Source organism: Nicotiana tabacum, chromosome 10, assembly GCF_000715075.1.
Source record: "Nicotiana tabacum cultivar K326 chromosome 10, ASM71507v2, whole genome shotgun sequence".
Lineage (NCBI taxonomy): Eukaryota > Viridiplantae > Streptophyta > Magnoliopsida > Solanales > Solanaceae > Nicotiana > Nicotiana tabacum.
This window is the reverse complement of record NC_134089.1, coordinates 143,324,357-143,396,445: the sequence shown is the minus strand read 5'-3', so window position 1 is coordinate 143,396,445 and position 72,089 is coordinate 143,324,357. Positions and strand designations below refer to the sequence as shown.

At 40.9% G+C, this 72,089-nt stretch overlaps 2 protein-coding genes across 3 annotated transcripts; one reads left to right on the top strand and one right to left on the bottom strand.

Moving 5' to 3' along the window:
- Positions 1–33,109: 33,109 nt before the first annotated feature.
- Positions 33,110–33,616, bottom strand: LOC142165433 (uncharacterized). Its single transcript, XM_075223989.1, has one exon. It carries the CDS (start codon positions 33,614–33,616, stop codon positions 33,110–33,112), a length of 507 nt encoding a protein of 168 aa, XP_075080090.1.
- Positions 33,617–40,072: 6,456 nt separating this feature from the next.
- LOC107765071 (agamous-like MADS-box protein AGL104) lies at positions 40,073–58,991 on the top strand. Of its 2 annotated transcripts, XM_075223380.1 has the most exons (11): positions 40,073–40,262; positions 46,696–46,747; positions 50,469–50,706; positions 50,827–50,880; positions 50,981–50,999; positions 51,093–51,377; positions 51,790–51,851; positions 52,037–52,136; positions 52,345–52,392; positions 52,512–52,579; positions 58,727–58,991. In XM_075223380.1, exons 3-6 carry the CDS (start codon positions 50,522–50,524, stop codon positions 51,309–51,311), a joined length of 477 nt encoding a protein of 158 aa, XP_075079481.1. In that variant the 5' UTR covers positions 40,073–40,262; positions 46,696–46,747; positions 50,469–50,521; the 3' UTR covers positions 51,312–51,377; positions 51,790–51,851; positions 52,037–52,136; positions 52,345–52,392; positions 52,512–52,579; positions 58,727–58,991. The 2 variants fall into 2 exon arrangements, with proteins under 2 accessions (XP_075079481.1, XP_075079480.1); XM_075223379.1 differs by lacking the exon at positions 40,073–40,262 and having other exon boundaries at positions 46,468–46,747.
- The last annotated feature ends 13,098 nt before the right edge of the window (positions 58,992–72,089 follow it).

The following is a 72,089-nucleotide window of genomic DNA, read 5'->3' as shown; positions in this document are numbered from 1 at the left end:
TTGTGAACTACGTTTGACTTGATTCTTGTCACCACAAGATACGTAGATAGCCTTACGGTTCAGTCATACCAAATAAAATATTTCATAATCCCACGAAGTTGAGAGTGGGGTAGTCTTTCTTAGAAATTCCATTTCAAAAGGGAAAAAAAGGAGTCAAATTCCCTTGTTTCGGAATTGGGGCAAAGTTTTAAAATGGATTCCAAAAGTTGTAAATAAATTAACCCGGTTATCTTAGTTGTTTTGAGCCTTTGTGATATCCTTCCTTTCTAACCCTGTCCAAAAGCCACATTACAGTCCAAAAAGACCTCCAGATAATCTTTGAGAGTGCTGAGTTAGCCATGCCTGGAGCGTATGATGTTTTTACTATGGTCAATGCCTTGTCATCTATAGAATCGAAGGAAAGAAGAAGAAAAGAAAAAATGAGAGAGTCTTATCGGTGAAAACCTTCACAGGCACCATAAGGCGATAGTAAGTTGAGAGAAAGAACAAAATGAGAGAGGCTTGATGGTGAAAACCCTTCGGGCACTACAAGTCGAATAAGGATCGTGAATCAGATTGGATAATCAGAGCATTGAAGCCTAGTTTCATGGTTTAGGTGTATAACAAGAGTTGAACATCAGACTTTCTTGATAGATTAGGCCACAGGTGCATGTCATGGTCATTAGAGTTGGTATCTACATCTGATAAGTTTCTACCTTGCAAGTTTCCTCTTAGGAATCATCTCTTTCCATCGTCCTTTACTTTATTCCTTTTGTCTTGTTTACTTCCTCTTCTTGAGTCTGTTTGGTCAGAGCAAGTGAGAAATGACTTCAAAATTTGCCAGCTTTCCAACTACACAAAACTGGATCTAGCTAGCACATCAAAGTGGCATAAGTCAGGAAAGAACAGCGTGCAATCAACGTGATATGGGATTCATGTGAAATACAAAGGTTTGGTACATGTCAATTCATGAACAATGCAACAGATGGAGGGTGTTGGGTGAACGGATCAAAGATATTTTCTGTGATAAGATTGACAAAGAAAGTGGTTAACTAGTGAAAGCAAGGTCTTCCAGGCGGAAATCAAAGTTATCATGGCAAGTGAAGGAGCAATAGACCTCAAGGCCAAGGCCAATGGTAAGTCAGGAAAGAACAGCATGCGCGCTGAGTGGGTGGCAATTGACTTGCTTTGGGATTCATGTGAAACACAAAGGTTCAGTATATGTCAATGCGTGAGCATAATGCAACAGATGAATGGTATTAGGTTTGAACGGATCAGATGTATTCTCCGTGATAAGGGTGATAGAGAAAGCATGGCTCAGGTAAGTTCATTCTCGGTTTTTCAGGACCCTCCTGGATAATGAGATTTAATTTTAAAATTTCAGTGCTGTGACGACCCGACCAGTTGTCTCATGAGTTACTGCTCTGTTTCCCCCATTTTAGCTTCTTTATGCTTCGTTATCCATATTTTGTGGTATCGGGTTGATCGGATCGAGTCCGGAATGAGTTTGGTGAAGTTTAAGACACTTAGTCTCTTTTAAGAAGACTTAAGTTGGAAAAGTCAACCGAATATTGACTTCTGTGTTAGAGGGCTCGGATATGAGTTCTGGTGGTTCGATTAGCTTTGGGAGGTGATTTGTGACATAGGAGCGTAATCGGAATGGGTTTTGGAGGTTCGGAGTAGACTTAGGCTTGAATTGGCGAAATTGATATTTTGGCAATTTTCTATTGATAGGCGAGATTTTGATATAGGGGCCGGAATGGAATACCGAGAGTTGCAATAGCTTCGTTGTGTTAATTGGGATATGTGTGTAAAAGTTTAGGTCATTCGGACGTGGTTTGGTTGGGTTTTTGATCAAAAGTGTACTTCGGAAGATTTAGAAACTTAGGCTTGAATCCGATGTGATTTGGTAGATTTGATGTTGTTTGGGGTATTTTGATGATTGGAACAAGTTTGAATAAGGTATTGGATTATGTTTGTGCTTTTGGTTGAGGTCCCGAGGGCCTCGGGATGATTTCGGGAGGTTAACGGGGAAATTGAAGGGTAATTGCAGTTGCTTAAGTTTTGCTGCTTCTAGTATTTTCTCACCTGCGGTTTGGGGACCACAGGTGCAGTGCCGCACGTGCGGGAGAATAGCCGCAGAAGCGGTTTTGGGAGGATTCATCAGGAGCCGCAGATGCAGTTGAAGGGTCGCCTCTGCGAGGCCGCGGGTGCGGAAGCTTGACCGCAGATGCAGTTTGGGTTTTTTAAGTGACTTCCGCAGAAGCAGACTAATGGCCACAAATGCGGTACCGCAGAAGAGGTTATGGGACCGCAGATGTGAAAAGGACTGGCAGAATGTATATATTCCTTCCTTCGCGATTTTTGAAGGGTTTAACCATTTTTTAACTCGGAATTGGGAGCTTTGAGCGATTTTGAAAAGAGAAATCAAAGAGACTTCATTGAGATAAAGATTTTGGACTTAAAACACATTTTTATGGTAGAATTTCAAGAATTAAGGCTGTAATAAATGGGATTAAAGGGCTAAAATGGAGGAGTAGGGCTTGAGTTTAAGAGGCATTTAATGGAGAATTTGAGGGGTCATTTGAACTCCGATTTTGGTATTCTTGATATGTATGGACTCGTGAGAAGATGAGGAATCTATGGATGTAAAAATTTCTGAGTTTTGAGAAGTGGGCCCAGGGCTCGGGTTTTTGCTAATTTCAGGATTTTTGGTATTTTTCGATTGTTTTCACTTGGGCTTTGTTCCCTTAGCATATTGTGACGTCGTTCTGATTTTGGATAGATTCAACGCGAGCAGAGGCCGATTTGAGGGGAAAAGGCGTCGTGGAGTAGTATTTTCACCAGCTTGAGGTAAGTAACCATTGTAAATCTAGAACTGAGGGCACAAAACCCCGGTATTTGACTTGATTTGACAAGAGCGGTGATGCACATGCTAGATGACGAGCGTGTGGGCATGAACCGGTAGGGATTGTGACTTGGTCCGTCCCATAGCGACTATTAAGCTGCGTATTTGATTTGTAAATCTTACATTATTCCGTTTTTCAGTCTTTTATACTGTATTATGGGTTGTATGCTGTGTTTGGGGCCTTGTGCCGACCTGTAGAAACCCTTAGGGGCATTTTAACTGTTCTTCCTCACTTTACTTGTTTAAAAACCATATCCTCAGTCATGATTTTACCTGTTTAAATGAGTAAAGCTGGTTTTATCACTTTACTCCTAAATGCGAGGATTGCTTGGGCTGAGATCCCTACCTTCTGTTATTGTGCCCGAGAGGCTATGAGGTTAATGACTGAGACAGGTTGAGAACCCAATTGCGAGGATATTATATGTATATATTATGGATCGGGCTGTACGCCGCAGCGATATGACATTTGGGCTGTAGAAGCCCTTCCAGAGTCTACACACCCCCAGTGAGCATAGTCGACTATAAATATATGGATCGAGCTGCACGCTGCAGCGGTTACTATGATTTATAATATTATGAGATATAAATGAGCCGAGTGCTGAGAGTGAGTACTAAGTGACGAGACTTGAGTCACGAGTGACTGAGAGGCTGCCCGAGGGGCCAGATTCTAAGTGATTCCTTGCCCGAGAGGCTTTGTCATGATGTTTTCATTGATTTCACTCTTCTTTTAAATAAGCCTCTGTTTGATATACTGCTAAGTAATTGGTTCCAAATGTTTAAACTGGAAATGTGGTTTTATAACGGAAACTGATTTCTGAACTGTAAAGATGACATGTTGTTTCGTTGGTTATTCCGTTATGTATTTTTAAACTGCTCGTCACTACTTTTTGACCTTATTTACTTTAGTTAGTTACTGAGTTGGCGTACTCACGTTACTCCCTGCACCTTGTGTGCAGATCCAGGTGCCCGAGCGGCCGAGTGAGCATTATTCAGCTGGTTCAGTTTTCTGTCGGGGATTTCGAGCTAGCTGCATGGCGTTCGCAGCCCTGTTCTCTCCCTTCTATCTTGCTATCTCTTCAGTATTTTCTAGACTATTTATGTAGTAGGATGTTCGGACTTGTATTAGAGGCTCTAGACTCGTGACACCAGATTGTTAGGGCTGTGTAGTATCCGCTATTTTGATTTTCTGCATATTTCTGTCATTATTATACTTATAAAGAATTCCGCATTTAAAACTTGTGCTAGAAAATGGCTTTATGTTAATAGCAAATGGGTTGTGGTTATGAATTTTTCGGCTGTCCTAGTAATGTGATAGGCGTCATCACGACCGTTATTTGGGGTTGTGACAAGTGTGTATCAGAGCCTAGGTTACATAGGTCTCGCGAGTCATGAGCCGGTTTAGTAGAGTCTCGCGGATCGGTACTGAGACGTTTTTATTTATCCTTGGGAGGCTGCAGAACCTTTAGGAAAAACTTCATATTCTTGAAACTCTTATCATGCGAATGTTTTGATCCGAGTACTAAACTCCTGTTATTCTATTCTCTCATCAGATAGTGAGGACACGAGCTACCGGACGGGGTAGACGACCACCAGTGCCACCAGTTGGGGCCACCAGAGGCCGAGGTCGTGGTCAAGGCCGTGGCAGGGGTAAAGCAGCTAGAGAAGCACCGACAGACCCACCAGCTGCCCTAGTACCCGATCAGTTCCTAGTTGTGGACGCTGCAGCAGCACCAGTTCAGACACCAGCTGTGCCTATTGTGATCCCAAGTCTCCAGGAGGCCTTAGCTCAATATTATCATTATGTACTGGTTTGGCCCAGGCAGTCTCAGTTACTACGGCCGCAGCTACTTCTCAGGTGGGGGGAGGCACCTAGACTCCCGTTTCTCACACACCTGAGTAGGTTGTGCAGGGACTCCAGACATCAGGGGCACCACTAGCTCAGCTAGTTGCACTACCTTAGGAGTTTGAGTACCAGTTATGCCAAATGATGAGCAACGTCGACTTAAGAGGTTTGGTAGGCTCCAGCCGCCATCATTCAGTGGTGCAGAGGGAGAGGATGCCCAGGTTTCTTGGATAAGTGCCAGTGGATGCTTCGTACAGCAGGGATTCTTGAGACTAGTGGTGTGGCATTTACTACATTTCAGTTTTTCGCGGCTGCCTCCACTTGGTGGGAGGCGTATGAGAAGCGTAGGCCTATTGGCGTAGCGCCCCTTACTTGGCAGCAGTTCTCTGTTCTCTTCCTGGAGAAGTATGTATCGTAGTCGCGCCGAGAGGAGTTGCGCAGGCAGTTTGAGCAGCTGCATCAGGGGGAAATGTCAGTGACGCAGTATGAGATGTAGTTTGCTAAGTTAGCCCGACATGCAGTTTGGATGGTTCCCACGGATCGAGAGAGGATCAAGAGGTTTGTTGATGGCCTCACATATCAGCTTCGGATCCTTATGACTAGAGAGAGGGTGACGGGTGCTACCTTCGAGGAGGTTGTTGATATCGCCCATGAGATAAAGACAGTTCACCGGAAGGAGCGAGAGGAGAGGGAGGCCAAGAGGCCTCAGGGATCTGGTAGCTTTAGCAGTGCTCCTTCGAGGGGTCAGTTCCAGCCGGGCAGAGGCCGTTCTTTCGGGCAGGCTCAGTCATCTCGCCCAGGTTATCGTGGAGCATCTTCGGGTCATGGTTATCATGGATCTCAGCAGGGCCAGTCATCACTCAATGCCCTTCCAGCTCAGAGTTCATCCTGTGCTCCATCAGCTCAGGGCTCTTCTATGCCGAGTACATCTGCTAGTCACTTCAGTGTGAGGGATTCCCTTCAGTCCCCTTCTCCAGCACCTGGGAGTTGTTTTGAGTGTGGAGAGTTTGGGCATGTATGGAGGCAGTGTCCTCATCGTGTTGCTAGTTCGTCCCAGCAGAGGGGTCAGCCCTCGACTTTTGCTCCAGTTACTTCACCACCCGCCCAGCCAGCTAGGGGTGGAGGTCAGGCAGCCAGGGGTCGCCCTAGAGGCGGAGGTCGATCAAGGGGCGGTCAGGCCCATTTCTATGTTATCCTAGGTAGACCAGATGTTATTGCTTCAGATGTTGTCACTACAGGTATTGTCTCAGTCTGCCACAGAGATGCCTCTGTATTATTTGATCCCGGTTCCACTTTTTCTTATGTATCCTCATACTTTGCTCATTATTTGGGTACGCCCCGGGAGTTTCTTACTTTACATGTTCATGTATCTACCCTAGTGGATGATACTATTGTTGTAGACCGTGTGTATTAGTCATGTGTGGTGATTATTGGGGGTCTGGAGACCCGAGTGGATCTGCTATTACTGAGTATAGTGGATTTCGATGTCATTTTGGGATGGATTGGTTATCTCCATGTCGTGATATTCTGGACTGTCATGCTAAGACAATCACTTGGGCTATACCGGGTATGCCACGGATCGAGTGGCGAGGTGTGACTAATTACGTTCCTAGTAGAGTGATCTCTTTCTTGAAGGCCCAGCGTATGGTTGGGAAAGGTTGTCTTTCATATCTAGCGTTTGTGAGGGATTTTGGAGCTGAGGCTCCCAGTATTGATTCTGTCCCAATTGTGAGGGATTTTCTAGATGTGTTTCCTGCAGACCTGTCGGGCATGCCACCAGACAAGGATATTGATTTTTGTATTGATCTAGTGTCGGGCACTCAACCTATTTCTATTCCGTCGTATCGTATGGCACCAGCGTATTTGAAGGAATTAAACGAGCAGCTTCAGGAACTCCTTGATAAAGGGTTCATTTGGCCTAGTGTGTCACCTTGGGGTGCGCCGATTCTGTTTGTGAAGAAGAAGGATGGCACAATGAGAATGTGCATTGATTATAGGCAATTGAACAAGGTAACAATTAAGAACAAGTATCCTTTGCCTCGCATTGATGATTTATTCGACCAGCTTCAGGGAGCGAGAGTGTTCTCCAAGATTGATCTCCATTCGGGCTATCACCAATTAAAGATCAAGGATTCAGATATACTTAAGACAGCTTTCAGGACCCGATATGGTCATTATGAGTTCTTGGTGATGTCTTTTGGACTGACCAATGCCCCAGCAGCATTCATGCATTTGATGAACAGCGTGTTCCGACCTTATCTTGATTCGTTTGTCATAGTTTTCATTGATGATATTCTGGTGTATTCGCGTAGTTAGGAGGAGCACGCAGAGCATTTGAGAGTGGTATTGCAGAGATTGAGGGAGGAGAAACTTTATGCAAAACTCTCCAAGTGTGAGTTTTGGCTTGGTTCAGTGGCTTTCTTCGGGCACGTGGTGTCCAGCGAGGGTATTCAGGTTGATCCGAAGAAGATAGAGGCGGTCTAGAGTTGGCCTAGGCCGTCCTCAACCACAGAGATTCGTAGTTTTCTTGGTTTGGCAGGCTATTATCGCCGGTTTGTTCAGGGATTCTCAGCTATCGCATCGCCCTTGACCAAGTTGACTCAATAGGGTGCTCCATTTGTATGGTCGGATGAGTGTGAGGAGAGCTTTCAGAAGCTCAAGACAGCTTTGACCATAGCTCCAGTGTTGGTTTTGCCATCAACTTCAGGCTCTTATATCGTGTATTGTGATGCTTTGAGAGTTGGGATTGGTTATGTGTTGATGCAGGAGGGTAGAGTTATTGCTTATGCTTCTCGTCAGTTGAAGCCCCATAAGAAGAACTATCTCATTCATGATTTGGAGTTAGTTGCCATAGTTCATGCATTGAAGATTTAAAGGCATTACTTGTATGGCATATCTTGTGAGGTGTTCACTAATCATCGCAGTCTTCAGCATTTGTTCAAGCAAAAGGATCTTAATTTGAGGCAGCGTAGATGGTTGGAGTTGCTTAAGGATTATGATATTACTATATTGTACCATCCGGGAAAGGTCAATATGGTGGCCGATGCTTTGAGCCGAAAGGCAGTGAGTATGGGGAGCTTGGCATATATTCCAGTTGGGGAGAGACCTCTTGCAGTTGATGTTTAGGCCTTGGCCAATCGGTTTGTGAGATTAGATATTTCGGAGCCCAATCGAGTATTGACTTGTGTGGTTTCTCGGTCTTCCTTATATGAGCGCATCAGAGAGCGCCAGTATGATGATTCACATTTGCTTCTCCTTAGGGACAGAGTTCAGCATGATGATGCCAGGGATGTGACAATCGGTGTTGATGGGGTGTTGAGGATGCAGGGCCGGATTTGTGTGCCCAATGTGGATGGGCTTCGGAAGTTTATTTTGGAGGAGGCCCATAGCTCGCGGCATTCCATTCATCCGAGTGCCGCGAAGATGTATCAGGACTTGAGGCAGCACTATTGGTGGAGAAGAATGAAGAAAGATATTGTGGGATTTGTAGCTCGGTGTCTCAATTGTCAGCAGGTAAAATATGAGCATCAGAGACCGGGTGGCTTGCTACAGCAGATGGATATTCCTGAGTGGAAGTGGGAGAGAATCACTATGGACTTTGTTGTTGTACTTCCATGGACTTTGAAGAAGTTTGATGCTATTTGGGTGATTGTGGATCGGCTGACCAAGTCCGCACACTTCATTCCTGTATGTACTACCTATTCTTCAGAGCAGTTGGTAGGGATCTATATCCGAGAGATTGTTCGCTTGCATGGTGTCCCAGTTTCCATTATTTCATATAGAGGTACTCAGTTTACTTTGCAGTTTTGGAGGGCCGTGTAGAGAGAGTTGGGTACTCAGGTTGAGTTGAGCACATCTTTTCATCCTCAGGCGGACGGGCAGTCCGAGCGTACTATTCAGATATTGGAGGACATGTTGCGTGCGTGTGTCATTGATTTTGGAAGATCATGAGATGAGTTTCTACCGCTTGCAGAGTTTGCTTATAACAACAGCTACCAGTCGAGTATTCAGATGGCTCCATATGTGGCTTTGTATGTGAGGCGGTGTAGATCTCCAGTTGGTTGGTTCGAGCCCGGTGAGGCTAGGCTATTGGGAACTAATTTGGTTCAGGATGCGTTGGAAAAGGTGAAGGTAATTCGAGAGAGGCTTTGTATAGCACAGTCGAGGCAAAAGAGTTATGCTGATAGGAAGGTTCGAGATGGGTCCTACATGGTTGGAGAGAAGGTTCTGTTGAAGGTTTCACCCATGAAGGGTGTTATGAGATTTGGGAAGAAAGGAAAATTGAGTCCTCGGTTCGTTGGTCCTTTTGAGGTGCTTCAGAGGATTGGGGAGGTGGCTTATGAGCTTGCTTTGTCAAGCAGCTGGTCGAGTGTGCATCCGGTGTTTCATGTTTCTATGCTCCGGAAGTATATTGGAGAGATGTCTCATGTTCTGGATTTCAGCATGGTTTAGTTGGATGATGATTTGACCTATGAAGTGGAGCCAGTAGCTATTTTGGGCCGTCAGGTTTGAAAGTTGAGGTCAAAAGATATAGCATCAGTGAAAGTGCAGTGGAGAGGTCGGCCCGTGGAGGAGGCTACCTGGGAGACCAAGCGGGAGATGCAGAGCATATATCCTCACCTGTTTGTGGCTTCAGGTATGTTTCTTGACTCGTTCGAGGACGAACGTTTGTTTAAGTTGGGGAGGATGTGACGACCCGACCAGTCGTCTCATAAGTTACTGCTCTGTTTCCCCCATTTCAGCTTCTTTATGCTTCGTTATCCGTGTTTTGTGGTATCAGGTTGGTCGGATCGAGTCCGAAATGCGTTTGGTGAAGTTTGAGACACTTAGTCTCTTTTAAGAAGGCTTAAGTTGGAAAAGTCAACCGGATGTTGAATTATGTGTTAGAGGGCTTGGATATGAGTTTCGATGGTTCGGTTAGCTTCGGGAGGTGATTTGTGACTTAGGAGCGTGATCGAAATGGGTTTTGGAGGTTCGGAGTAGACTTAGGCTTGAATTGGCGAAATTGATATTTTGACGATTTCCGGTTGATAGGCGAGATTTCGATATAGGGGTCAAAATGGAATTTTGAGAGTTGTAGTAGCTTCGTTGTGTCAGTTAGGATATGTGTGTAAAATTTCAGGTCATTCGGACGTGGTTTGATTGTTTTTTTTATCAAAAGCGTACTTCGGAAGATTTTAGAAACTTAGGCTAATCCGATGTGATTTGATGTTGTTTGGGGTGTTTTTATGATTGGAACAAGTTTGAATAAGGTATTGGATTATGTTTGTGCTTTTGGTTGAGGTCCCGGGGGCCTCGGGATGATTTCGGGAGGTTAACGGGAAAGTTGAAGGGTAATTGTAGCTGCTGAAGTTTTGCTACTTCTGGTGTTTCCGCACCTGCGGTTTGGGGACCGCAGGTGCGGTGCCGCACGTGCGGAAGAATAGCCGCAGAAGCGGTTTTGGGAGGATTCATCAGGAGCCACAGATGCGGTTGAAGGGCCGCATCTGTGAGGCCGCAGGTGCGGAAGCTTGACCGCATATGTGGTTTGGGTCTTTTAAGTGACTTCCGTAGAAGCGGACTAATGGCTGCAAATGCGGTACCGCAGAAGCGGTTATGGGACCGCAGATGCGAAAAGAACTGGGCAGAATGTATATATTCCTTCCTTCGCGATTTTTGAAGGGTTTAACCATTTTTGAACTCGGAATTGGGAGCTTTAGGCGATTTTGAAGAGAGAAATCAAAGAGACTTCGTTGAGGTAAGGATTTTGGACTAAAAACATATTTATATGGTAGAATTTCATGAATTAAGGCTGTAATTAATGGGATAAAATGGAGGATTAGGCTTGAGTTTAAGAGGCCTTTAATGGAGGATTTGAGGGGTCATTTTAACTCCGATTTTGGTATTCTTGATATGTATGGACTCGTGCGGAGATGAGGAATCTATGAATGTAAAAATTTCTAAGTTTCGAGAAGTTTGCCTGGGGCTCGGGTTTTTGCTAATTTCGGGATTTTTGGTATTTTTCGATTGTTCGCTTGGGCTTTGTTCCCTTAGCATATTGTGACGTATTCATTCTGATTTTAGATAGATTCAACGCGAGTGGAGGACAATTTGAGGGGAAAAGGCATTGCGGAGTAGTATTTTCACCGGCTTGAGGTAAGTAACCATTGTAAATCCGAATTGAGGGTACAAAACCCCGGTATTTGACTTGATTTGATAAGAGCAGTGACGCACATGCTAGGTGACGAGCGTGTGGGCGTGCACCGATAGGGATTGTGACTTGGTCCTTCCCATAGCGACTATTAAGTCGCGTATTTAATTTGGAAATCTTACATTATTCCGTATTTCAGTCTTTTATACTGTATTATGGGTTGTATGCCATGTTTGGGGCCTTGTGCCGACCTGTAGAAACCCTTAGGGGCATTTTCACTGTTCTTCCTCACTTTACTTGTTTAAAAACCATATCCTCAGTCATGTTTTTACCTGTTTAAATTATTAAAGCTGGTTTTATCACTCTATTCCTAAATGCGAGGATTATTTGGGTTGAGATCCCTACCTTCTATTATTATGCCCGAGAGGCTGTAAGGTTAATGACTGAGAAAGGTTGAGAACCCAATTGCGAGGATATATATATATATATATTGGATCGGGCTGCACGCCGTAGCAATATGACGCTAGGGTTGTAGGAGCCCCTCCGGAGTCTGCACAGCCCTAGTGAGCGTTATCGACTATAAATATATGGATCGGGCTGCACGCTGCAGCGGTTACTATGATTTCTATTATTATGAGATATAAATGAGTTGAGTGCTGAGAGTGAGTACTGAGTGACGAGAGTTGAGTCACGAGTGACTGAGAGGCTGCCCGAGGGGCCAGATTCTGAGTAATTCCTTGCCCGAGAGGCCTTGTCATGATATTTTCATTGATTTCACTCTTCTTTTAAATAAGCCTCTGTTTGATATACTGCTAAGTAATTGGTTCCAAATGTTTAAACTGGAAATGTGGTTTTATAACGGAAACTGATTTCTGAACTGTAAAGATGACATGTTGTTTCGTTGGTTATTCCGTTATGTATTTTTAAACTGCTCGTCACTACTTTCTGACCTTAGTTACTTTAGTTACTTACTGAGTTGGCGTACTCACGTTACTCCCTGCACCTTGTGTGTAGATTCAGGTGCCCGAGCGGCCGAGTGAGCATTATTCAGCTGGTTCAGTTTTCTGTCGGGGATTTCGAGGTAGCTGCATGGCATTCGCAGCCTTGTTCTCTCCCTTCTATCTTTCTATCTCTTCAGTATTTTCTAGACTATCTATGTAGTAGGATGTTAGGACTTGTATTAGAGGTTTTAGACTCGTGACACCAGATTGTTGGAGCTGTGTAGTATCCGCTATTTTGATTTTCCACATATTTCTGTCATTATTATACTTATAAAGAATTTCGCGTTTAAAACTTGTGCTAGAAAATGGCTTTATGTTAATAGCAAATGGGTTGTGGTTATGGATTTGTCGGCTTGCCTAGAATGTGATAGGCGCCATCACTACCGGTATTTGGGGTTGTGACAACGGCCCTCCTAGATAATGGAATTTAATCTTAAAAATTCTCAGGACCCTTCTGAACAATGGGACTTAGCTAAAATTCAAAACATTCATGAGTAACAAGATCTAGCATAACTTTTACCTTGAGGAAATATAAGTTGGCTTTGAAGTTTCATTCTTAGGATAGAATTCAATTAGAAATTTTCAGGATCCTCCTGAATAATGTGACTTAGATTTAAGACCTCCATTAGATAACAAGATTTAGCGTAAGTTCTGCCATAGGGAAATATAATTTAGCCTTAAATTTGTCACTCTTAAGATGAGATTTAATTTTAATGATTCAGGACCCTCCTGGATAATGGGATTTAGTTTAAGATTTTTACAGATAACAAGATTTAGTGTAAGCCATACCTTTAGGAAATATCATTTAGCTTAAAAACTATCAGTTAACTAGGAATTTTCAGGACTCTCCTGGATAATGGGATCTAGCTTTCGAATTCTTAGAGATATTGGGTAACAGGTTCAATTAACACTCACAGATGTGCCCGGCTACCAAATTGGAGCAGAAAAGTTTCTTTGTTTTGTCTATTCTGTTGTAATCAGGCACCCACCTGGAGAGCAAGGGAAAACAACATGAGTTTCGAGAATAGGAAGTTGTCCATGGTCTAGCAATTAGGCACCCACCTGGAGAGACAAGGGAGGATAGTTCAAAGGAAAAGCAGCTTCAAGAAAAGGACAACTCAGGTTCAAGTAATAAGGTACCCACCTGTAGAAACAAGGGAAGACAGTTCAAAGGAAAAGCAATTTCAAGAAAAGGACAATTCAGGTTCAAACAATCAGGTACCCACCTGTAGAAACAAGGGAAGGTAGTTCAAAGGAAAAGTAATCGCAAGAGGAAGTAGTTCAAGTTCGGCAATCAGGAGCCCACCTGGAGAACAAAGGAAAACAAATCAAGTTCCCAGGGAATACGGTTAAAGTTTTGGCAATCAGGTGCCCACCTGGAGAGCAAGGGAATACAATTCGCGTTTTGGCAATCAGGCGCCCACCTAGAAAGCAAGGGAATACGGTTAAAGTGTTGGTAATCAGGAGCCCATCTGGAGAAAAAAAGGAAGAGCAATTCAAGTGTCGGTAATCAGAAGCCCACCTAGAGAACAAAGGGAAAAACAATTCAAGTGTTAGTAATCAGGAGCCCACCTGGAGAACAAAGGGAAAGCAATTCAAGTGTTGGTAATCAGGAGCCCACTTGGAGAACAAAGGGAAAGCAATTCAAGCATTGGTAATCAGGATCCACCTGGAGAATAAAGGGAAAACAATTCAAGTGTAGGAAATCAGGAGCCCACCCGGAGAACAAAGGGAAAGCAATTCAAATGTTGGTAATCAGGAGCCCACCTGGAGAACAAAGGGAAAGCAATTCAAGTATTGGTAATCGGGAGCCCACCTGGAGAACAAAGGGAAAGCAATTCAATTGTTGGTAATCAGGAGCCCACCTGGAGAACAAAGGGAAAGCAATTCAAGTGTTGGTAATCAGTAGCCCACCTGTAGAACAAAGGGAAACAGTTCAAGTTTAAAGGAAAAAGTAGTGCAAACGTTGGTAATCAGGCAACCACCTGGAGAACAAAGGGAAAACAACAATGTTCAAAGGAAGACAGCAATCAGGAGCCCATATGCAGAACAAGGGAAACAGTTTAAGTCTCAAGGAAAAACAGTGCAAATGTTGGTAATCAGGCACCCACCTGGAGAACAAAGGGAAAACAATAGTGTTCAAAGGAAGACAACACAAGTTTCAAGGGAAAACAGTTTAAGGTAACAAATGGAAGACAATTCAGGTTTTGGTAATCAGCCGCCCGCTTGGAGAACAAGAGAATGCAGTTTAAATGTTGGTAATCAGGCGCTACCTAGGGAATAAGGGAATTCACTTTAGAATACAATTCAAGTCAGCAAGAATGTGAGTCAACAGTCCGAGATGATCAACAGAAATTATTTACAATCCAGAATATAAAAAAGGGAAGGCAAGAAGTGAATCCAAAGTGTAGAAGCGGAGAAAAGATGCGGACTGCTCAAGAATTGATTGAAGTCACAAGTTTGGCACGTCCCGCCTGGATCCGAAAAGCTGAAGAAGAATGAACCAGCGGTTGCAGCTAATAAGCATCAAGATTCAGATCAGAGACTGCAGGAAGAACCATCCAAGACTCAAGATCAAGCTTTAGAAGGTTTATAGATAGGAAACGTGTAACTCGTAGTTGATAAGCTTAACTAGTTTAGCTTTTCATCTTTCATTTTGGTGTAATAAGGAGCTCAGTAAGCAGAAACAGCAGCAGCAACAGTGAAATCACAATTTTCCGGTAGTCCCAGCTACCAAAATTTCCAGAACTACACCGACCTGATTCCTTTATAGCCAAGGATATGTAGGCAACCTCTGAAGCAAGGTTCGGTCAAACTTTTTAAAAAATGCTTCCAAATGGAGTTTCAAACGGGAAAAAATCGCTCGTAATTACTCACTTTATATTTGTTCAACAACTCTTCATATTTTCGAGCAAAGAGGGGCAGCTGTGAGCACCCAATATTTGCCCTACATGAAAATAACTCCTAAAAATAGACCAAAAATAATTTTAATTGATTTTTAGGAGTTTTTCTTTATTTAGTTGCACTTCATGCATTTATAATATTTTAAAATTGTCACGTTTTAATTTCATGCCATCTTAGGTTCAGTTTGCATGTAGGAATTAATTTTATTAAGCAAAAAAATCACAAATAGTTATTTTTATATATTTAGCTTTTAGTCTATAGAAATTAGTATTTTTCATTAGTTTTAAGTTAATTAGTCGTTTTAATATTAAAACATAAATAAAGAATTTAAATTTCTAAAAAAATAGATTGATTTAGGATTTTTTAATTAATTTAATTAGGATTTTAAAATTAAAGAAAAGGAAAATGGGAAAAGAAATTGATTTAGTCTTGGTGTATTGGGCTAACCCAAAGAACAAATACAGTGGCCCAAATTTTGTTCCGCCCAAGCCAGCCCAAGTCAAATAACGAGCCGACCCAAATCCCCCCTACTTAAGACCCCATTCCTAATAACCTAGCGGAGGAGATCCGATACACGAAAAAAGACCTAAGGGAAATTGAGAGGACCTGCTCCTTCAGAGAAACGGCGCAACCCCCAATCCATTCTTCTGCTCCATTTTCTCATCTTCAATGGATATTAGAAGCTCAAATAAAGAGATCCCTTACCCTTGAAGCCAACGCCCTTCAATCCCCCCATTCTTCTGCCTCATCTCATACACACACAATAGAGAGAGAGCAGACTTACTCTTTTCCATTTCTTTTCTCTGTATTCTCATCCACCTTTTTATTTAATTTCGTTTGCATGTTAGTCTTCATACACTAGAAATTAAAAGAAGAATGGAGATCCAAATCTGAAAAATTTTGTACTCAGAAACAGTTCAAAAATTGAAGTTGATCTCTCTAGGTGTTAAGTTGATTTTAACTGTCTGTTGCAAGCTTAAAAGCTATTGTTCCTGAGGTCGCTGCTCTTCTGTTGTTGCTAAGGAAATGACTGAGCTCAAATTGTAGCCACTATTTTCGGATTTGTTAAAAAATTTGTTCATGTTGTATTTTTTAGTTAAGAGGTAAACTCGGAAAACTCTATTGTATTTTGCTATATTTATTGATGATTGGACTCTTCTTTCCTGCTTGAGATCTGTCTAAATGTTGATTATGTGTTTGTTTTATTATTGAATGATTTGGAGTAGTTTATTAATGGAGAAATTTTATGTATCTAGGAATTAAAAATGAAGTTGACATAGATTCTTTCTTCTTCTCTTTGATATGTTGTATTAATATTTTGTTCTAAACTAAATAGGGCACAAAAAGACATGAAACAGAAAACGTTTACGTTGAAAGCCCATTCTTTCTCTTTTCTTTTTCTATTTCTATTGTGGTGTTGATTAGGAGTATGATAAGAGCTTTAGTTTAAAACGGACTCAACAATCTAGAAATGGGCTAATTTTAACTGGGATAAATTTATTAAAAGAGGGATAAATATTCATGGAAGTACCTTATTGGGTTTAAAATAAGAACTTACTTATATGTTTTCGGGATACACTTGATTCTTTTTAGTTTCATTGGAGTGCAAATCTATTTGAATCTGACTGCCAATTAGTGAAGTTTGGATTAATTCCGATAGAGATATGGAGTTCAGTGTTTTAGCTTAATGGTCTGGTTAATGTATTCTTCACTAGTCTCTCTTATCTTTTTCAGCATGAAACTTGATTGAACTATTAGGCTTGTTTGTGTTGTTTCGGCTTTATAATCTGTGGTCATGAGCATTAAGTTGAAATTCATGGATCGAGTTTTTAATTAACCTGAAGCATTTAGTATTATAAAATCTTCATTAATCATGTTTCATGATAGTTTTGTACCAATTCTGGAGCCATTTGAATCACTTGGGGAATTTTAAAACTGAATTGGTCTTCATTAGGATTAACTAGTCAACTCATTCTATAGTCAAACAGCAAATTTCTCATCATCTCGTCAACCAGTAGTTTTCTCATTAAGGGGCAAGCACTATACAGTAGATATAATTATCAAAGTAATACATTTCCATGTTGCTTTGCTGGAGGATTCTATATTCATTATACTTGTGCTTTTGTTGAGACATGAAGCTTTTAAATAAATTTTTGTCATAATTTTCTGTGAGGGAACTTTATCAGAAATGGGTTGAAGATTTGCAATTTGAGCGAAACTCAAAAGACGCATAAGTTAGTGGTAGTGCATCTGTTCAATTTAATAATTTTGAAATTGTCTAGCAAAAATAATTTTGTCTTTTGTTTCTTTACCACTGTTTGACATAGGCTTAGCTAGTATGTAATTGAATAAGTTTAAGAGTCACAAATATTTTTCATATCTCAAATTAGTTAGGAATAAATAATTCATGAACATCGTAGTTTGCTTTAGGCGCGATTAATAAATAAATCATCGTGACTATGGGCACGGTTCCCATGGCATGGTCACGATACATAAATCTCAATCCGGGTGTGTATTTCATGTGACCCGATTCTCATTTCTAACAAGGTTAAATAGAACGTGTCGTTAATCGCGGGTGCATTTCATGTAGAGTGGCTTACGATGTGTTTTAAATAACCTTGAAATTTTCTGAAATATTAAAAGCGGCTAAAAGGTTAAAAATGCATATAGGTTTAAAAGTGTTTTAAAATCAGATAATTAGGCCAATAATAATAGTTGAGCGATCGTGCTAGAACCACGGAACCCGGGAATGCCTAACACCTTCTCCCGGGTTAATATAATTCCTTACCCGGATTTCTGTGTTTGCGGACTGTAAAATAGAGTCAATCTTTCCTCGATTCTGGATTCAAAACTTGTGACTTGGGACACCATAAAATATCTCAAGTGGCGACTCTGATTTTTAAATAAATAATCCAGTTTCGATTGTCTCTTAAATTGGAAAAAACTCCCTTATACCCTTCCAGGGGTAGGAAAACGAGGTGTGACAGCTGATATGGCTTTGTAGGTAGGTGCCTTTCCTCCCCCTTTCGTTGTTGGGTTTGTGTGGTGATTGTCGTTCTGCATTTTGTTTCTAATTTCTCCCCTTTTTGTCAGACCCTCGTCATGGAGATTGAGCGAGAGCGTATGGAGAGAAAAAAGATGGGCCTTTATGAGAAGATGTCGTCCAAAAATCAACAGTATCGTGATAAGCATCGTGCGATGGCCGACATTTATCATCAGGACCCTGAGTTTTAGTTGTTTCGTGAGGGGCTCAAACAGCGGAAGGACCAACTAGAGCGTAAGATGGAAGAGTTAAAGGAGCAGGATGAGGAGCTCATGAAGGCTATTGCTCGCAATAGTGAGCTCGAGGCTTCCCTTAAGGTGAAGGATGGTGAACTTGAGTTGAGTAAGGGGGTAATGGCCGAAAATGCCGACTTGCAGGCAAAGGTGGCCGGTTTAACTGCTGAGTTGAATGCGAAGGCATCAGAGGTAGAGGGGCTTAAGGGCGAGCTGAGCGTTGGCACTGATAAGTTGGCGGCAGCTATTTCTAGAACCCCATATTTGGAGTAACGCCCTCTGCGTTTGCTGGTCGGAGCTGGCTGAAGAGAGGGGGGCCTCTGGTCGTAAGGTTGCAGGGCTCGAGGGGCGTGTCAAATAACTGGAGGCGGAGCTGGCTACCTTAAATGGACAAATGGCCTTGCTGAGGGCGGAGGATGTAAGTCAACGTTCTCAGCCTTCTACGTCTCGTGCCACAGCCAATCCGGTTGTGCCCCATTGTTTATACGAGTTGTGGGTCCTTGCGGAAGCTTGGCTTGATTTGTATAAGGCTTTTCACGCCGAGGGAAGGGCTACTGAGGCGGAGCTTCAGGCCATGTACACCGAAGCTCGTGCAGCTCATGAGGCATGCGGGTACGACCCCCTCACACCTGACAGGGATAACATCAACTCTGATGATGCAAACCGCCTTGCTTCGGATTCGTGGTACGAAAATGCTTACCTACCGGGGATGATGTGTAATCTTTGTTTGTACTTGTTTTTCCTTTGGGGGTTTTTTGGGGGTTTTTGCAGGGGGGCATGCTTGAGCCCGTTTGTAAGGGCAAGTGTAAATAATATTTTGATGTAATGTAAAATTTATTTTGTCGATTTGTTCTTTCTTGCATTTATCGAACCCATGTTATCGCTGATGGCCTTGGCCATTGGGATGTTGCTTCGAAGTGTCATCGAAGTAGGATCCCGTCGTAGTTCGAGCTAGGTCGAACTCATATTATCGTCGATGGCCTTAGACATTGGGATGTTGCTTCGAACTGTCGTCGAAGTAGGATCCCGTCGTAGTTCGAACGAGGTCAAACTCATATTATTGTTGATGGCCTTGGCCATTGGGATATTGCTTCAAACTGTCGTCGAAGTAGGATCCCTTCGTAGTTTAAACGAGGTCGAACTCATATTATCATCGATGGCCTTGGCCATTGGGATGTTGCTTCAAACTGTCATCGAAGTAGGATCCCGTCGTAGTTCGAACGAGGTCGAACTCATATTATCGGCGATGTCCTTAGCCATTTGGATGTTGCTTTGAACTATCGTCGAAGTAGGAACCCGTCGTAGTTTGAACGAGGTTGAACTCATTATCGTCGATGGCCTTGGCCATTTCTTGTTGGAGATTTGATCATATTCCCGTAGGAAGACATGTCGATTTTGTTCATGCAATGGAGGTTTGATTTAAATTTTTGTGAGAATCACATGTCGACTCTGCACATACAATGGAGATTCGATTATCTATATCCAGTCTCTTTATTACTTTGTTCCGAAGATCATGTCGTGAGGTCGAGGTAATGAACAGAACTTCAATCCTTGAGGCGTCTCCCTTGTCGCCTCGTTAAAAACCTCCCCGGGAAAACCCGTTTGGGACAAAACCCGAGTGAGGAAAAAAGAGTACAACTTAGGTGACTCCTTCTTTTAGAAGTGGAAGTACTTGAGATGGGCGACATTCCAGTTGTTTTGGAGTGGTTTTCCCCCCATTGTCTCTAACTAGAATGCTCCTTTGTTTGCTGCAGCTATGATTTTGTATGGTCCTTCCCAGTTCGTTCCCAATTTTCCCTCATTAGGGTCTTCCAATGCTTGTGTTTTAGCTTTGAGGACGTAGTCTCCGACTTTAAGAGGTCGCACTTTGGCTCTCTTGTTGTAATATCTTTCTACTTGCTGCTTCTGGGCTACCATTCTTATGTGGGCCATGTCTCTCCGTTCTTCGGCTTCATCCAGATCTTGTAGCCTACTTTCGTCGTTTCTTGGCCCGCTCTCGTTAGAGTATCTCAAACTGGCTTCTCCGACCTTGATGGGTATAACTGCGTCAGTCCCGTAGACCAGTGAATATGGCGTTTCTCCTGTGCTGGTTTTGCGTAGTGCGGTATGCCCATAATACTTCCGGTAGTAGCTCAGGCCATAGCCCTTTAGCATCCTCAAGTTTCTTTTTCAATATATTCAGTATTACTTTATTGGAGGATTCGGCTTGACCATTGGCGGCAGGGTGATATGGCGTGGAGAGTATTCATTTGATGTGCCATTTTTCGAAAAACTCAGTCGTTCTCTTTCCGACGAACTGAGGTCCGTTGTCGCAGCTGATTTCTTTGGGGATGCCAAAATGGCATATTATGTTTTTCCATATGAATGTGATGACCTCCTGCTCACGTATCTGATTGTATGCACCTGCTTCCACCCATTTAGAAAAGTAATCAGTTACAACCAAAAGGAAGCGCACATTACCTCGTCCTACTGGGAGGGGGTCGAGTATGTCCATTCCCCACTTTATGAATGGCCAAGGCGAAGTGACGGAATGAAGGAGTTCCCCTACTTGATGTATCATAGGGGCGTACTTTTGACATTGTTCGCATCTTCTTTTTTATGGTGGGCCAATAGTACCCGGTGCGAATGAGGCATTGGACAAGGGCGTGGTTTCTCGTGTGGGCGCCGTCGTGCCCTTCGTGTACTTCTTCTAGTACTCGCCTTGTTTGATTTGGCCCAAGACATTTGGCTAGGGGGCCACCGAACATTCTTTTGTAGAGATCACCATTTACGAGGCTGTATCGGGCTGCCTGTACCCGGAGTTTTTTGGCTTCTTTTTTATCTTGCGGGAGTGTTCTATCCTGCAAATATGCTACGAGGCGGTTACGCCAATCCCAAGTTAAGTTTATAAAATGTACCTCGACGTGGTCTATTGTGGAATGGAGGAGGGTGACCACGTTTTCCTTGTTGATATCTTTGGTGACCGCAGCTAGTTTGGCGAGGCCATTTGCTTTGATATTCTGCACCCTGGGTATTTAGTCAATGCGGCATATATCGAATTCTGGGAGTAGTTTTTGGATTTCCGACTGGTACTTTTGTAGTCTCTGCTTTTTGATTTGGAAAGTCCCTGTGACTTGGTTCACTACGAGTTGAGAATCACAATGGAGGACGAGTCGTCGAGCGCCATATTTGAGGGCTAACTTCAAACCTGCAATTACGACTTCATACTCGGCCTCGTTGTTAGTTATCTCGGGGCATCATATGGACTAGCAAAATACTTCTCCTGTAAGGACTTCGAGGATGAGTCCCAGTCCCGATCCCGAGGCATTAGAGGCACCGTCAGTGTACAGGACCCATAGGTCAGTATGTATGGAAGTGCGAAGTGCTTCCTGTTCTACCTCGGGCAATATTTACGTGCTGAAATCAGTGACGAAGTCGGCGAGCACCTACGACTTAATGGTAGTTCGTGGTTGGTACATTATGTCGTGCTCGCTTAGTTTTATGGCCCATTTGGCTAGTCTACCCGATAGTTCGGGTTTGTGTAGGATACCTTTTAGGGGGATGGTTGTCACCATCTTTATGGGATGACATTGAAAGTACGGTCTAAGCTTCTGCGTAGCTACGACTAATGCCAGATCTAGTTTTTAAGGTGAGGGTACCTTGTTTAGGCATCGATTAAGGTTTTGCTGATATAGTAAATCGGATATTACGTACCTTTATTTTCACGGACCAAGACTGCGCTTACCGCAACTTCGGAAACTGCTAGATACACAAGTAGGCATTTACCTGGGTCCGCTTTGACGAGTAGTGGTGGCGAGGATAGATACGTTTTCAGTTTTCTCAGGGCGTTGACGCATTCTTCATTCCATTGCAGCCTGTGGTCTTTCCTTAGCACATTGAAGAATTTGTGGCATCTATCCGAGGATCGTGAAATGAACCTTGATTGGGCATCTATTCGCCCCGTTAATTTCTGCACCTACTTTTTTGCTGGTCAGTATTTCTAGTATTGCATTGATGGCCCTGATTTGATCCAAGTTGACCTCGATTCCCCTTTGTGACACTAGGAAACCGAGGAACTTTCCTGAAGTTACGCCGAAGGCTCACTTTTCGGGATTCAGTTTCATCCCGTACTGCATTAATATCTCGAAGGCTTCCTCTAGATGACCGATATGATCCTCTTTCTTCGTCGACTTCACTAACATGTCATTGATGTAAACCTCCATGGTCTTACCAAGTTGTTCTTTGAACATTTTGGTGACTAACCTTTGATACGTCGCCCCTGCATTCCTGAACTCGAATGGCATCACCTTATACAGTGCGTTCCTTGATGAGTGATGAAAGTGGTCTTTTCTTGATCTTCTTCAGCCATCATAATTTGGTTATAACCGGAGTAGGCGTCCAAGACGCTCAGCAGTTCGTGCCTTGTTGTTGCATCGATAAGTTGGTCGATGTGAGGTAGCGGAAAAGAGTCCTTTGGGCATGCTTTGTTTAGATCGGTGAAGTCAACACACATTCACCATTTCCCGTTCCTTTTTTTACCATGACCACATTGGCGACCCATTGGGGGTATTTTGATTCTCTGATGGAACCGTTGGCGAGTAATTTATCAACCTCCTCGCGACCGCCTCATTGATTGCGGCATTGAACTTTCTTCTCATTTGTCGTACCGCCGGATGAAGTGGATTGACATTCAGCTTGTGTGTGGCGATATCCCTTGGGATTCCTGGCATATCTGAGTGGGAAAAAACAAACAAATCGGCGTTGTTAGTTAAAAACTCATGGTACTTACCTTGCTCCGAGAGGTTATGTCCAATATAAGCCTTTTTTGTGCTATCAATGTTATCCAATTGGATGGGATCGAGATCTTCTATGGTTCCCTTACAAGCTTCTACGATGTCTGGGTCTTTGATAGCCTCTATTTGTACGTCGGGTTGGTTCCCGACATGGCTAATTGCTATGCTTCCACGCTTTCCTCTTTTAGTTGTTTGGTGTGTGTGCAATCTTGGGCGATCCGGTAGCATTGTTGGGCGGTACGTGGCTCGCCTCAGATGTTGAATATCCCCCATGGGGTGGGAAATTTGATCACTTGATAGAAGCTTGAAGGGACGACTCGCATGGCATGTATCCATGGTCGTCCTATGATGGCATTGTAGGTCGTTTCCTGGTCCATGATGTGGAATGTTGTTTCCAGGGTGACCCCTCCTGTAGGACAGGTAGCATTATTTCTCCAGATGTCCGCTCTACTGTATTATTAAAACCCGTTAGTGTTATGCAATGCGGTATTATTTTATCCTCAAGCCTCATTTGCATGAGAACTCACAGGTGAACAATATATGCGCCGCTTCCGTCATCCACTATTATTCTTTTTACATCGGTATCTACGATGCGTAAAGTTATAACCAAAGCATCATAGTGAGGGAAAGACAAATTGTCGGTATCTGACTTATCGAAGATGATACTATCTTCGAGATCGTCATACCGTTCGTGGGCGACTGTTCTTTTGAGTTTATGTGTGGTGGTGAATTTCACATGGTTAATTATTGTGTCGTCGCCATTGCCAATGATCATTTGTATGGTACGAGCTGGTGACAGTGGCTTTGGAGGTCCTTGGGGTTGATCGCGCCCTCGAGCGAAGTTGGCTCATCCTCTGTTGCTCAGCAGTTCTTTCAGGTATCCCAGATTTAACATCCTTACTACTTCCTGTCGTAGACCTATGCAGTCCTCGATCTTGTGTCCTCTTTCCTGGTGGAACTCACACAGGACGTTTGACCTCCTTGTGCTTGGGTCCGACTTCATCTTTTGCGGCCACTGCACCTTCGTGCCGAGCTTCTCCAGTGTATGCACTATTTCTGAGGGGGAAACACAAAAATTATAAGCAGATAGTAGTGGAGGCATACCTCTTTCGGTTTGGGAGGTGGGGTGCGGTATGTCGAGGCGCAACGTCCGCATGTCGTGGAGGTGGAGGATTGGATGTTCGGATGTAAGGCTGGTGTCTTTCTCGATTGAAACATAGTAACTGATCCCTTCGCCCGTCATGGCGGTGATCTCTCCTTGTATCAGTCTGGACTGATGTTAATCGCTTAAGCGGGCCATTCAGGTCATCCTCGTCTGCCCTCACTTCGGTGCAATAGGCATTGTGGATTCCTTCCCATATGGTAGGGGGTACTTCATGAGTATACTGAGTAGCTTTTTGGTTACTTTTGACCCGTTTCTGTTTAGCCCATTTTGAAAGGCTGCTACTGCCATCCCTTCTAACACATTTGGTAGGTTCATCCTTACTCTGTTGAATCAGGCTAGGAAATCCCGAAGTCCCTCGCTCGTCGTTTGCCTGACGGCGAAGATATCATTGACCCTAGCTTCTGCCTTTTTCGCTCCTGCGTGCGCGGTGACGAACGTGTCTGCCATCTCTTTGAACGTGTATATCGATCGTGCAGGTAGCTGGGAATACCACGTCAGCGCTCCCCCAGTCAGAGTTTCACTGAACTTTTTCAGCAGTACAGACGGCACCTGTTCCTTTGATAAATCGTTACCCTTTACTACGGTAACGTAATGGATTAGATGATCTTCTAGATCTATGGTCCCATCGTATATTTTCAAATATGGCAGCATTTTGATGGCCTTTGTAATAGAATGGGGAGCTGCCCCTTCGTTGTATGGTTGTTCGACGAATCGGCCCACATCGCGTTTTGGTAACAGCTTCAGAGCGCCTAATATTTCATCGACCCTTTCTTTATGTTCCTTCATCTGGTCGCGGAGTATTTTGTTCTCATTCTCCATCTCTTCCATTTTCTTTAAGATGGCCATAAGTGCATCGTCACCTGCATCAATAACAGTGCGGGTGTTTCATGTTCGTGTAGCGCTTGGCTCATCGGCAGCAGCTGCAATTTCTATGGGTGGCGCGTCTTCGACACCTCCCTGAATGGGTTTCTCAAGCATGTTTCTCAAGGTGCTTGTTAACCATTCTTCTAGTAGCCTTTTGACTGCTGGTGGCGCTTTTCCTGCTGAGGATGTTGAGGTTCCTCTCTCGCACAAGGTCGTTAAATCCCCGTGCAGAGGAGGTGAAATCTCACCCTCAAGTGTAACACTTGGTGTTGCATTTTCATTGTCTTCTCCACTGGCCTCGTTGAGGGAATTCAGGAGGTTATTTGTGACACCCTTTATTGCTTTTAGCCTCGCTTCTCCCTTTCCCGCCATCGTTGGCTTTTACGGAGCTGGAGAAAGGTGATTATTTCCTTCAAGAATCTAGATGAAAACTATGATTTCAGCTATAGAAATCCCCATAGACGGCGCCAAATTGTTTGACTCAAAAAATATTAAAACTTTTTTGAACAAATCAATCAAAGATAAAGGGGTAAATCTTAGCTGAATATAATAACTTCTAGAAAGAATAACAGATAAAGAGAAGACGATCCTTAAGTTTCTTTTCACACAAGAATCATAAACTCTCTCAAAGTACCCCCCTATTACAAGGTTATTGTTCCTCTTTTATACTAAGAGAGAAACTCTTCTAAATTGTAAAAGACAAAATACAAGGAATATTCGACAGAATATTCCTAATGTCCCCTAATGGGCTTACACTATTACAAGGTTCGTGCAATTTCTTCTATGCCTTAAGGCCGTCTCCCTCGGGATGCCGACTCAAAGAGACCCTGTCGTTTGTCGTATTTGTCGTTGGTCGTGGTTGGTCAAATTTGGAACCATACAACTGGTAAGCTCTCTTTCCATCGTTCTTTATTTGTCGCTAACTTTGGGCAATGCCTCAAACTCATACTTGAATATCTTGCATGTTGCTGGACTCAGGCTCAAGAACTTTTTGTGATGAACATACGATAATTTCACCCTTTTGGAATTGACTACGATTGACCCCTCCTTTTTTCCATTTTGTTGCAGAAGCTGCCAGGAATCGTGAGCTTTGCGCATTCTACAGAAAATCATTCATATCTCCTCACAGGGGTATCAAGAATACAAGACCTTTGATTCTTTCGAAACTAGACTCAGAGTGCTACAACATATCAAAAATTTGGATTTAAATTGGTATTGTATCATCCCAGGTGATCTTCCTAAACTTGGTTCAAGTTCTGTCGCGCTCTACATTTCAATTTTGTGCATCTTAACCAAAGAAATCATATCATGGCGTAGAAATGCTGAAATCACGAGCCATTTGTAGCTACAAAAACTAGACTCAGAATACTACAACATATTAAAAATTTGGATTAAAATTCACATTGTATCATCCCAAGCGAGCTTTCTAAACTTAGTTCAAGTTCTGTCAAGTTCGACATTTCAGTTTTGCGCGTCTTAACCAAAAAAGTCATATCTTGATGTAGGGGCATCTAAATCACGAGCGGTTCATGGCTACAGAAACTAGACTTTAGGAGCTACGACATAGATAAAAATCATAATCAGAATGTCCTGATATCTTCCTAGATATTTTCTCGAATTTAGGCAATATATTGTGACATGTTGCCCCTTTCAGTCTTGCTGATTTTCAGAGATTCTTCCCTTTTCTCTTTTTTGGCAGAATCTCGGAGAAGCACATCGGACTGTGAATTCCATCAGCAAGGATGCATTTTACTGACCACAATACACCATATCCACACCTTGATATTACTAGCGACAAGCAGAATCCGCGCGCCCAAGTTCTCGCTTTAAAAGTTCATCCTCCGGTGATAGGTGCTTTCGCGCTCGCTAGGAAGCCGCTTGACGCCTCCCTTGATCTTGCAGAATGGTCGACTAGAGAGATGAAGGATGCATTGGATAGATTTTCGGGCAAAGAAACTAACATGAAGGTCCTACTTTTGAAGTCCTCCACCCATCAGAAGGTCATGTCTGCTAATCCTCCTCATCGTGATCACGATGGAAGTCTCACCACTTGGAGTGTTCCTCCTTCCGGCTTTGGTGAAGTTCGCTATACGTCAAAATATTGGGAGTGGGTAGAAGATGTTCTTGCCCGCAACAAGTTGACTTTGGATGGCATCAAGGTCTATGACACCATCTTTGCTTTGTTGTTCACATATGACTACAATGAGAATGTCCTCCCTGCCTTTTGTGAGCTTTGGCGTCCATCTACCAACACAATTTCTACCTCTATTGGTGAACTCTCCATCTCTTTGTGGGACTTGCGAGCAATTGGAGGCCTTCGGTGCATGGGTCCTTCTATGACTATGTTATCCCCTCGGCTAAGGAGTTGACACAAGCGGACAAGCAAGGAAAACCTTTCCTCCCAAGAAGTTGTCTGCACCTATTCTCGGAATTCTACAAACTCATGAAGGATGATGTCCACAAGGTCTCCATTCGTGATTGGGTGGAGTTTTGGTTTCGAGGTCCGAGTAGGTATGCCAAGCCTCCGCAAAAGTCATCAAGGAATCGGACTACAAGGCCAAAGTTGAATCATAATCCTTCTGGGAATATTGACGCGAGCTTCCTACCACGAACCGATGAGGAGAATGTCCCTTTATTGAGCTTGGCGTGGAGGAGTCACTTAGATATGAGACTTATTTGGCAGCTTTCCTTGCATGTTGGCTTTGCAAATTTGTGTTCCCCAACAAGAATATCGACTACATTCATGCTAGTGTCTTCAAAATTGCAAGTTTGATGGCTCATGGAGAGAAGTTTTCCTTGGTGGTTCCCGTCCTTGCAAGTATTTATCATGGCTTGAAAGAGGTCTCCACTTCTCAAGATTTGGGCGCCTCCAAAGCACTCTTTCCTATTCATTATGTATATGGATAGATATGAGCATATTTTGACACCTACTATCGTGTTAAGCGTCCACAACGAGGTCCGCAAATGTGCAAGGTTTCTGGCGAGAAGATGGCCAAGCATTTTGACCTTAGTAATTCCCGTGAGTTGTTTCAACAAGTTAGTGCGCGACAGCTTCACCATTTTGCTATGCTACAAGGGAGGGAATTGCATCTTACCAATCGTGACGAACAATCGAATTCTTGGAGTGACGTTTTTATAAGTCTTCGCTCAAGCTTCATCACCCTTAGTCATGATGACATTCATATTGTGGAATCTTATAGCCCTCATAGGTTTAGTCGTCAATTCAGCTTTTGTCAAGATGTTCCTGGCAAACTCATCAAGCGACCCTATGACGGCTCACTGAAAATGCTAGTGCAATTCTGGGACTCATGTGTTCGTCTTGGAGGTTCGTCAAATGTTATTGTCCCTACGCGTCCATCAGAAGAGGGACCTCTAATGACTCGTGAGTATGCAAATTGGTGATCAGCTCGTCGAGTGCACTCTTCCCGACAAAGTACTCATATCATTTTGAAAGTTCCAAGGAAATATGATATTCCTTTATCCTCCAAAGATGATCAACGTCAAAAGAACACTCACGAAGGGTCTTCCAAGTCCAAGTTAAGATCGAAAGATCCTTTGCCAAGCACCAAGGTCTATTCAAGTCTACCCCTTCGACGGGCGGGGATGCTTATGTGGACAAAGGAGCTAAACATGTTTTGTTGACTTCCACGACAACTACTACCACTGTGGAGGTGACAAACAATCCTTGCAAAAGGAAAGCGCCTTCTACTTCACCAAACAAAAATGTTGCGAAGACAACCAACGTCGTGCCAACAAACGAGGAAAGGACTCAAGCTTTTGCTTTGCCCAATGAGATTGTGAATGCTAGTGCAACTTCCAGTTCGAACGAGGGTGATGTTAGTCACGACATACATGGGAATCGTTCAAAGAAGGAGGCTAAGGATACGAGCCATAGTGAGTTTGCTGACTTGGATGCTCTTAGTATCGATATTGGATTTTTCGTAGAGGGTGACCCCAGCTCAACGATGCCGTTTACTGAACTGGAGAAACGAGTAAATATTATTTCCTTCAAATTTACTCCCTTTCTTTTATTTTCTTTTTTTTTGAACACTAAAGGTTTTTTTTTTGCAGTTGGCCGCCGATGAGTTGTATGATGATGTACTTGGTGACAGCATGGTGGAAGACTGTGTTACAAGCCCAAATTCCCTTGGTGTGGCCGCAAAAAGTCCTCACACTTCATTTGATGGTGTTGAACATCATGCTGCAAACAATGCTCCGTCGAGAGATTTGAGTCTACCCAAAGAGTCGCACCTCGTTCTTCCAGAAGATGTTTTGCTTTCCAAGCCATCCATGACGAGGAAGATGGAGGTTGCCGCAAGTTAAGCAAAACGTCTAAAAGACTTCGAGCCTACTCCATGGCCGTTGCATCTTGATGCTCCAAACTTCAAACCACAAGAGACTATTTCCCGTATTAAACTTTCTTTTGTTAACACGACGTGGCATACCTTGTGTGAATGGATCGAAGAGTTCTCTCTTGATTCTCTCGATAGCTTCACAAAGTTGGAGGAAAGTATTGCTTTGACTCTTGAGGAAATTAAGAAAGAAAATATTATTGATACTTCTACTTTAGAGGCTCTTGTCGAGGCTTTCTTCAAGACGTACGCAGATTACGATGCTTTAAGATCGTCCAAGATGACTAAAGAATTTTACCAAGAGTCATTTTCTGATGCACGACGACGCCTCGATGATGCAAAACAGGAATATGAAAAAGTGAGCGAATCTATAGAGAAACTTAAAGCCAATCTTGCGAGTGTTGAACAACAGCTAGCTGCCTTGGCCTCCAGAAAGAAGAAGATAGTCGCGCTCTTGGATAAACAACAAGTGAAGTTGGCTAAAAGTCAAGAGAACGTTGACGTTACCGAAGGGAAGATTTATACCATTGAAGCCAATCATCCATTATCTGATGATGAAGCAGAGAAATTATCCCTCCTGAAACGGGCAGTTGAGACAAGCCATCAACAAATCCTTAGCTTCAAACTTTTTCCATGATTTTAGAGTTTTTTTCTCTCTCTTTTTTTTCCTTAGGATTCTCGACTTACGATTTTTATTTTCATAACTAATATCGTGTAATGGAGTACTTATGTCTTGGAGCAATAAAAGTGTCTTTATTTTTAATATGTGGTATCTCTCTTTGAGACCTGGATTCCCTCCGTTACTCCCAATTATTTCTTTCTTAAATTTCAGTACATGTCTTCTATGTTGACTTTGTTGCTTCGCGCGCTCTTGTTAAAGAAAGTCATATCTTAAGCTAGCAGTGTCAGAATTACAATCCGTTTTCATTGTTAGAAATAAAACTTAGAGACCTGAAGTACCTGCGAATTTCATGGCAGAACCTTTTTCGGTCTACCAACAGAAAATTCCCAAAGTGGATACAACTGCAGTGAATTTTCAGATTTGCGTACCTTCGGCAAAAATAATTGTATATTGATCTAGGAGTATTAGAATTACAGTCCGTTTATGGTGTCAGAGAGTAAATTCGGAGATCTAAAACTCATATAAATTTCATAACAAAACTCCTTTCGGACTGTCAACAGAAAATTCACGAAGTCGACTTAACTGCAGTGAATTTTCAGATTTGCGTACCTTAGGCAAAAATAATTGCATCTTGAGCTAGGAGTATCGGAATTACAATATGTTTGTGGTGTCAGAAATTAGACTCAGAGATCTAAAACTCATATAAATTTCATAACAAAACTCCTTTCGGACTGTCAACAGAAAATTCGCGAAGTCGACTCAACTGCAGTGAATTTCCAGATTTGCGTACCTTCGGCGAAAATAATTGTATCTTGAGCTTGGAATGTCGGAATTGCAATCCGTTCATGCCATTAGAAATTAAACTCAGAGAGCTAAAGTATCTATGAATTTCATGGCAGAACCTTTTTTGGTCTACCAACAGAAAATGCGCGAAGTCGACATGATTGCAGTGAACTTCCATATTTGCATGCATATAGAAGTCTTTGTGGCATAAGACCTTCTGGATTAGTCAAAGTTCTAGATCATGTATTGCTTGACCCTTCGGAACCCAAATTAGAAATTTCATAGTTAGGCCACATGATGGGGGAACAATTCACATTAGATTCAACTACGCAAAGTTTTATGATAGCATCATGTCTTGAAGAAATAAAGCGAACTTGGAAAGGCATTCAAGACAAGATAGGGACAACCTTTCTTGTCAATTGCTTTTATGACTTAGATTCTTCGTATAGGACGAAGTATAAATATCTTCATCCTTTTAGTCTCTTGACAATGATGTATCATATCCTTGTAGCATTGAAGCAATGAAATGTCCATTTTGGCTCGACACAAATTTCCTTCTTTCTTTCTGCAATATGCGCCTATTTGAGTAATCAACGTGATGCTTCAGCTCAAATTTTGATGATCATGTCACGTTGAAACACACTTCTCTTTTTTTAAGCTTATGCGACTGAACTTAGAACGAAACTCTAAGCTGCCTACGTACCTCGGTGAAGAGGATCAAGTCATAACGTAGTTCAAAATAGGTAAAAAATATTTATGTCCTAACTTTTGCCTAGGCCGCCTCTTTTGAGGTTTTCAACGTAGAGGACTCCCTTTTTTTTGGGTGTCATTCGTAGTTTAGGCTCATGCGGGCCAGGAGCATTGCAACATGCAGTATAGACTCTTGCGTTACGGAGCGTAGCAGCATGCAATTTAGGCTCGTGCATTAAAGAGCTTCATGACTTGTAGTTTAGGCTCGTGCGTCGAGGAGCGTAGCAGCATGTAGTTTAGGCTCGTGCATTAAGGAGCTTCATGACTTGCAGTTTAGGTTTGTGAGTCGAGGAGCGTAGCAGCATGCAGTTTAGGCTCGTGCATTAAGGAGCTTCATGACTTGCATTTTAGGCTCGTGCGTCGAGGAGCGTAGCAGTATGCAGTTTAGGCCCGTGCATTAAGGAGCTTCATGACTTGCAGTTTAGGATCGTGCGCCGAGGAGCGTAGCAACATGCAGTTTTGGCTCGCGCATTAAGGAGCTTCATGACTTGCAGTTTAGGCTCGTTCGTCAAGGAACGTTTATTCTTCAAGGATAATACCTCTTAAAAAATTTCCCATTGATAGGGCCAATTCTCATGCCATCTGCATCAACTAACTTCTAAGCACCACTTGAATAGGCTTCTTGCACAACATATGGACCATCCCACTTTGAAGTGAATTTGGCCCCAGATTTGCAAGAGGTGATAGTAGGTCTTCTTACTGCAAGAACTTGATCGCCAACTTGGAAGGACCTTAAGCGAACCTTTTTGTTGAAAGCACGAGAAACACAAGCTTGATAACATTCAAGACATTGTTGAGATTCTAGCCTTTTTCATCAAGGGACTCAAGTTCTTCAAGGTGCAAACACGTGTTTTCTTCTTCAGTAAGACCTTCTTGGACAGTGAGTTGCAAGGATGGTATTTGATGCTCAAGAGGAAGAACTGCTTCGACTCCATAAACAAGAGAATAAGGAGTTGCTTCTGTCGGCGTGCGATGAGTTGTACGATATGCCCACAAAGCTTCTTCCATTCTGTCATGCCAATCTCTTTTAGACTTGGAGACGGCCTTCTTTAACAAGTTGCAAAGTGTCTTGTTAAATGCTTCAGCTAGTCCATTTGCAGCAGCATAATACATTGACGAATTACGTTGCTTGAAGCCAAAAAGTTCACAGATCTTGGTCATCAATTTGTTATCGAACGGTTTGCCATTATCTGTTATTATATAACTAGGAATGCCAAAACGATATATAATGTTCACTCGAATGAAGTTTGCAACATTCTCTTTCTTCACTTCCTTGAGAGCGACGGTCTCAGCCCATTTTGAGAAATAATCAGTTGCGACCAAGATGTATAGATGTCCTCCAAAAGATTTTGGTAGTGGTCCAACAATATCTAATACCCAAGCGTCAAATGGCCAAGATGTAACAGTAGGGTGTAACATTTTAGGTGGTTGGTGTATAAAATTTGGTGAGATTGGCAAGCCTTGCATCTTCGAGCATAATCTAAGCAATCTTTCACCATTGTCGGCCAGTAGTAACCCATCCTCTTAATGTGGAAGTGGAGCTTCGTCCCAAATTGATGTGATCCACAAAATCCAGAGTGTGCCTTTTGCATAGCTTGAGTTGCTTCATCTTCCCCTAAACAACGCAAGAGAACTCCCTCAAATGGTCTTGGATACAAAGTGTCTTTGTAGTAAAAGAAGCGAGGGGCATGCCGACGAATTTCAGTCTTTCTTCTTGGATCTTCTGGAAGTATCCCGTAACATAAATAGTCGATCATGGTTTATCGCCAATTAACCTTCATAGCTTCAGCGACGACTACCAAATGCTCGAGCTTGCTTTCTTCATCCTCGTTCTCATTTGGCGGTACTATCCATTTTTGGCAGATAGTGATTTTTATCTGGCCGGGCAGAGTCAATGTCGAAGCTAGAGTAGCTAAGGCGTCATCTTTCTTATTTTCCTTCCTTGGCACATGCTGAAGAGTTACATTGCCAAGCCATCCAATCAATTTCAACGCATAATCATGATAAGGACGTAATTCTGGCTTTTTGATCTCGTAGCTACCTAGCAATTGATTGATCACTAACTCAGAGTCTCCAAAAATATGTAATTGGAGTTTTCTCATATCAACGGCCATCTCAAGCCCAAGTATGAGTGCTTGATATTCTGCAATGTTGTTGGTGCAATGTTGTGTTAAGGTGAAGGAATATGGCAAGACTTCTCCTTGAGAAGTGACAAACACAACACCTGCACCAGCTCCTTCACGATGTGCGGCACCATCAAAATACATTTTCTACGGTGGTTGCACTTCGATGACCATCGCATCCTCATCAGGTAGTTCATCAGTCAACTCATAATCATCAGGAATTGGATGATATGCCAAGAAATCTACCAAAGCTTGTCCTTTCACAGCTTTTTGTGGGATATACACAATCTAAAATTGTTGAAATTAGAGGTACCACCTTGATAATCGATCATTGAGGATGGGTTTGACATAACAAACTTGATCAGGTTCGCCCTTGAGACGAGACAGATGACATGACCTTGACAGTAGTGCTTCATCTTTTGAATTGCAAAAACCAACGCCGGACACAACTTTTCGATCGGATAATACTTCAGCTCATTTGGGTTCATCATCCTACTCAAGTAGTAGAGGGAATTTTCTTTACTTTCACCATTCTCTTGGGCCAAAAGGGCTCCAACTGACCTTTCTTGGGCTGCAATATATAGAATCAGTTGCTTTCCTGGTATAGGGGCTGCTAGAGCCGGAGGTTTCATCAAGTAGGATTTGATGCTTTGGAATGCATTGCTACAAGCTTGGTCCCATTAAAAAGGTATACCCTTCTTCATAAGACGGCTAAAAGGTTGTCACTTCCCTTCTAGATTTGAGATGAATCTTCTAAGGTACGCCAATTTTCCTTGTAGACTTTTCAGTTCATGTATATTTTTGGGCTCGGGCATCTTCAAGATTGCGTCAACTTTGGCTTGATCTATCTCAATCCCTCGATGTCGAACAATGAAGCCAAGGAATTTTCCAGAAGTAACTCCAAAGGCACATTTCAACGGGTTCATTCTAAGTTGATATCTCCTGAGACGTTCGAACACCATTCTTAAGTCTTGCAAGTGGTCTCCTCTCTTTCTTGATTTCACCACTAAATCATCCACATAGCATTCCATATTCTTGTGGAGGATGTCGTCAAAGATATTCTGCATTTTTCTTTGATATGTGGCACCAGCATTCTTCAAGCCAAAAGGCATTACTTTGTAGCAATAAATGCCTTTAGGAGTGCGAAATGCAGTAAGCTCTTCATCTTTTGGTGCCATACGTATTTGATTGTAGCCAGATGATCTATCCATGAAAGACATTGCCTCATATCCCGTGGTGGCATCAATCATAAGCTCTGGAATGGGGAGCGGAAATTCGTCCTTAGGGCATGCATTATTGAGGTCTCTAAAATCGACACAAACTCAAATTTGGCCATTCTTCTTCACGGGAACAATGCTTGAAATCCATGTAGGATATTTAACCTCCCGAATGAAACCAGCTTCGATGAGTTTATTGACCTCGGCTTCGATTGATGGGATCAATTCTGGCCTGAAGCGTCTTTGGGCTTGCTTAACAGGACGAGCTCCTTTTTTGACCGCAAGATGATGAACTGCTACTTTAGGATCTAAACCAGGCATCTCATGTAGCTCCAAGCAAAGACATCTTTATATTCTTTGAGTAGCTCCACATAAGTGCTTTCTTCATCTGTGGTTAATAGGGGACTTACGTAGGTGGGCCTGGAGTCTTTTGCAGTGCCAAGGTTGACTTCTTTCAATGCATCAGCAATCATTTTAATTCCTTCTTCTAGTTCCGCAGGAGTGTCCTCGACATCTTCGTCTTCTTGAGGATCACTATCATTAAAAGATATATGGCCACACCAAGATGCATCTCCCAAATTTTTGTCAACCTTCCTTAGGAATGAAGTGTATTGCTCCTCATTCGTAGTAATGTGATATGAAGATCCTACACTTTCTTCATCTTCGCCACGCTCTCTAGTATGGACCACTGTGTGAGTCTTCACTTTGAGTCCCTCTCTACATGAAATCAAAAGTTCTGATTGTCGCCTCATTCTGGAAGGGATCGGGCTTTGACACTCTTTGGAGATACTTTGGACTCTAGATGGCAAAGGTCTTCTTATTTTTTCATAATTTCTTTGGGACTTGTTCTTCTTCTTTTTCAATGGCCCCAACCTCTCAAATACAGAAGTTCTTGTAGTTGGTTCTCCAAGTCGATCAAGGATAGAAGGCCTTTTATTAATATCAGCGGGTTCATCTTCCATTGTGATATAGTCAATACTTGCTCTTCTAATAGAGATGCGAACTGGTAGGGGTTGTTTGTAACCTAGACCCTCACGTGATTGCTTCATCACATGCGCTTTATCCTTCATCATGTTTTCTTTCCTAGTAGCTTCAAATGGGAGCTTCCCTAGCTTAGATGGTTCATTGGGATCATATCCCGCCTTTGCGAATAACCTGTAAGCATTCAGATCAAAACCTTCTTTTATGTGTTTCGTGGGGAGTGCCTTATTTTGAGGCATGTTAGGGGACACAAACTTTTCCAGTAGCTTTGAAAATAACTTTATGGTATCAATCTGCTTGATAGGAAGGGTTAATTCTCTTAGTGCACCCTTTTGGAGGCTTGATGATTCTCCTTCATCTTTCTTCACTTTTAGGACGTAACGAAATAAAGGAGCTATTTTCTTACCTTTGGCCTTCGTGATGTCATCAACTTTTACTCCTTTTATGATATGGTTCTTCAAGTAGAACTTTGCATCAGCGAAGTATGCCTCGGCTTCCGCAAACGGCTTGACGTCAGCAACTATCTTCTTTTCGACTCCATCTTTATTATATTTCAAACATTGGTAGTAAGTTGATGGGACAACTTTGTTCTCGTGTATCCACGACCTGCCAAGCAACAAATTGTATGAAGTCTTTGCATCAATCACATGCATCCATGCAGTTGATTGCATATCTCCCATGGTGATTTCCATCTTGATAGATCCTATGGACCTTTGTCCCCCTTGATTGAATCCTTGAATCATCAGTCGGCTTTCAAAAAGTTCTTCAGTTGAGATGTCGAGTTCTTTCATTATGCAAATGGGAAGAAAGTTAACTACAGATCCGTCATCTATCAGATTCTGTTTATCCTCCACTCAAGCACATAACCCACCATAAACAAAGGGCGATTGTGTGGTGTCTCACCAAGTAGGAGATCGTCTTCAGTGAAGGTGATTTTCGCATTACAGACATCTGCTTCTTGGAAGGAGGACTCAACAAGACTATTAGATAGTTATGGAGAGAGTGTTGACTTGACTTTGTTCTTTTCCTCTTCTTCTTTATTAGCATTACAACACAAGGTCTTGTCATCATCGTCATAAATCCTCATGCAAAACCAACTCGGCAAAAATTCTCCCAAAGTCACCGGGTGGCATGGCTTTTGGTGATAGTGTGTCTCTATCTCCACTTTCTTTGGGTTCTTAACCATTTGTAGCTTCTTTGGTCTTCTCACCATCTTATTCCTTGTAGGTTGCTTCGTTGATCCTTTTTTCGGACTCAATTTATGGCGTCTTCGACGAGTCACCAGGGTCCATCCTTCTTCATCAAGTTGATCAACTCGGACTTTGTCATCCTCCAACAATTCTTCATCTTCATTCCCTTCATAGGTGCATGTCTCAATTAGATCGAATGATCCAAAGGCAATGGACACATGGTTTGTGCTCGCATTTTCGTCTTCGAGCTCGATCTTCTTTTGACGAGCCAAATCCATAACTTTGTCCTTGAAAACAAAGCACTTCTCAAGAGGGTGACCTACAAGCCGATGGTATTTGCAGTAATTCGGGTCATTATTTTTTCCAGCTTCATCTGGACACTTCATCTCTAGCAGCTCAATAAGCTTTAACTCGAGAAGTTCTTCAAATATTGCAGGCACATCGGAGTCTATAAATGGGTACTTCTTTTCTTGCGTCTCTTTGAGAGTCAACTTCCGATTTGCATTGTCTTGAGAGGAAGTTGTTTTCATACTCTGTTTCTTGCTCACCGTGGTAGTAAACTTCAAAGGAGAGGCGTTGACGTTCATGGATTCTTTGCTTTCATTCTTCGGTACGAACTTGCTCCATTTCTTGACTTCTTGCTTATCCCTTCCCTTGCGAGGTTCGTAGATGGGCAGCCCTTTATTTCCCGCAAAAGCCGTGCTCAACTCCATATCATGAGCACGGGTGGCAAGTTCTTCAAATGTCCTGGCTTAATTCCTTGCAAGATGTAACGAAGTCCCCAATGCATTCCTTGGATGCACATCTCTATGCCAGAAGCTTCGCTTAGCCTATCTTTGCAGTTAAGGCTTGCATTCCTCCATCGATTGATAAAGTCAATAACTGGTTCATCTTTTTGTTGGCGAATGTTCGTAAGTTCCACCATGCTCACAGTACACCTCATGCTATAAAAGCGATTGAGAAACTCTTGCTCCAATTGCTCCCAACTATCAATGGATCCAGCCTCGAGGTCGGTGTACCAATCAAAAGCATTCCCCTTTAATGAGCGGATGAACTGCTTGACAAGGTAATCTCCATAAGTCCCTGCATTGTTGCATGTCTCAACAAAGTGCGCGGCGTGTTGCTTTGGATTTCCCTTGCCGTCGAACTGCTAAAATTTGGGAGGTTGATAGCCAGCAGGCATCTTCAAGCTATTGATTCTTGCAGTATACGACTTTGCGTACGTGAGAGCGGACTTTGAAGCGACCTCATACTTATCCTTGATAGTTTCCATAATGAATTTCTTCAATTGTTCTATGGGAATTGATCCTTCGGAGGAGACATGAAATTCTTTGGCGGATGACACTTTTTTTGTTGGAGGATCAGCCTTCTCATGGACTTCAGGAAGCTTTCCAGGTGCATGACTTGATACTCCATCCATCATGCTTTCAACTATGCCTGTCAATTTTGCGATACAGACATCTTTATCTTTAGCATACTTTGTTAAGCCATCGATCGCCTTTGTCAGGTTTGGAGTTGCTCCTCAATTGTCGAAGTATTAGTCATTATTGCCTCTATGATTATTGCAGATGATGAAGAATAACCGAGACCTTCCCACGGATTGAACTCAGTTTGGAACATGTCATGTGGCGAGATTGGTGTAGAGCCAACACTTAAGACTTCATTATCGGGTTGGGTAAGCTGACTCTTGGTATTGTATAAAGTAAGTTGAGTAAGAGCTTTCTCCACAACTTCTGCAATATTATCTCTTCTCTCTGACTTGCTAGCAGAGGACCTTTCTTCTTCGGATGATGAAGATCTCAAAGCATGCATTAGTGCAGACGACACTTGGAGTGCTTGTTGTCAAGATGTTCGCCTTACTCCGGGTGATTCGCCCAAGGCTCCCCATAGTAACGTTCAGGATACTTTCAACGTCAAAAGAAAACTTGAAGTCAACAACTCTTGAGTCGATCTTTTTTGAAGCCATCTTAGTGATCTTGAATGTTGAGAGTTGAGAAGAGATGAGAGGTAGAGATAGTCCCACTGAGCATGCCAAAATTTGTAACAACTAAACTTTGTTCCTGAAAAATAATAAGCAAGACAAGAAATGTAGTGACAAATATTATATTCAATTTCAAGTGATGGGGTTACAATCTCTAAAATATCTCTAAATCTAAAGAGATGTAGTCCTCTGATTCTTCTCCTCACGAACGATGGTTCAAGAGATTGAGAGCTTGAACTTGACGGATTTTAGATTTGTAGTACGTCACGAACTATTTGAAGGTCGTCACAAACCAAGATTTGGTGTTGGGTTATTACGAACGGAAGATTTGAAGCCGTCCGCCTATGATTTGAGTTCGCCTTTGGAATTTGACCACAAACGATGATTGCAGATATGGATGGAGACCTTGATGCTACTCTTTTAGAGCTTCTTTAGCCTTTTCTTTCTGCTTACTTGCTTGTATCTTAGCCTTCTCCCTTGACCCTTTATATAGGTATGGGGTGGAGTAATCTCCAAGAAAACCCTAGTGGATCATTGGGCTTGAGGCTTATGGGCCGGTCCATTTGATAGAAGACCAACTGACGGGCTAGACCAATAATACATTGGACTTTTATTTAAATCAATTTATTTTAAATTTAAATTATCAACCTGATTATACTAGCCCATAGTATCATTTGGACTAATATGTATTTAATATATGATAAAATCCAAATTACTTGTAGATTCAAATTTAATAAAATTTTAATTGTCTACACTTATAATATTAACTATTAAGTAAATCTATTCATATTCTTATTTGTAATTTGATACTTAAAAGCACTTTTTGAAAAGCTTGATCAAATACAAATTATTGCTCAAAAATACTTTTCAGATTGATTAGCCAAACACAAATTGATTCTCTCCAAAAATATTTTTTGAAAAGTACTTAAAGTACTTTTCAAAATAAGCGGATTTTTCTAGCTTGGCCATGAGTAATCTATGTATATAAATATAAAGATGGGAATGGAAGAGTTGATGTGGCACATCTAATAAGCCAAGAAAGCTATTTATCTTTTTTCTCATATTTTTTGAATTTTTTCTATTGTTGCTCTTTTCTTATTTCTCAATAACTCCTTATTTACGAAGAGTTGCAAATTTTCGCTCTTCTTTTTATTTTTTCCGTAACTGCCTTTTTATGAAGAGTTACAAAGGCAAATGAGGGGTTGTTTTAATTGAGAATAACTTCCCAATTTCAGTTTTCAGATTGCATTGAATGATGCATTAAAGAAGGATAGAAGAAAATCTGGTGACTTTGGGATTCTCTCTTCACCCTAAAAAATCAGTCAAAACAAATTTCCTCTCAAGCTAAAATCAGAGAAAATCCCATCAAATGCATTGCATAAGTCACTACCTTCTAACTGAAATATGGAACTCGATACTTGGTAACATTCTCTCTCTTCGCTATTTTTTCTTCTCTTCTCTTCTCATTTCTTTGCTCTTTTTTCCTTCCATATAATTGTTGTAACAGAAGAGACCAATGAAGAGTAACAGCAATGAAGAACTGCGAGGGCAATGAGGAGGGATATGCTTTTAGATAACGATTTATTGAAAACTGTTTCAATTCAAACGCTTAGAATTTTTTATGAAGATGCTGGTGCTGTAACTCCCTTGGACTAATAGCATGTTTGGCCAAGCTTCTAAAATTAACTTATTTTGAGAAGTGCTTTTAAAAAAATACTTTTAGTGAGAAGCAGTTTGTGTTTGGATATTTAATTTAAAAAGTACTTTTGAGTAGCAATTATTGTTTGGCTTAACTTTTAGAAAGTATTTCTAAATGTATTTTTCTCAAAAGTATTTTTAAAAAAAAATCCTCTTGGAGATAAGCTACTTTTTTCTACTTCTCAAAAACTGCTTCTGCTTCTCCTCACAATTACTTTTTTTTCCTTTCAAAAGCTTGACCAAACACCTTCATTTTAGAAAAAAGCACTTTTACCTCAAAAGAAGCTTGGCCAAACAGGTTATAACTAATGGAGAAAATTGTTTAATCTGATGCAGTAAATTACTCTGACATTGGGTTTTATTCTTCTTCTTTTTTTGTGTAATTCTTTTGTCTATCTGTAACCAGAGGATCCAGCTTATTCATGAAATAGAGCAAATTATTTAATTTAATGCAGTAAATTGCTCCACATAATATTTCATTTGTCTTAGATACATTTTGAAAAGGTTGGATATGTAAAAGGTTGTTCGTACTAAGTTTCAGGGGTAAACCATATTTCTGCCTTTATGAGGTTTATATCTTTTAAACGTATGTATGATACATCATTATTATACATAGTCTTTTGAATGTTTGCTTGAAATTATGGACGCAAAATTTATACATGACAAGTTAATTTGACGCGTGCTTCAGGTAGATGCAATAGTTTACACAAAACAAGTATTGATTTTTCTATGTGAAAAGAAAGGTGTCAAGCTTTTGGATATTTTGACTTCATGACTTTTCACAATATTAAAATTTAAAAAGTATTTATGCTACTTTCATACTTTGGTTGCAATCACTTGCAGCATTGCCAGAGGATACAGTAAATGCAGAAATATTTTTTTGCTCATGAACATGCCAAAGAAGAAAAATTCAGATTTTCCTTTTCACTACTTCACAAGTTCTTAGTATAAAAGGTAGTCCATGAGTTTATCTATATTTAGACTTTAGGAGAGTTAATTGCATATTTTTATCCATCTCTTTTGTGTAGAATAATTGAATAATGGAAAAACATTATACATTTAAACATATTTCATTTTTCACTTTTGTGCATGTTATTATGCTAACCAAAGCAAATTAATGAATTAACCAAGATGTATGTTATTTTAGGTGTTTTTTTTTGTCACAAAAATAGCTGTAGTTTAAATTTGTTATAAACCAGCAAATCATTTATAAAATTATTTATTATGTCTTAGCGACTGCGCGAAACGCAGACAAATTTACTGTTATGCAACGCCTTCCTGATGTCCTTTGGAAGGGCAACCTAAGGCTAAGCAACCGATATCAGTGTGGTTGTTGTCCGCCAATGAGGTCCCTTCCACACGCTAGACTAGATTGTCAGTGTCGCGCGGGAAAACCAATGTCACGAGCAATTGCGGAAGCTGAGAGAGAATTGGGTTTTGAATGATGATGATGATTTTATTGATGATTGAAATGATGATTACAAAAGATGCGGTGTCGAGGGGGAGAGACATCAGTACAGAAAATTGCTTGCTTGAAAATGTTTGATTGTTTGGTCCCCCTTAATAATGCTTAAAAAAATAAACCAACATTACATGACTAGTCCTAATAAAGCTGTAGAAGCACACTGAATGAAAATGATATAAACTAGCTTATAATTACAATGAAAAGGACTTAATTTATTACAAGGTAGAACTAAGTCTGATGGCAGCAACTTTGTCTTGCGGGTCAGGGTCTGCGCACGCATTGCTATGGGCGCGCGCGACACTTGTTGTGTTGGCCTGAGGCTGGGCGCTGGTGCTTGGCATCAGGGTCTGTGCGCGAGGCGCTGCTGGAATGGGCCTGCAGCTGGGCGCTGGCGAGGCATCAGGATCTGCGCGCGCGGCATTGTAAGGGCGCACGACGCTGTTGTCATTGGCCAGCCACTGGGCGCTGGCGAGAGGCATCGGTGGGGCGACAAAGGCGCATGCGCGCTTGTCACTTGGCGCAGCCAAGACCACGGGGCCGACCATGGCGCTAGGCATTGTGAGGCTTGCTAGGCCACCATGGGGCGCGGCCAAGGGGTCATGGGGCGTGTCTGGAAAGTAGCCCATGACATTCTCCCCCACCTGAGTTGGCGCCGTCCTTGGAGCCTTATGATGATGATGATGCTTCTGGTGGTTGTTGGATGGGAGGTGTGCGCCCCTCTGTTCTGTGAGCTTGTTGTTGAAGCGACGCAATGATCTTCCACCAGGATGGAGTTTTCACCTGGTATGTGGACTTCCCAATGCGTTTTTCGATGGGCAAGGGCCCGATGTATTTTTGTTGAGGGCGAGGGTCATGGGTCCTCTCTGCAAACAAGTATCACTTTGGGATGCATAGCATTACTTTGTCCCCTGTTTGATGTTGGGAAAAGCGAAGATTTTGTTCGGTGAATCTTTTTGCCCGCTCTTGGGCTTTGACGAGATAGATCCGCACTATCCCCATGTTGCGCTCCCATTCACTCGAGAAGTTGGCAGCTCGAGGAGATTTCGGCATGGTTGATGCATTCACCATTTGCGGGAGAAGCGGTTGATGTCCGGTAACAATTTCAAAAGGGCTTTTGTTTGTATGATGGCTCTTTTGAGAATTGAAACACAATTGAGCAGCATCCAGGAGCTTCACCCAATGCTTTTGTGATCCAGTTGTAAAGTTGCGGAGATATTCCTCCAGCATGTCATCGAACCGGTCTGTCTGGCCATCCGATGGTGGATGGATGTCTGAGTTGTGACTCAGCGTTGACCCAAAACACCTGAAGAGATGGGTCCAAAAGTTGCTAGTAAAGCGTGAGTCGCGCCTACTAACAATGTCTTTGGGCAGGCCCCAATGATTGACAATATGCGAGAAGAAGAGTCGAGTTGTATCTTCTGTTGAGATGTTCTGCGGGGCTGCTATGAAGGTTGCATAGTTTGAAAACTGATCTATGACAACCATGATGGATGCAAGATTACCGACTTGGGGCAATCCCGTGATGAATCTGAGGGAAACACTTTCCCATGGTCTTTATGGAACATGTAATGGCTGCAAGGGTCCGTCTGTAATGAGTGATCCGACTTGTCCTTGTGACATGGCTCACAAGTCTTCACACGCTGAGGAGCGTCACCAGTCTTTTGAGGCCGATGACATGATGGCTGATTGTTGCCGCGAAGGGTAGCCGGAACCAGGGGTTCATGTCTGTTGACTACTTTCTCTAACTGCATGGCCGAGATGTTTTCAGCGGCCATCTTTATGGGAAAGCATGGTATGGTGCAGGGCTTGGCCCCGTTTTCTCCCATAATCAGGAGCATGTTGGCATATGGTACAGGTATGGTGTTGGTTTGCCTCATGAACTCCAAACCCACTATGATATCGAAGTCATCTATGATTGCGATGCGCAGGTCGATGCTTCCTTTGTATGGGCCAAGTTTCACCGGGACATTTGTAGTTGTTCCACCCAATGTCTGGGGTGGTGAGTTGATAGCCTTGACGCGGCCTTTGCTCTTTTGCTTGACAAGACCCAGGAGCTCTACCTGAGTTGAAGCCAAGTAGTTGTGGGTAGCACCCGTGTCTATCAATGCGTGAAGGGGCTTGCCATTCACTTTCAATTCGACGAACATTAGGGTCCTCGCTTGTTTAGGAGGCCTCTCGTCCATCTTTTCCTTCCCTTTCTTGGTGATTGGGACTGATGTTTTCTTAGGAGGACATGCACTGGTTCCCGCTAAGGCATGAGGGATAGAGCCAGCAATTGCATTGAAGGCACCTACCTGGTCTTCTTCTGATGTGTCTGATGCGTCTGACTCATCCTCGACAGTCTGATGAGCATTGACCTTTATGTTTGGGCATTCATTGTTCCAATGTGCCCCGCCGCAATGATGGCATTCTGAGGGAGGCTTTCTCCCCTGATTGTTGTTGATGGAGGCAACACTGTTGCGGTTGGAAGGAGGAGTCTTAGTTTTGGATGCACTCCGATCTCCCCCACTTTTGCTTGGGCCACCATTGCTGGGATGGTTCCCATTGAATCCCCCTCGGACAGACGGCTGGGGCCTGTCGTTCTGAGTTCCCAAATGATAATCGCTAAGGCATTCTGCAGCTTGAATGGCCTTGGGCAGGGTGTCTACCCGTTGTCTATGTAGTTCCATACGGGCATGAGGTTTCAAACCTTCTATGAATGCGAAGAGTTTGTCTTTGTCTCCCATGTCGCGTATGTTTAGCATGAGTGCGGAGAATTCGCGCACGTACTCCCACACTGATTTGGTGTGGCGGATTTCCCGTAGCTTTCTCCTTACATTGTATTCCACATTTTTGGGGAAGAACTGCAGGCGTATGGCTACCTTCAATTCATCCCATGTCTGGAGAGTATCTTCACCGGCCTTGATGGCTTCGTATTTGACCTGCCACCAAAGTTTGGCATCGCCCTAAAGATACATGGCAGCAGTCGCTACCTTTTTGGATTCTTCCAATTGGCCCACGGCATCGAAGTATTGTTCGATGTCGAAGATGAAGTTTTTCACTTCTTTAGCATCCCTGGATCCGTCGTATGGCTTTGGCTCCGGTATCTTAAGCTTTTGTGGAATGGGGGTGAGGTTTGTTGCACCCCTGATGTGGTTGTCGCCTCCTCGAAGAAGGCTTTGTAGGGCAGCATTGACAATATTAAGCTTGCCTGTCAAGTCGTCTATGGTTTGCTGCATGGCAGTTAGTCTGTCTGCCTCTTGTTGCCGATGGGCTAAATTGTCGGCACGCTCCTGTTGGAGGTCCTCAAATTTGCCATGAATATTGGCAGTTTCGATGGCTGCCGTTTGTCGGTCATCGTCAGAGTCACTACTGATGTTTGCAATGTCATTTTCTGCATGCTGCATTCGGCGGTCCAGGTCATCCAACCTTTGCACTAGGTTGTTGTTTTGATCAGGCACCGTATCCACGATGGGTCGTAATCGGTCAACCGTCTCTTCTAGGGATGCTAGACGCTACCCATGATTCACCATGGTCAGAAATGGTGATGATGGCAAATGTGTTCCCTCGTCCGATGTCGAGCCTAGGCTCTGATACCAACTGTTACGCAACGCCTTCCTGATGTCCTTTGGAAGGGAAACGTAAGGCTAAGCAACCGATGTCAGTGCGGTTGCTGTCCGCCAATGAGGTCCCCTTCACACGCTAGACTAGATTGTCAGTGCCGTGCGGGAAAACCAATGTCACGAGTAATTGCGGAAGCTGAGAGAGAATTGGGTTTTGAATGATGATGATGATTTTATTGATGATTGAAATGCTGATTACAAAAGATGCGGTGTCGAGGAGGAGAGACACCAGTACAGAAAATTGCTTGCTTGAAAATGTTTGATTGTTTGGTCCCCCTTAATAATGCTTAAAAAAATAAACCAACATTACATGACTAGTCCTAATAAAGCTGTAGATGCACACTGAATGAAAATGATGTAAACTAGCTTATAATTATAATGAAAAGGATTTAGTTTATTACAATGTAGAACTAAGTCTGATGGTAGCAACTTTGTCTTGCGGGTCAGGGTCTGCGCGCGCGTTGCTGTGGGCGCACGCGACACTTGCTGTGTTGGCCTGAGGCTGGGCGCTGGTGCTTGACATCAGGGTCTGTGCGCGAGGCGCTGCTGGAATGGGCCTGCAGCTGGGCACTGGCGAGGCATCAGGATCTGCGCACGCGACATTGTCAGGGCGCGCGGCGCTGTTGTCATTGGCCAGCCACTAGGCGCTGGCGAGAGGCATCGGTGGGGCGACAAAGGCGCATGCGCGCTTGTCACTTGGCGCAGCCAAGACCACGGGACCGACCATGGCGCTAGGCATTGTGAGGCTTGCTATGCCGCCATGGGGCGCGGCCAAGAGGTCATGGGGCGTGTCTGGAAAGCAGCCCATGACATTACTAGTGTATAATAAGTGAGAAAAATTAAATATTATACAGTAGTTATTCTTTGAAAAACGAATTACTACACCCCACTCTTAACACTATCTGACTCCCCAATTAGTCATATTGGATTAGCTGAGTCTTTTTCAGAAGCTGGCCTGTGGGCACACGTGCAGTGCGACAGATGAAGAATGACAAACTCTGCCTCTTTGGTTTTGATGACTCTGATCGATCTAAGTTGTCACAACTTCCTCCCAAGTTGGCCTTTCCTAATTTGTTTCTGATTTTATAGGTTAAATTCATCGCCATTGTTAATCAGAACCAGATATCAACTGATTTTCCAGGTATATGTGCTTTTGTACTTACCCTCCTTTTTCGTTTTATGGCTATTTGCATAGTTCATTACTACTATTTATTGCTTGAATTTTGTTTCCCCATTCGTCCCCATGCAAGAAGAAAAAATTATGGTTGAAAATTGAAAATCATTATTATCAGTGCTTACCTCAAATACATGTGTTTGGTATCAGGGGCGGAGGGAGAGCATTAGCTACAGGTTCAGACGAACTCAGTAGCTTTTGCTTAAACCTTGTATTTGTATTATAGAATTCATAAAATATGTACAAATATTTAATTGTGAACCCAATAACTAAGACAAACTATGAGTTCGGCGATAAATTTAGAACCCATAAACTTTAAATCCTAACTCCGCCTCTTTTCGGTATAATATGCTTTGGGAACTTTCTCATTTAGTCAAGAACTCAGAAGGGTCTTTTTATTATATGCTGCTGATAAGTGAGGCTTTTGATTAATGTACTTGGTCATGTTGGTGAATACTAGCCATGAAATGTTCTTGGTCCTGTTTATTGTCGTTCTCATTCATTATATTAATTATTTTTTTCCTTGTACATCCGTCGATGGTGGGTGAAAATTAACCTTGTCAAGGGAATGGATGCATTGCATCTATGTTTGATGGGGCTTTGCGATCAGTTTTTTTTTTTTTTTTTTGTGTGTGTCTAACAAGAAACTTCTTGATAATAATGGAAAGTGATGGGAGCTCCTTGAACTCTTGGGCAGTATGGGCGGAATTTAATATGTCGAGTAAGATGAATGTGGAAAGGAGAGAAAAAATAAAAAGAAAGAATCAAAACAAACAAGAAACTTGTGATGATTATGGAAGTTGATGGGAGCTCTTTGTAACATTGAGAAGTATCGGGCCAATTTAATGCTGGAGTATGACGGATGCAGAAAAGACAAAATCAAAACAAACGAGAAACTTGTTGATGACAATGGAAAATGATGAGAGCTCTTTGAAATGTTGGGAAGTACCCAGGACAATTTAAAGCGTGGAGTAAGGCGAATGTGGAATCGAGAATCGAGTAAGCAAATGAAAGGCTTTCATAAAAATTCTCGTAGAATCGAGAATGAAGGCTCCTTTCTTTTCAAAACCTCCTATAGACTAGACTGGGATCTTATCCATTTGTAGATGGAGCTTCGATAGCAGCTAGGTCTAGAGGGAAGTTGTGCCCTGTCTAAACATTAATGTCACATGGAAAGGATGGAGAGGAAAGACATGCAGCCAACTGGCTTGACTGCAGGGCAGAAATGCCTTAGAAGATGCTGGCTTTGGTGGACAGTAATGCCAATTAAAAGTGAAGAATTCTTGGTTTGAAACATTCCATGTGGTATATGACCAATCATTTGCTTACCTCAAAAGCATGTGTTTGGTATATATCTGTGCTTCACGAACTTTCTCCATTACTCAAAATCAGAAGGATCTCTTTTTATACGCTGCAGAAGGTGAAGCTCCCGATAAGTATCCTTGGTCATGATAGTAAATACTAGCCGTTAAAGTATTTGGTCCTGATCATTGTTCTTCTTCTTCACCATCTAGATCTTTTCTTCCTGGTATACCCATCTAATTTCCTAGACACTAAAAATCGAAACCAGGCACACAGATTGTCAAGGATATGTATGTATATCACCTATGTTGGAGGATTTTGCAATCAATTTGGTATGTGTGTCTAACAAGAAACCTGTGGTTGATACTGGAAAATGAGGAGATCTTTGAAATCTTAGGAAGAATCTGGGGAAATTTAATGCACATATTAGTAAGAATGCAGAAAAGAGAAACAGTTTTAACATTTAAAAATTAAAGGAAAAATGTACTAATTTTAACAGGCAATTGTGTTGACATACTGACATCGTTTTTTTTTGGGATAAAGGTAACAAATGTTTAACAGATTTCTTATATTCTCTTTCCGTCTTATGAAAAAAGAAAGACAAACGTGTGAGACAAATAATAACTTTTCTAGAAGTCGGGAAAGTGTTTCAGGTGGATCAGGTGTTTAACTGTTGCCAAGTGAGTGGAATTACCACGTAGAAACATTTATCACCACATGGGAAGGAGTGAAAGGAAAGACATCCTCCGGCAGCGGTGCAGGAAATGCCTGAGAAAATGCTAGTTTTGGTGGCCAGTAGTAGAACGGGTACCGTGCCAAACAGTTAAATAGGATACAGTGGGAAGACTTTTGTCTACTGCAATGCAAAAGACATTTGTGTTATTGCTTTTAAGAAGGGGTTTAATATAACTCTATTTGGGAAAGATGATGGATGCTTGCAACCTCAGGTAGTTGAGTAGTGACTTTGTAAAGGTCTATGTTTGCTGGCTTTTATGACTTTCTCAGTTCATATTCAATAATCTAAATCACAATATGCCACCCTATGGACTCGATGAAACTATGGTTGTCCTTTTCACTTATGACTAATTAAAAGAGAAGAATATGGGTTTCACCATTCAGTATGAGTTGATTGTAGGGTATCAGGATCAAAGGTGCCACGGCCCATGAGAAAGTTTGGAGCTATAATTTGAATAGGAGTATGGACTGATTATATGGATATCAGATTTTTTTCCCGAAAGCTGTGAACATAAATTTTATAGTTAGGTCAAGGGTAAAGCTGATAGACGAGAGGAAAGGAAGTCAATCAGCCAAGTGATATGACTTATTTTTTCTTCTAACTATGTCGTGTTTCATCATTAACTGTAAATCTTAGTTTCTCTTATGGTGCAAGGCTATAGGCCTGCTAAAAAGAAATAGGCTTACTCTATAGTGAGATTCGATAATTTGTTTCACAATGTATTATTTTAGTTTTGTCTAGTTAATGATATCTTTCCATACACCGTTATACTTCTCTTGAGATATCAAAATATAAATTCTCCTACATGTTGAACTTATATCATATAGCCTTTGAAATACTAGGAATGCTAATAAATAGGACTCGCCTAATATCACTACCTGCAAGAATAGGCTTGAGAGTTTCCAAGAAGTAGGTTTTTAATTGTCCATGTATCCTATTGTATAAACCACTCGTGCATCACGTCCGTGGCTATAGGGGAGTGCAAGGAGAATAAAGAAGGAAGCTTCGTTTTAGGATTGCGGTGATCAACTGAAGAACTATAGTGTTCACAAACTTAGTATACAGTCATATCTGTTCTAATGAATAGTTGTCTAGCATGCAGCCGGATGAATTGTACTAACTGTTGGTTTCTTAAGTTGCATAGATGCTGGGTTTAATAATTTAAGAAGCTACTTTCCAGAGTAAGTATTCGTTCTCCAGATTTATAAGGTGGGGAAATTAAGTGATAGTAAATAAGTACTGAGAACCGGAAATTATTTTTATTAATTTCATTCATTTTTCTAAAAAGAAGAAGAAAACAATATATAGAGAAAAAGAACAAAATAAAGTCCCTAATTTCCACTCGGCAGGTTAGAGCCCACAGAATTCTGTTCATTAATTGTAAGGTTGCAGTTAGTTAGCTTTGGATGTAGCTGCACCAGAAATTTTAGTGTTGACTCGGGATTTGGCAATAAAGAACAGGATTACCACTGAAACTTGTTTTCTTCACAAAATCTTGCTGTTGGTGATTCGATATTAGATTCTCTATTAAATGTAGCTAATGAAATCTGGAAACACATCTTACAATAACCATATTTGACTAGCAAGTCAACACATTAAATACTTTGACCTTTTTCCTTTTCTTCTTCTGTTGTTCTATGCATTTCTCAGTTCGCCGAAGAACAACCACTCATCTAACTTCCAGTTCCAGTTTGCATCCTTTAATGGGTCGCAATAAGCTTGTAATGAAGAAAATTGAGAATTCGACATCCCGCCAACAAACCTATTCAAAGCGCAAAGATAGCATTGTTAAGAAGGCAAATGAGTTGGCTGTTTTATGTGACACAGATGTTGCTCTTTTAATGTTTTCTCCAACAGGTCAATTGACCAGCTATTCTAGCAGAGGAAGGTGAATATCTTCATAAGAAAATCTTATGAATGGAACTTCTAGAATGATCTTTTTTGTTTCAATATTCTGCTATATATTTATTTGAAACACATCATATAATGATTTTCTTTGGTTGTATAGTGTTGAGGATATCATGCTCCGTGTTGTGAACCGGCCTGGCGAACTGCACAGGCGGTACGTTTATTTCATATATTAAATCCATCAATTAGACTTTGCCAATTCCTTATAACTGACTATCCTTTGGTTCTTATTCCAATACAAATGATTGTTGAAGACCCATTCCAAATGAACAGGTACGACATTTTACACATTTCATACTGATCGCCAGCCTCTGCTGCCAAGTCTTTGGAGTTTTGTCTGACCTTAACATGCCTTATTCATTGCAGCACTTTTCACAGAGGCTCACACAGCTAAAATATGAATCAGAAATGGTGGAAAAGATAGCTATGTATGTCATTCTCCTTTTGCACTCCATTTATTCCCCAGGGTGGTGTTTTCCTTATGTATTAGATTTATTAGTTCATGAGAGTGGATACATGACTTCTCTGTTCTTTTTTTTTTCTTTTTCCTTTTTTTGCTTATTATTTTTCTACATTACTTTTTAATCGTTTTTATCTTTTTGCTTGGTATTTTCCCATGCTGATGATTGGTCAACGTGCTGTAGCGCGGAGGTAAGATGTGATGCTTCACATTATTGTTCTTTTTGTCTTTTTGTTTCTACCTGACAGTCTGGCAGTGAACCAGTTATCCCAACCACTAACTACGCATTACTGAAAAGTCAGCAAAAACAAGAATATTACTTAGCTAAAACCTGCAGGAAAAAAAGAAGTGAGGGTAATAGAAGTTTTACATCATTTTTGGGAATTGTTATTTTTAACAGGCATAAGAATTTAGCTTTCCCGAGACCTAGGAACCAAAGATCTCCGAGCTTTTGGTTGATTCTGTATAGTTTAAATCCAAGGATATGTCACTACAAATAGGCTAATATTTAGAAAGGAGGTCACCTTCAGCCAATAGTTAACTTATATTTGCTATTACTGCAAGCTCATAATGCGATATATTTTTTATGCCTTTCCATATTAGGCTCATGAGGAGAAGCTTAATAAGCTCAATCAAAGACTAAGTGAAGCACGAGAGAATATAAGGTAGAGGAGTTCCTCACTTTCTCTTTCCTTCCTGTCTTTTCTTATTCTGTCCTGCATCTTTATTAGGATGTTCTATTAGGAATGGTGGGATAATTTTATTGTCTGAATGTAGCTCTTGTAATCTTTTGGAGAAAAAATTTCCTTCTCCTGTAAGGAATAGTGATATTTTTCCTTGCACTGGGCAGGTATTATGAACCGCAAGTGGAGTATATCAACTCGGTCCGCGAAGCTGTTGCTTGCCAGCAGTTCCTTATGGGTGCTATGGGACGGATACAACAATTAAAAGTGAGCATATCTCAAGAATTTTTAGTTCTACTGCACATTTTTAGGGGGAGAGACGAAGTAAAATTAAGCTCGATTCATAACTCGTCCTCCCCCCCCCCCTCTCCCCAAATCAAGTGGCAAGCGGCCCCACCAACCCCAAGAAAAATGTACCATCTGGTTAATTTAGGAGGTAGACCAGCATGATCATGTTTTCTATTCTTCTTACCAGGCAAAACTCTTGGGTGGTGAAGTTCTCCAGAGAAATGAAAATGTCGAGGTAAAATAATTTTAAGCTGAACTAAATTGCCATTTCTTATTATATCGTGTCTGGAAGAATGCTTACCTGTTTCACCCAAATTCTGTATGGAAAATAACTGGTAGCATTATAATTTCCAGGTGGCTTCGGTCAACGCAGAGGATACGGCTGCTACAGCTAATGGATCTTCATCTTCAAATCCTAATTGGTATCTAACTTCCGTGTACATATCTTTTTGAGTGTTTTGTGCTTCTATTTCCTCAAGTTGTCTACCTCTGATAAGTAGAAAAGGGTACTATCTTCAGATTGCAAACATGAAATGTTTGAAAGAATATTTGCCTCTCGCACCCAAAAATTGTTGAAGAGGCACAGGAGGTCGTTTGACCACCTGATTGGCGGTGATCCAATCTGATACAGTTAGCAATAATGCCAAAGTGCTTAAGTCGCTCCAGCATTAGTTCTACCAATGCCGAAGTTAACCAATTTTGGTGGCAGTTTATCCAGTAGGTGCACACTTTGGCCTCATAAAGCGGGGGAAGGTTACGACTGACCAAAGAAAAAACATAAAAAGGGCAGGTTATGCAAATAACGTGAGCTTGAGGGGAGACAAACATAGGCGTATGTAGTGTTATAGTATGGGGTGTTTGGGAATAAACCCCCTACACAAATAATATTCACGGTAATAAAAGCGGAATAAGAACGTAGCACCGAAATACGATAATTAACAAGAATAAAAGAGTAACAACGACACCAAGATTTTTTCGTGGAAAACCCTTTTGATAAGGGAAAAAACCACAGCCCCGAGAGGAGCAACTGATATCACTATAGTAAAAAATTTTACACTTTGTAGGTCCGAGTAAAATACCCCAAAGACCACTACAACACTCAAAAGAAATAACCCTCTTTTGATATTCTCACCTCACTACAATATCACTCACTCTCTATTTTTCTCACAGACTATTTTCTTATACCTTGTCTGTGAAACCCCACTCTTTCTTTCTCTCTTTGTTGGTGTGTCTTACAATGAAGGTAGAGGCACTTATTTATAGCTGCAGAATACCTATGTTGATGTTTGCAGTGACATCAACACTACTGCAAAAAATCAGCCGCCCAAATCTTGTCTAAATTGGCTGGCTTGACAAAAGGAAGAAAGAAGAAGTTTTTCTTCTTTCACATATGGGCTGGACCCCATAAATCTCCCCTTCCAGTCCCATTCACCTGAAGGAGGTAACACCGGAGGTTCTAGTTTGAGTGTATGCCGACAAGTTCTTTGCATAGCTCAAACTTGTCTCTTGGTACCACTTTGGTCAACATATCCGAAGGATTCTCACTTGTATGGATCTTCTATACCTGCATAGACCCATCCTCTATCCTTTCTCGAATCCAATGATACCTCACGTCGATATGCTTCGTCCTTGCATGATACATGGTGTTTTTGCTCAGGTCTATTGCACTTTGACTGTCACAATAGACGACATACTCCTTCTGGTGCAATCCAAGCTCTTGAAGGAACCGTTTGAGCCATACCATCTCTTTGCTAGCTTCAGTAGTGGCAATATACTCCGCTTCAGTTACAGAGAGTGTGACACATTTCTGCAACCTCGACTGCCATGATATAGCTCCCCCTGAAAATGTAAACAAATATCCAGTAGTGGATTTTCTGTTATTAATGTCACCTGCCATATCAGCATCTGTATAGCCCTTCAAGATTGGATCAGATCCTCCAAAGCACAAACAATCTCCCATGGTACCTCTCAGGTACCTGAGTATCCACTTGACTGCTTCTCAATGTTCCTTTCCAGGATTTTCAAGAAACTTGCTGACAATACCAACTGCGTGAGCAATATCAGGTCTAGTACATACCATTGCATACATCAAGCTTCTGACTGCTGAAGAATAAGGAACTGTAGCCATGTTCCCTTTCTCCTCATCTGTTGCAGGGCACATCTTTTTGCTCAACTTTAGATGACTAGCAAGAGGTGTGCTGACTGGCTTAGCATTCTTCATGTTGAAGCGTTCTAGTACACGTTCAATATACTTCTCCTGAGATAGCCACAACTTTCTACTTGTTCTCTCTCGAACTATCTTCATCCCTAGAATTTGTTGTGCTGGGCCCAAGTCCTTCATATCAAATGACTTGGACAAATCTCTCTTCAACTTTGCGATCAGCCCCTTGTCTTTTCCTACAATTAACATGTCATCCACATACAACAACAATGTAATAAAGTTATTCTCAGAAAATCTTTTGGAAGTATACACATGGTTCAGAATAGATCTTTAGGTATGTTTGACTTTTCATGAATGAGTCAAACTTCATATACCACTGCCTTGGTGACTGCTTCAATCCATAAAGATTCTTATTCAATTTGTACACCATGTGTTTTTTTTCCAGCTACTTCAAATCCTTCTAGCTGCTCCATTTAAATCTCCTCTTCCAAATCTCCATGAAGAAATGCAGTTTTGACATCCAAATGCACCACTTCAAGATCTAGGCTAGCTCCTAAGCTCAAAATTGTTCGAATAGAAGTCATTTTGACAACAGGTGAGAAAATTTCGTCAAAATCAATACCTTTCTTCTGTTCGAAGGCTTTAACCACCAATTGAGCTTTGTATCTGACCAGCTTTCCATTTCCATCTTTCTTGAGTTTAAAGACTCATTTGCATTTGAGTGGTCTTTTACCCTTTGGAAGTTCAACCAGCTTGTACGTGCCATTTTTCTGTAGAGATTCCATCTCTTCTTGCATGACTTTCATCCACTGGTTCTTTTCTGGATGGGACAACACCTCCTTAAGACTTTCTGGCTCCCCCTCATCACTGATGAGGACATACTCTATGGAAGGGTACCTGCATGACTCTACCCTTGGCCTCTCTGATCTCCTCATAGGTTGAGGTTGTTCTTCTTCCTGAGTGGGGTGCTCCACTTCCTCGACACCTTCATCAAGTTGCTCCCCCTACTCAATAACCTCACCAGGTTGCTCCCCCTGCTCGGCAACCTCGTCGGTCGTACTTTCTGCACTTATGGAATTGTTAGAAGCAGAAGGAATAGTAACAAGGTTAGGAATTATACCATTCTTCGCCTTTTCTGACATATCAGCACCAGTTCCAACTTCACTTTCTCGGAAGACTATATCTCTGCTTCTGATGACCTTCTTCTTTACAGGATCCCACAATCTGTACCCGAACTCTTCATCTCTATATCCGATAAATATGCAGGGAACAGATTTATCATCCAGCTTTGTTCTCTGCTCTTTTGGTACATGTGCAAAAGCTCTGCAACCGAACACCTTCAGATGCGAGTAGGACACCTCCTTGTTGGTCCAAACTCTCTCTGAAAATGTCAAAAGCCAACGAAACTGATGGACTCCTATTGATCAGGTAACGGGCTGTCTGAACTGCTTCACCCCAGAATGACTTCGGCAGTTTAGCCATTCTGAGCATGTTTCTCACCTTCTCCACAATGGTGCGGTTCATCCTCTCGGCTACGCCATTGTGTTGTGGGGTTCCAGGAACTGTCTTTTCATGTCTGATCCCATGACTTGAACAGTACTCTTCAAATTCTCTTGAAGTGTACTCACCTCCATTGTCACTTCGGAGACGCTTTAGCTTTCGATCCGTCTCCCTTTCTACTAGAGCATGAAATTTCTGGAAAACTTGAAACACCTGATCGTTGGTTTTCAAAATATAAACCCATAATTTTCGTGAAGCATCATCAATAAAAGTAATAAAATATTTGTTACCGCCCATTGATTCAATTTTCATTGGGCCACAAACATTAGAATATACTAAATCAAGTATATTCAATTTTCTTTCAGACGATGCCTGAAATGAGACTCTATGCTGCTTACCAAATAAATAGTAGTCACAAGGTTTTAACGTTGTACCTTTGGCATAAGAAATGAGTGATTTCTTGGCAAGAATATGCAATCCCTTTTCGCTCATATGTCCCATTCTTTTGTGCCACAAATCTGCAGAAATCTCATTTCTTATGCCACGTTCAATTCACCTTGGCATATTTCTGCATTTGTCCTGTACAACGTGCCAAGAGCAACTCCCTTTGCAATCACCAATGATCCCTTCGTGAGTCTCCACTTTTGATTTGTAAAATAGTTCTCGTATCCATCTCGGTCTAAAGCAATTTCCGAGATTAAGTTCATCCGCAAATCAGGTACATGCCACACATCCTTTAGAACCAATGTGCATCCGATATTTATCGTGATACAAATGTCACCAATCCCCGCAATCTTTGAGTAATTTGTGTTACCCATTCTCACTGTGGCGAAATCACCTGCTATATATCTGCAAAAAAATATCTCTTACCGGTGTGGCATGGTAAGATGCTGGTGTGTCAACCACCCATTCCGACTCTGGACCTGACAGGTGCATGCATTCCTCTTCCTCATTTATAAAGAGGACAACATTATCATTGTTTTGCACCATGGCGGCTGTGTTGTCGTCATTCTTCTCGCCACTGGTTTCACCTTTGCCCTTCCTTGGATTTGGGCAATATCTTTTGAAGTGACCTGGTTGATCACAGTTGTAGCAATTTCTGGCTCTTGATTTGGATCGGTTCTTTGACTTCCCATGAGCTCCGGATCTACCATAGTTGCTCGAACTCCTTTGATAACTCCTGCCTCTACCTTTTGTGATGAGAGTTTGTCCTTGATTTTCAGGCTTCTTTCTCATCTTCTCATTGAGTAAAAGAGCCAATGTGACATCTTTCAACTCAATAGTAGTCTTACCGTGCAGGATGGTTGTTGCCAAATTATCGTACGAAGATGGCAAAGAGTTCAATAGCAAGATGGCTTTATCTTCTTCCTCGATTTTCACTTCGAGGTTGGCAAGCTGTGTGATTAGTCCGTTAAACACATTTAAATGTGACAAAAAATTCGTACCTTCACCCATATGTAAGGCGTATAACTACTTCTTCAGGTACAATTTATTTGTCAGCGTTTTGGACATGTATAGGCTTTCCAACCTTGTCCAAATTCCCCATGCAGTGTCTTCATCAATGATGTTATTTACCACATCATCTGATAAGTGCAACCTGATTGCACTAGTAGCTCTTTCATCCAAGTCAGTCCAATCTTCAGCTTTCATGGTATCAGGCTTTTTTGGCATCAACATCTAGTACCATGTGTAATCCTTGTCGGATGAGCAGATCCCTCGTCTTTCTTTGTCATGTTGAGAAACTGTTATCTCCGTTGAATTTTGCTACCTCGTACTTCACTCCGGACATTTTTATTTTTCACCGAGTATAGTACTACCGACAATGAATAGTATTTTAGTGAACGAGCAAAACTTGTGCTCTGATACCAGTTGTTGGGAATAAACCCCCTACAAAAATAATATTCACGGTAATAAAAGCGGAATAAGAATGTAGCACCGAGATACGATAATTAACAAGAATAAAAGAGTAACAACGACACCAAGATTTTGACGTGGAAAACCTTTTTGATAAGGAAAAAAACCACGGCCCCGAGAGGAGCAACTGATATTACTACAGTAAGGAATTTTACACTTTGTAGGTCCGAGTAAAATACTCCAAAGACCACTACAACACTCAAAAGAAATAACCCTCTTTTGATATTCTCACCTCACTATAATATCACTCACTCTCTATTTTTCTTACAGCCTATTTTCTTATACCCTGTCTGTGAAACCTCATTCTTTCTTTCTCTCTTTGTTGGTGTGTCTTACAATGAAGGTAGAGGCACTTATTTATAGCTGCAGAATACCTATGTTAATGTATGCAGTGACATCAACACTACTGCAAAAAATCAGCCGCCCAAATCTTGTCTAAATTGGCTGTCTTGACAAAAGGAAGAAAGAAGAAGTTTTTCTTCTTTCACATATGGGCTGGACCCCACATGGGGTTCATCTGAACCCAGTAATTTCGACACGGAATATAAATTTAGTATAAAAATTCACTAATATTGCAACATATAGTGGGTCTGAATCCATAACTTTAAAAATATAATAAGTTAAATACGAAGAACCGTAAAGGTTGAATCCACATAATCAAAAGGATCCGCCTCCCGAGATAAAGGGGATTCTAGGGGAATATTTAGTATGAAATGGCCCTTCTATAGATTTCAACGTACTGTTTTTATCGTCCCGAGACTCAACGCAGCAACAGATTTACTTACCCTTGATGAATATGTAGTAGTATTAATTTGATGCTCTGGATAGAAGATAAACCGGCGCCTATCTTATCTTGGCCATGTTGTTACCCCTTTTATCTTATGCCTTCATATTATGATTAATGAACCACTATTTTTATTTTCAATCACTTTCATGTTACTCTGCTGAATTAGATTACACAGAAGAATTTCCTAAATCTTTGTTCTGTCTGTAGGAATTCAGTAAGGGATGAAAGTTGTTAGCTGTTCCTGGTGTGAAACTTATGCAGCAGGAGTTGTATTATATTTTATTTTAAGAACTTAGTAGTAAATAACTTGCACCAATGGGGCAAGCAAAAGTATGAATAATGTTGCGTATGTCTGTTGGTGTAACTTTTAGAGTTCTTGCATGACATTACAGCTCTTATTTGCTCATATATTTATTTCTTATGTTGCTTCCCTTCACTTTCATGTCTTAATAACTCTTGGTATTTTGGATTACTGGGTTGTCCACTTGGATATGGATCCCTTTGTTTGTTGCAAAATGATTTCGGTTCAGATTGTTTTTCCTAAGTAGTACTCCACTATTTTTCCCTAGTAGTTATTTCGTCAAACAAATAATGGCACACTAATTATTTGAGATCAAACGTTTTATGTTACGGTTCTTCAAACGTTTTAAAATAATTTCAACTAAAAAAATGTATCTTAGGATTTCTAGCACATAGGTGAACTACTAAAAAAAGAGAGAAAATGTATCAAGTGAGCATTGGTCTCTATTCCTCTTAGTAAATAACTTAACCTTCAACCAAGTACACCATTCAACCTTCTTGGAGCATGGGTGATTATACCTATTTTAGAAAATATGCACATAGAATATTTAATTTTGCGGTGAGACCATGAGTTCATGTGCCCCATAATTTTGTCTATAAATTCGCTCGTCTTTATCGCCCATATCTATATGGAGGCTAATACAACAACATACCCAATATTATTCCACACTGTGGGGTCTGGGGAGAGTAGTGTGTACGCAGACCTACCTCTACCTTGTGATGATAGAGAAGTTGTTTCCAATAAACCCTCGGTTCGGGAAAGCATAAACACCACATTAATGAAAATATAGCCAAGAAAGTACAATACCAAAAAGCCATATAAAAACAGAATAAAACAACAACATAATATGATGATCAACTGTAAGCACGTGATTTTTGCCCTATATGAGAAATACTCCCAAAAAATGCAAAATAAAATGATTTTCCTTGGTGTGCAATTTTGAGTACTTTTGTGATATTTTTGGATAATTATTTGTATTTGTCTGTGTTTGCTTATTTGTTAAATTAATAAAAAATACAAAAAATATGTCGCATTTTGCATGTAGGATTTAATTCTACAATTGTTAGTAATTAAATTAGTTTTACAAAAATTAAAAATTACAAAAATAGGCATCTTTTGCATTTTTAGCATTTAATGCCCAAATGAACAATTTTATGCTTAATTATTACTTAATTGCGCGTTAATTGTTATTTGGAGTTAATTTGCGATTTTTATAACTTAATTTAGTTCTTAATAATAATTTAAGTATTCTTATAATTTAGTTTTAGAAAATGAAAGAAGAAAAGATAACAAAAATACAAATAAAAATCGGATTGGGCCACTTCTTCAATTTTCAACCCCAGGCCCAAACAATTGTCCACGACCCAGTCCACTTCACATGGGTCGACCCGGTCCGCCCCATTATCCCATTAACCCAACACCCCTCTTCATTCAAAAAACAAAACAAAAGAAAAAAACAAAAAGAACAAAAAACCCTAAAAACCTAAAACTAACTACCCGCCCCCTCCATCTTCTTTCTCTCCCAAAACCTTCATCCCCAAGCCATCCATGGCTGCTTTCCATGGCTGCCCTCGACCCCACTCCCTCACGTCCAAACGCCACTAACAAACAGTTCGTCTGCGTCGTCACTTCGTCTTCTTCGTCGTTCGACGTCAAGCTCAAGTTCGAGCTCGACGTCCATGGCTGCCCTCACCCTCGTCGTCAACCACCATCCATGCCATAACAGTCGACGACCAGTGATGGCCCAGACAGTCCGCCATGGACGCTGTCACTACCCCGACGTCGTCACTGCTCAAACGACCCTCCACAGCTGCTCCGGCAAACACCATTGTTTCAGCAGCTGCTGCTTCGTCTTCCCGTTCCAAACGTGTTGCGGGCTGCTGCTGTGGAGTTCTTCGCCGTTGGTTGCTGCCACGTTGCTGCTTGCACTTCATCTTCTTCAAAGCTCGAGCTCGCCATGGCCGAGTTGTTCCGTAGCTGTCTCTTCTGCTTTCAGCTGCAGGCGAACCCGACGCACCCCCCAGCTGCTTCCGTTTCATCACTTCAGCCGCATCAGCTGTGGCTGTGGCTTCGGCGTCAACTTCTTAGGTTCGGGTTCGTTGTCGTTTGGTTGAGCTTTGGTCGAGGGTCACCGAAATAGTTCGTATGTATGATTGTTCGATTCGGTTAGTAGATTTTCGAGTTTATTTTTGTCTGTATTTTGTTTTGATATTTTCGAATCTAAAATCGGTAAAATGTTTGTTTTGTTCATATCTATGGTTAGATATTTGATCTTTTGTTTTGTTCATGTTTATGTGTTTTGTTGAATTAATTTTCAGATTTCAAATGGAAGTTAATTAGTTATTTTTCATGTTTATTTCATGTTTGTTTAAATGAATATTTGTTAGTTTAATGTTTGTTAGATTCAAATTGGAATTTAATTAATTATCTCTTCAATTTGTCTCATGTGCTATGTATTTTCCAGAAAATATTAATGTTGTTTGAATCGTTAGAATCCGTCATGTTTGTTGCTAAAAATAGATTTAATTCATGTTCATCTTTGTTTGAAGTTCATGTTTAAATCCAGTGATTTAATGTGGGTTTATGTTTGTCTTTGATTTGTTAATTTAGTTTGAATCATGTGTTTTGTTGTTCGTATTGTTGTGTTCTTGCTCATACATTCATGGTCTAAATTAACCAGGATTGGTTCCCGATATGGTTAATTCATTCCATTAATTTTGAGTTGTGTTGTTCATCGTGTTCATATAATTGTTGTTGAAGATTGTTGAGAAATTGGTCATCTTGACTATATTTTGGTTGAGTTATGATTAATTGTTTGTTTAGAGCTGAGGGGGTAGTTTTGGTAAATTGCATTGCATTCGGGGGTAGAATGGTAATTGCAATAATGTCAGAGGGGTAATTTGGTAATTAAACATTATTTTGATTCTTTATGTTAAACATGGGGAACAAATATAATGGGGTGGGGTTTTTGATGTACTTGTTTAATATAATAGGGGACAAGACAAAACATAATGGGGAGGAATCTTGTACTTGTTTAATGTAGGCATGGGGGACATATTGTAATGGGTTGGGAATGTGGTATTTATTTAATGTAGGCATGGGGAACAAAATTTAAAATAAAGAAAACATTAGGTAGTGGGACAAAGCATGCCATTGGGGGGAATAATTTTGGGGTTGGAATGGAAGACTTGTCTTGCTATATATAGAGTCATTCTTGACATGAAAGGGGGAGGATTTTTTTTTAGAGAAAAAAAAGAAGAGAGTTTTTAGAACTTGAATATTATTAAGAGAGACTTGGAGAGTTGACATACTTTGATAGTTGAGAGAGTTTGTGATAGTAAAAGAGAAAGACAATTTGAACTTTCACTCGAACAATTCTGTTTGATTTTCTTCGAGTGTTATTCAAAAGTCAGAAACTACTGCATCTCGTATCTTTTCTCTCTTCTTCTTTGACTGCGATTGTACTTTTGCACTGCTGAGTTTTCAATCTGTTACTGGGTCATTCTACTGGTTGTTACTGGTTTTGCGGTGTTGCTGAACCTACTGTTGCTGACTCCTACTTCTTTTGTTCTTGTACTGTTGTTTCCAGGTACACATTTGTACACTCTTGGCTTGAAGTGAAAAATGAAATATTAATCAGGCTCTTGTTCCTGTTGAATTCTTTTGTTCGGATCTGTGTTTGAATATTAATTTTCCTCTCTTTGTATAAAAATGTAGCCGATTAATTAATGAATAATGAGGTTGCATATGTATACTTTCTTCATCTAATAATGTTAGTTTACATTAATCGAAGAATAGTTAATCTGTTTTGATATTATTATGTATTTATCTCATGTTCTAGCAAATAATAAAATGTGGAATGAAAGCAGTTTTTCCTTGTACAAACGCGATCGCAATTTTCCGTTCACATTAGCCGTAACTTAATAACTAAAAAGTTGCATTTTTCAGCATGTAAATAATTAGGAGATTTTTCTTTTATTTTAGAGACGAACTTAATAGAAAAATGTAGCCGCTATAGGTTTATCCTTTTAAAATAAAAATGAGACGAGCCTCGCCAAATAAATCACAAACCGCCGGGGCCCTCAATAAAATACATAACCATTGACTAGACTTTGGATTTGGCCGTTTAATGAACCTTCACGGCCTCTTCCTAAAATAACAATACGTTAGACTCTTTAGGACGCGCCTTAATAAATCTTACCTTCTTAAACTCGGGTGCACATTTATGTGACCCAAATCCAATTCTCAACGGAGTCGAAATGTGTTTCCAATCATGGGTACATTGATTGTGACGTGGTTCGAGATGCGTGTCCATGACGTTGCAAATTCATTTTTAAAAAATAAGAATGAGATGAGCCTCGCCAAATAAAATACAAATTGCGGGGCCCTCAGTAAATATTTGCTTTAAAAATTATTTAGACTTCGGGATGGATCGTTTAGTAAAATTCCACGGTCCTACCTAAAAAAAAATACGCTAGTCGCTTTAGGCGCGCCTTTAATAATTTAATTTCCTTAAACTCGGGTGCACATTGATGTGACCCAAATCCAAATCTCAACGGAGTCAAAGTGTATCGACGACCACGGGTACATTGATTGTAACGTGGTTCGAGATACATTTTTATAACGTTGCAATTCTTGATAAAAATAACAGTAAATGATAAAAGCGGTTGAAAGATAAAATTTGCACATAAGTTCATATTGTATTTAAAATCAGATAAATAAGCCAAATATAACAGTTGAGCGACCGTGCTAGAACCACGGAACTCGGGAATGCCTAACACCTTCTCCCGGGTTAACATAATTCCTTATCCGGATTTCTGGTACGCAGACTGTAATATAGAGTCATTCTTCTCCTCGATTCGGGATTAAAATTGGTGACTTGGGACACCCTAAATCTCCCAAGTGGTGACTCTGAAATAAATAAACCAATCCCGTTTCGATTGTCCTTTAATTGGAAAAAACTCCCTTGTACCCCCTCGGGTACGGAAAAAGGAGGTGTGACATCAACAATGAAAGAAAATAACGATTGGTCATAAAAACCTACTACCAACGAAAAGTGAAAGTACGTGCCAATACATGGAGGCTAATACAATAGCTAATTGTTTAGCCAATTAAGCCTTTAATATGGAGTCTTATTTTGAATGGCATGCGCTTGTGCGTACTAGTATTTTCCTAGTTTGGTTGCTAGCTAATTCTTTTTGTTGTTGTTTTATTTCTCTTTCAAAAGTAAAAAAAAAAAGTAAAATAAATAACCTTAGACCACAAGTTGAACTATACAAATAGTATTTATCACCGGCTTAGTGTATGCAACTTAAATTTATATTTTTATTAATTAAGTATATGTAATCTCCACAGTCCACAATAGGATATTAATAAAGTATTTTGAAACAATTAAGAGAATAAATTTTCTCTTTCTCATCTTAATTTGTTCTTTGCAAATAATATCTTTATGAAAATAAATTTTTTCTTTGTAGTTCAGGAGGAAAAAAGGTCAAAATTAAACCTCTCTCTCATATAACTTTGTTCTCTGCACGTTTCCTATAAATGTTAAATTACTAGTAGAATCACTCACGCTTCGCACGACATATTAGTGAATTTACAAAGAGACCAACAGACTAAATAATAAAGTTATATCATTCTTTTTTTTAATAGAAAAAAACACTTTTAAACAATATATATATATATTGGGTTAATTCACATGTTAGTTCATAAATTTATTCATTTAGAGCAAATACTTCTATGCAATGCTATATATAGTTTATTATACATTACCAAGGAAATTATTTATATAATTAAGAAAGATTTAAGGAGATTCAGAAAAATTAAAATTCCATTTTTATTTTAAAGCTACTCTACTAATTACACAAATAAAATTATTTAAATTTATTAGTTGTATGTAAGAAAAAGAAATCGTATAAATGAAATACAAATGTTTTTATTAGGATCAAATAATCGTTAGGAAAAACTACCGCCTCTTGTCATTGCAACATATTTTAAAACCTTTTGAGTTTAAATCATACACGTGGAGGGTACAAAGATTTCTAGAAAATAAGCAAACTATAAAATTGAGAATATAATATTATGATTGAGAAAAGCAAGAGCCCGAACTCTTATATTCTTTCTTGTAAACGCATATTGCACAAATAACTATAATTGCAAATGAAATTAAATTTTGAATCAAATCATCAATATATTCTCGAGGGACAAAAATACAAGAGTGGTCAAATACTCTCTCACTCTCTCTCTTTGAGAGTGAACTCGAACCTTTAATTTTGTTATATACTAATATTTTAATTTTCATATTATTGCTAATTTTCTATCAGAAATTAGAAAATTATATATATGTATTAGTTATTTGTAAATTGAATTTTTGTTTATAAACTCAATTTAAAGTTAAAAATTAAAAACTGTATTATTCTAAACATGCATTTATTGAGATGCTTATTTTATTGAGCAAGTGCAACATTATATTAAAGAAAAGAAAATGACACACACGTAAAAGAATAAAAATCAGAAAGTATTTACATACCATTCAAGTTGAGAAAATATTAGTTACAAACTTAAAATAAGAAAATGAACTAAAACTAATCCTGTATAAATGCTATAATAAAAAATTTAATTATTGCCTCACAGTAGTTGCTCATGCATTTTGCTAATTCTTAAAGCAGAACATTAGAAAGAAAAGGTCAGTTATCAAAATATACTTTAAGAAAAGAAGGAAACAAAACTAATTGTGTTAATCCTAAATTAAAAGTAATTAAGTACTATATAGTAAACTATTTTATTTTTTTCGGTCATACGAAAAGATGAGACTTGTACCCCTTAAGTTTCAAAGTATATTTGAACTCAATAAAATGACTAGATGTGGCAATTTGAGCCCAAACCCATCTAACCCGCGCAACTCGCCCAGAGATTAATGGGTTATGTTACAAATATTTTAGCTCATGGGTCAATTTGGGCTGAGCCCAAATTAACCCATTATATTTTATAGCCCATTCTGACCCATTAAGCAGCCTAAATACAATCCATGAAACTCACCCAAAATAAAAGGTATCTCAACCCAATTTATATAGAAATTTATTTAGTTGCCCCAATTTTACTTTTTTTTGTATTTTTAATTTTATGTTCTTTTGTTTTTCTACACCATCCACCCACCCTGCCTCCCCCCCAAAACCCGCCTCCCCTCAAAAAGAAATTTTTTACTTTTTTTTGTACTTTTAGTTTTCTGTTTTTTTTTTGGCACCACCAACCCCTCCACCCCCTCAAAAAAATATTTATACTTTTTGTATTTTCAATTTTCTGTTTTTTTTTCTGCAACTCCCCCCTCCCCTAAAAAAATTTTTACTTTTTTTTCTGCAACCCCTCCCCCCCCCCCCCCAAAAAAAAAAAATTTTGTATTTTCAAAAAAAAATATTAACATTTTTTTATTTTTAATTTTCTATTTTCCGTTTTTTTTTCATTTTTCTGCATCACCCACCCCCCTCCCCCAACCCAACCACAAAATTTTTACGACTTACACATTTTAAGGTAAAAAGTTTTTTTAATACAAGATGAGCATGGTTCTAAAACATGGGTTAAGTTGGGCGGGTTGGGTTATGACCCATTATTTAGCCCATCTTGATCCAGCCCATCTTAGCCCAAGTACACTTTGGGCTAGGTTGGGCAATGACTCATTTATTGACCTAATTCATCTTGACCCACCCAAATTCAGCCCAATCCGCCTATTTGTTACCCCTAAAAATGACCTATTTCAATTATTTACAACACAATCTAGTACATAAACTATGGAATGTATTCTATAATTACCAATGAATGAAATAAAATATTGTTAATTACCTTCAAAATGGACTGGATTGATGCTTGACTTTACAATTGAATCAGCGACTAAAGGAAGTAAACTGAAGAATTGGCACCGGAAAACGAAAAGAAAGCCAAGTTGGGTTCACAGTTAGTAGTTTTCCATTTATTAAAAGACACTTCGCGGACTCTTTTAATTACTACATGTATATACTTTAACTTTGAAACGACGCACTCTTTCATTTCCCGGAAGACATATAGCACCTAAACGTAAATGCCAAAAATATGAAAGTGATGATGTCCATCTCATTGAAGAAGTATTAGGCATGTGCCTAATAAGAGTTTTCTTTGGTTTGGTAGCCAACCTTGTTGACTTGGTTTGGTTGGTAGCCAACCTTGTTGAATTAGTTTGGTTTGGTAGCCAACCTTGTTGAATTTCTTTGGTTTGGTAGCCAACTTTGTTGAATTGTGAAAAGTGTGTGTAAATTGTCAAATATTGTAGGCTTTAGAGGGTGAAGCTTTGGCTATAAAAGGAGAGCTTCAACTCTCATTTCTACACACCAACAAAGAGAGAAAGAAAGAGTAAGGTTTCACAGACAAGGTATAAGAAAATAGTCTGTGAGGAAAATAGAGAGAGAGCGATATTGTAGTGAGGTGGGAATATCAAAAGAGGGTTATTTCTTTTGAGTGTTGTAGTGGTCTTTGGAGTATTTACCTCCGACCTACAAAGTTGTAAAATTCCTTACTATAGTGATATCAGTTGCTCCTCTCGGGGTCGTGGTTTTTTCCCTTATTCAGAAGGGTTTTCCACGTAAAAATTTTGGTGTCATTGTTACTCTTTTATTCTTGTTAATTACCGTATCTCGGTGCTACATTATTATTCCGCTTTATTACCGTGAATATTATTTTGGTAAGGGGTTTATTCCCAACAACTGGTATCAGAGCACAGGTTCTGCTCGTTCACTGAAATACTATTCACTGTCGGTAGTACTATACTTGGTGAAAAATAAAAATGTCCGGAGTAAAGTACGAGGTAGCAAAATTCAACGGAGATAACGGTTTCTCAACATGGCAAAGAAGGATGAGAGATCTGCTCATCCAACAAGGATTACACAAGGTTCTAGATGTTGATTCCAAAAAGCCTGATACCATGAAAGCTGAGGATTGGGCTGACTTGGATGAAAGAGCTGCTAGTGCAATTAGGTTGCACTTATCAGATGATGTGGTAAATAACATCATTGATGAAGACACTGCACGAGGAATTTGGACAAGGTTGGAAAACCTATACATGTCCAAAACGCTGACAAATAAATTGTACCTGAAGAAGCAGTTATACGCCCTACACATGAGTGAAGGTACGAATTTTTTGTCACATTTAAATGTGTTTAACGGACTAATCACACAGCTTGCCAACCTCGGAGTGAAAATCGAGGAAGAAGATAAAGCCATCTTGCTATTGAACTCGTTGCCATCTTCGTACGATAACTTGGCAACAACCATCCTGCACGGTAAGACTACTATTGAGTTGAAAGATGTCACATCGGCTCTTCTACTCAATGAGAAGATGAGAAAGAAGCCTGAAAATCAAGGACAGGCTCTCATCACAGAAGGTAGAGGCAGGAGTTATCAAAGGAGTTCGAACAACTATGGTAGATCTTGGAGCTCGTGGGAAGTCAAAGAACCGATCCAAATCAAGAGTCAGAAATTGCTACAACTGTAATCAACCAGGTCACTTCAAAAGAGATTGCCCAAATCCAAGGAAGGGCAAAGGTGAAACCAGTGGCCAGAAGAATGACGACAACACAGCCGCCATGGTGCAAAATAATGATAATGTTGTCCTCTTTATAAATGAGGAAGAGGAATGCATGCACCTGTCAGGTTCAGAGTCGGAATGGGTGGTTGACACAGCGGCATCTCACCATGCCACACCGGTAAGAGATCTTTTTTGCAGATATGTAGCAGGTGATTTCGGCACAGTGAAAATGGGTAACACAAGTTACTCAAAGATTGCGGGGATTGGTGACATTTGTATCAAGACAAATGTCGGATGCACATTGGTTCTAAAGGATGTGCGGCATGTACCTGATTTACGGATGAACTTGATCTCGGGAATTGCTTTAGACCGAGATGGATACGAGAGCTATTTTGCAAATCAAAAGTGGAGACTCACTAAGGGATCATTGGTGATTGCAAAGGGAGTTGCTCGTGGCACGTTGTACAGGACAAATGCAGAAATATGCCAAGGTGAATTGAACGCGGCACAAGATGAGATTTCTGTAGATTTGTGGCACAAAAGAATGGGTCATATGAGCGAGAAGGGATTGCAGATTCTTGCCAAGAAATCACTCATTTCTTATGCCAAAGGTACAACGGTAAAACCTTGTGACTACTGTTTATTTGGTAAGCAGCATAGAGTCTCATTTCAGACATCGTCTGAAAGAAAATTGAATATACTTGATTTAGTATATTCTGATGTTTGCGGCCCAATGGAAATTGAATCAATGGGCGGTAACAAATATTTTGTTACTTTTATTGATGATGCTTCACGAAAATTATGGGTTTATATTTTGAAAACCAAAGATCAGGTGTTTCAAGTTTTCCAGAAGTTTCATGCTCTAGTAGAAAGGGAGACGGGTCGAAAGCTAAAGCGTCTCCGAAGTGACAATGGAGGTGAGTACACTTCAAGGGAATTTGAAGAGTATTGTTCAAGTCATGGGATCAGACATGAAAAGACAGTTCCTGGAACCCCACAGCACAATGGCGTAGCCGAGAGGATGAACCGCACCATTGTGGAGAAGGTGAGAAGCATGCTCAGAATGGCTAAACTGCCTAAGTCATTCTGGGGTGAAGCAGTTCAGACAGCCTGTTACCTGATCAATAGGAGTCCATCAGTTCCGTTGGCGTTTGAAATCCCAGAGAGAGTCTGGACCAACAAGGAGGTGTCCTACTCGCATCTGAAGGTGTTCGGTTGCAGAGCTTTTGCACATGTACCAAAAGAGCAGAGAACAAAGCTGGATGATAAATCTATTCCCTGCATATTTATCGGATATGGAGATGAAGAGTTCGGGTACAGACTGTGGGATCCTGTAAAGAAGAAGGTCATCAGAAGTAGAGATGTAGTCTTCCGAGAAAGTGAAGTTGGAACTGCTGCTGATATGTCAGAAAAGGCGAAGAATGGTATAATTCCTAACTTTGTTACTATTCCTTCTACTTCTAACAATCCCACAAGTGCAGAAAGTACGACCGACGAGGTTGCCGAGCAGGGGGAGCAACCTGGTGAGGTTATTGAGCATGGGGAGCAACTTGATGAAGGTGTCGAGGAAGTGGAGCACCCCACTCAGGGAGAAGAACAACCTCAACCTCTGAGGAGATCAGAGAGGCCAAGGGTAGAGTCACGCAGGTACCCTTCCACAGAGTATGTCCTCATCAGTGATGAGGGGGAGCCAGAAAGTCTTAAGGAGGTGTTGTCCCATCCAGAAAAGAACCAGTGGATGAAAGCTATGCAAGAAGAGATGGAATCTCTCCAGAAAAATGGCACATACAAGCTGGTTGAACTTCCAAAGGGTAAAAGACCACTCAAATGCAAATGGGTCTTTAAACTCAAGAAAGATGGAGATGGCAAGCTGGTCAGATACAAAGCTCGATTGGTGGTTAAAGGCTTCGAACAGAAGAAAGGTATTGATTTTGACGAAATTTTCTCCCCCGTTGTTAAAATGACTTCTATTCGAACAATTTTGAGCTTAGCAGCTAGCCTAGATCTTGAAGTGGAGCAGTTGGATGTGAAAACTGCATTTCTTCATGGAGATTTGGAAGAGGAGATTTATATGGAGCAACCAGAAGGATTTGAAGTAGCTGGAAAGAAACACATGGTGTGCAAATTGAATAAGAGTCTTTATGGATTGAAGCAGGCACCAAGGCAGTGGTACATGAAGTTTGATTCATTCATGAAAAGTCAAACATACCTAAAGACCTATTCTGATCCATGTGTATACTTCAAAAGATTTTCTGAGAATAACTTTATTATATTGTTGTTGTATGTGGATGACATATTAATTGTAGGAAAAGACAAGGGGTTGATAGCAAAGTTGAAAGGAGATCTGTCCAAGTCATTTGATATGAAGGACTTGGGCCCAGCACAACAAATTCTAGGGATGAAGATAGTTCGAGAGAGAACAAGTAGAAAGTTGTGGCTATCTCAGGAGAAGTACATTGAACGTGTACTAGAACGCTTCAACATGAAGAATGCTAAGCCAGTCAGCACACCTCTTGCTGGTCATCTAAAGTTGAGTAAGAAGATGTGTCCTACAACAGTGGAGGAGAAAGGGAACATGGCTAAAGTTCCTTATGCTTCAGCAGTCGGAAGCTTGATGTATGCAATGGTATGTACTAGACCAGATATTGCTCACGCAGTTGGTGTTGTCAGCAGGTTTCTTGAAAATCCTGGAAAGGAACATTGGGAAGCAGTCAAGTGGATACTCAGGTACCTGAGAGGTACCACGGGAGATTGTTTGTGCTTTGGAGGATCTGATCCAATCTTGAAGGGCTATACAGATGCTGATATGGCAGGTGACATTGACAACAGAAAATCTACTACTGGATATTTGTTTACATTTTCAGGGGAGCTATATCATGGCAGTCTAAGTTGCAAAAGTGCGTTGCACTTTCAACAACTGAAGCAGAGTACATTGCTGCTACAGAAACTGGCAAGGAGATGATATGGCTCAAGCGATTCCTTCAAGAGCTTGGATTGCATCAGAAGGAGTATGCCGTCTATTGTGACAGTCAAAGTGCAATAGACCTTAGCAAGAACTCTATGTACCATGCAAGGACCAAACACATTGATGTGAGATATCATTGGATTCGAGAAATGGTAGATGATGAATCTCTAAAAGTCTTGAAGATTTCTACAAATGAGAATCCCGCAGATATGCTGACCAAGGTGGTACCAAGGAACAAGTTCGAGCTATGCAAAGAACTTGTCGGCATGCATTCAAACTAGAAGACAGTGCTACCTCCTCTAGATGAATGAGACTGGAGGGGAGATTGATGATGTCCATCTCATTGAAGAAGTATTAGGCATGTGCCTAATAAGAGTTTTCTTTGGTTTGGTAGCCAACCTTGTTGACTTGGTTTGGTTGGTAGCCAACCTTGTTGAATTAGTTTGGTTTGGTAGCCAACCTTGTTGAATTTCTTTGGTTTGGTAGCCAACTTTGTTGAATTGTGAAAAGTGTGTGTAAATTGTCAAATATTGTAGGCTTTAGAGGGTGAAGCTTTGGCTATAAAAGGAGAGCTTCAACTCTCATTTCTACACACCAACAAAGAGAGAAAGAAAGAGTAAGGTTTCACAGACAAGGTATAAGAAAATAGTCTGTGAGGAAAATAGAGAGAGAGCGATATTGTAATGAGGTGGGAATATCAAAAGAGGGTTATTTCTTTTGAGTGTTGTAGTGGTCTTTGGAGTATTTACCTCCG

Bases quoted from the DNA above. Each gene is read 5' to 3' on its own strand.
- LOC142165433 (XM_075223989.1), bottom strand. From the start codon at position 33,616: ATGTATTTTGATGGTGCCGCACATCGTGAAGGAGCTGGTGCAGGTGTT.
- LOC107765071 (XM_075223380.1), top strand. From the start codon at position 50,522: ATGGGTCGCAATAAGCTTGTAATGAAGAAAATTGAGAATTCGACATCC. The intron at 50,707-50,826 runs GTGAATATCTTC...TTGGTTGTATAG, and splicing joins AGCTATTCTAGCAGAGGAAG to TGTTGAGGATATCATGCTCC.